Genomic DNA, 72,089 nt, shown 5'->3' on the forward strand with positions numbered 1-72,089 from the left:
ATGTATTTGGTGTACTTTTAGTTAATATTATATGTACAATATATGAAATATATTTACTGTACTTTTTGATATTTTCTGTACAGTATATAAGATATATTTGGTGTCCTTTGATATTTTATGTAAATTATATAATACATATTTGGTGTAGTTTCTGATATTTTACCTAGGGTGCGTCGTATATATTGACTGTCCTTTTTGATATTTTATTTACAGTATATAATATACATTTGGAGTAATTTTTGATATTTTATGTACAGTATATTAAATATAATTACTGTAGTATTTGATAGTTTATTTACAGTATATATAACACATATTTGGTGTACTTTTTGATATTTTATGTACAGTATGTAATATATATTTACTGTACTTTTTGATATATTATTTACAGTATATAAAATGTATTTGGTGTACTTTCAGTTAATATTATATGTACAATATATGAAATATATTTACTGTACTTTTTGATATTTTATGTAGAGTATATAAGATATATTTGGTGTCCTTTTGATATTTTATGTAAATTATATAATTCATATTTGGTGTAGTTTTTGATATTTTACATAGGGTGTGTCATATATATTGACTGTCTTTTTGATATTTTATTTACAGTATATAATATACATTTGGTGTAATTTTTGATATTTTATGTACAGTATATTAAATATAATTACTGTAGTTTTCGATAGTTTATTTACAGTATATATAACACATATTTGGTGCACTTTTTGATATTTTATGTACAGTATGTCATATATCTTTACTTTTTCAAATTTTATTTACAGTATATAAAATGTTTTTGGTGTACTTTTAGTTAATATTATATGTACAATATATGAAATATATTTACTGTACTTTTTGATATTTTCTGTACAGTATATAAGATATATTTGGTGTCCTTTTGATATTTTATGTAAATTATATAATACATATTTGGTGTAGTTTCTGATATTTTACATAGGGTGCGTCGTATATATTGACTGTCCTTTTTGATATTTTATTTACAGTATATAATATACATTTGGTGTAATTTTTGATATTTTATGTACAGTATATTAAATATAATTACTGTAGTATTTGGTAGTTTATTTACAGTATATATAACACATATTTGGTGTACTTTTTGATATTTTATGTACAGTATGTAATATATATTTACTGTACTTTTTGATATTTTATTTACAGTATATAAAATGTATTTGGTGTACTTTCAGTTAATATTATATGTACAATATATGAAATATATTTACTGTACTTTTTGATATTTTATGTAGAGTATATAAGATATATTTGGTGTCCTTTTGATATTTTATGTAAATTATATAATTCATATTTGGTGTAGTTTTTGATATTTTACATAGGGTGTGTCATATATATTGACTGTCTTTGATATTTTATTTACAGTATATAATATACATTTGGTGTAATTTTTGATATTTTATGTACAGTATATTAAATATAATTACTGTAGTATTTGATAGTTTATTTACAGTATATATAACACATATTTGGTGTACTTTTTGATATTTTATGTACAGTATGTAATATATATTTACGGTACTCTTTTGATATTTTATTTACAGTATATAAAATGTATTTGGTGTACTTTCAGTTAATATTATATGTACAATATATGAAATATATTTACTGTACTTTTTGATATTTTATGTAGAGTATATATGATATATTTGGTGTCCTTTTGATATTTTATGTAAATTATATAATTCATATTTGGTGTAGTTTTTGATATTTTACATAGGGTGTGTCATATATATTGACTGTCTTTTTGATATTTTATTTAGAGTATATAATATACATTTGGTGTAATTTTTGATATTTTATGTACAGTATATTAAATATAACTTTTTCAAACTTTATTTACAGTATATAAAATGTATTTGGTGTACTTTCAGTTAATATTATATGTACAATATATGAAATATATTTACTGTACTTTTTGATATTTTATGTGGAGTATATAAAATATATTTGGTGTCCTTTTGATATTTTATGTAAATTATATAATTCATATTTGGTGTAGTTTTTGATATTTTACATAGGGTGTGTCATATATATTGACTGTCTTTTTGATATTTTATTTACAGTATATAATATACATTTGGTGTAATTTTTGATATTTTATGTACAGTATATTAAATATAATTACTGTAGTATTTGATAGTTTATTTACAGTATATATAACACATATTTGGTGCACTTTTTGATATTTTATGTACAGTATGTCATATATCTTTACTGTACTTTTTCAAATTTTATTTACAGTATATAAAATGTTTTTGTTGTACTTTTAGTTAATATTATATGTACAATATATGAAATATATTTACTGTACATTTTGATATTTTCTGTACAGTATATAAGATATATTTGGTGTCCTTTTGTTATTTTATGTAAATTATATAATTCATATTTGGTGTAGTTTTTGATATTTTACATAGGGTGTGTCATATATATTGACTGTCTTTTTGATATTTTATTTACAGTATATAATATACATTTGGTGTAATTTTTGATATTTTATGTACAGTATATTAAATATAATTACTGTAGTTTTCAATAGTTTATTTACAGTATATATAACACATATTTGGTGCACTTTTTGATATTTTATGTACAGTATGTCATATATCTTTACTGTACTTTTTCAAATTTTATTTACAGTATATAAAATGTTTTTGGTGTACTTTTAGTTAATATTATATGTACAATATATGAAATATATTTACTGTACTTTTTGATATTTTCTGTACAGTATATAAGATATATTTGGTGTCCTTTTGATATTTTATGTAAATTATATAATACATGTTTGGTGTAGTTTCTGATATTTTACATAGGGTGCGTCGTATATATTGACTGTCCTTTTTGATATTTTATTTACAGTATATAATATACATTTGGTGTAATTTTTGATATTTTATGTACAGTATATTAAATATAATTACTGTAGTATTTGATAGTTTATTTACAGTATATATAACACATATTTGGTGTACTTTTTGATATTTTATGTACAGTATGTAATATATATTTACTGTACTTTTTGATATTTTATTTACAGTATATAAAATGTATTTGGTGTACTTTCAGTTAATATATGTACAATATATGAAATATATTTACTGTACTTTTTGATATTTTATGTAGAGTATATAAGATATGTTTGGTGTCCTTTTGATATTTTATGTAAATTATATAATTCATATTTGGTGTAGTTTTTGATATTTTACGTAGGGTGTGTCATATATATTGACTGTCCTTTTTGATATTTTATTTACAGTATATAATATACATTTGGTGTAATTTTTGATATTTTATGTACAGTATATTAAATATAATTACTGTAGTTTTTGATAGTTTATTTACAGTATATATAACACATATTTGGTACACTTTTTGATATTTTATGTACAGTATGTAATATATATTTACTGTACTTTTTCAAACTTTATTTACAGTATATAAAATGTATTTGGTGTACTTTTAGTTAATATTATATGTACAATATATGAAATATATTTACTGTACTTTTTGATATTTTCTGTACAGTATATAAGATATATTTGGTGTCCTTTTGATATTTTATGTAAATTATATAATACATATTTGGTGTAGTTTCTGATATTTTACATAGGGTGCGTCGTATATATTGACTGTCTTTTTTGATATTTTATTTACAGTATATAATATACATTTGGTGTAATTTTTGATATTTTATGTACAGTATATTAAATATAATTACTGTAGTATTTGATAGTTTATTTACAGTATATATAACACATATTTGGTGTACTTTTTGATATTTTATGTACAGTATGTAATATATATTTACTGTACTTTTTGATATATTATTTACAGTATATAAAATGTATTTGGTGTACTTTCAGTTAATATTATATGTACAATATATGAAATATATTTACTGTACTTTTTGATATTTTATGTAGAGTATATAAGATATATTTGGTGTCCTTTTGATATTTTATGTAAATTATATAATTCATATTTGGTGTAGTTTTTGATATTTTACATAGGGTGTGTCATATATATTGACTGTCTTTTTGATATTTTATTTACAGTATATAATATACATTTGGTGTAATTTTTGATATTTTATGTACAGTATATTACATATAATTACTCTAGTATTTGATAGTTTATTTACATTATATATAACACATATTTGGTGCACTTTTTGATATTTTATGTACAGTATGTCATATATCTTTACTGTACTTTTTCAAATTTTATTTACAGTATATAAAATGTTTTTGTTGTACTTTTAGTTAATATTATATGTACAATATATGAAATATATTTACTGTACATTTTGATATTTTCTGTACAGTATATAAGATATATTTGGTGTCCTTTTGATATTTTTTGTAAATTATATAATACATATTTGGTGTAGTTTTTGATATTTTACATAGGGTGTGTCATATATATTGACTGTCCTTTTTGATATTTTATTTACTGTATATAATATACTTTTGGTGTAATTTTTGATATTTTATGTACAGTATATTAAATATAATTACTGTAGTTTTTGATAGTTTATTTACAGTATATATTACACATATTTGGTGTACTTTTTGATATTTTATGTACAGTATGTAATATATATTTACTGTACTTTTTCAAACTTTATTTACAGTATATAAAATGTATTTGGTGTACTTTTAGTTAATATTATATGTACAATATATGAAATATATTTACTGTACTTTTTGATATTTTCTGTACAGTATATAAGATATATTTGGTGTCCTTTTGATATTTTATGTAAATTATATAATACATATTTGGTGTAGTTTCTGATATTTTACCTAGGGTGCGTCGTATATATTGACTGTCCTTTTTGATATTTTATTTACAGTATATAATATACATTTGGTGTAATTTTTCATATTTTATTTACAGTATATTAAATATAATTACTGTAGTATTTGATAGTTTATTTACAGTATATATAACACATATTTGGTGTACTTTTTGATATTTTATGTACAGTATGTAATATATATTTACTGTACTTTTTGATATATTATTTACAGTATATAAAATGTATTTGGTGTACTTTCAGTTAATATTATATGTACAATATATGAAATATATTTACTGTACTTTTTGATATTTTATGTAGAGTATATAAGATATATTTGGTGTCCTTTTGATATTTTATGTAAATTATATAATTCATATTTGGTGTAGTTTTTGATATTTTACATAGGGTGTGGCATATATATTGACTGTCTTTTTGATATTTTATTTACAGTATATAATATACATTTGGTGTAATTTTTGATATTTTATGTACAGTATATTAAATATAATTACTGTAGTTTTTGATAGTTTATTTACAGTATATATAACACATATTTGGTGCACTTTTTGATATTTTATGTACAGTATGTCATATATCTTTACTGTACTTTTTCAAATTTTATTTACAGTATATAAAACGTTTTTGGTGTACTTTTAGTTAATATTATATGTACAATATATGAAATATATTTACTGTACTTTTTGATATTTTCTGTACAGTATATAAGATATATTTGGTGTCCTTTTGATATTTTATGTAAATTATATAATACATATTTGGTGTAGTTTTTGATATTTTACATAGGGTGTGTCATATATATTGACTGTCCTTTTTGATATTTTATTTACAGTATATAATATACTTTTGGTGTTATTTTTGATATTTTATGTACAGTATATTAAATATAACTTTTTCAAACTTTATTTACAGTATATAAAATGTATTTGGTGTACTTTCAGTTAATATTATATGTACAATATATGAAATATATTTACTGTACTTTTTGATATTTTATGTGGAGTATATAAAATATATTTGGTGTCCTTTTGATATTTTATGTAAATTATATAATTCATATTTGGTGTAGTTTTTGATATTTTACATAGGGTGTGTCATATATATTGACTGTCTTTTTGATATTTTATTTACAGTATATAATATACATTTGGTGTAATTTTTGATATTTTAGGTACAGTATATTAAATATAATTACTGTAGTTTTTGATAGTTTATTTACAGTATATATAACACATATTTGGAGCACTTTTTGATATTTTATGTACAGTATGTCATATATATTTACTGTACTTTTTCAAACTTTATTTACAGTATATAAAATGTTTTTGGTGTACTTTCAGTTAATATTATATGTACAATATATGAAATATATTTACTGTACTTTTTGATATTTTCTGTACAGTATATAAGATATATTTGGTGTCCTTTTGATATTTTATGTAAATTATATAATTCATATTTGGTGTAGTTTTTGATATTTTACATAGGGTGTGTCATATATATTGACTGTCTTTTTCATATTTTATTTACAGTATATAATATACATTTGGTGTAATTTTTGATATTTTATGTACAGTATATTAAATATAATTACTGTAGTTTTTGATAGTTTATTTACAGTATATATAACACATATTTGGAGCACTTTTTGATATTTTATGTACAGTATGTAATATATATTTACTGTACTTTTTCAAACTTTATTTACAGTATATGAAATGTATTTGGTGTACTTTCAGTTAATATTATATGTACAATATATGAAATATATTTACTGTACTTTTTGATATTTTCTGTACAGTATATAAGATATATTTGGTGTCCTTTTGATATTTTATGTAAATTATATAATACATATTTGGTGTAGTTTCTGATATTTTACATAGGGTGCGTCGTATATATTGACTGTCCTTTTTGATATTTTATTTACAGTATATAATATACATTTGGTGTAATTTTTGATATTTTATGTACAGTATATTAAATATAATTACTGTAGTATTTGATAGTTTATTTACAGTATATATAACACATATTTGGTGTACTTTTTGATATTTTATGTACAATATGTAATATATATTTACTGTATTTTTGATATTTTATTTACAGTATATAAAATGTATTTGGTGTACTTTCAGTTAATATTATATGTACAATATATGAAATATATTTACTGTGCTTTTTGATATTTTATGTAGAGTATATAAGATATATTTGGTGTCCTTTTGATATTTTATGTAAATTATATAATTCATATTTGGTGTAGTTTTTGATATTTTACATAGGGTGTGTCATATATATTGACTGTCTTTTTGATATTTTATTTACAGTATATAATATACATTTGGTGTAATTTTTGATATTTTATGTACAGTATATTAAATGTAACTTTTTCAAACTTTATTTACAGTATATAAAATGTATTTGGTGTACTTTCAGTTAATATTATATGTACAATATATGAAATATATTTACTGTACTTTTTGATATTTTATGTAGAGTATATAAGATATATTTGGTGTCCTTTTGATATTTTATGTAAATTATATAATTCATATTTGGTGTAGTTTTTGAAATATTACATAGGGTGTGTCATATATATTGACTGTCTTTTTGATATTTTATTTACAGTATATAATATACATTTGGTGTAATTTTTGATATTTTATGTACAGTATATTAAATATCATTACTGTAGTTTTTGATAGTTTATTTACAGTATATATAACACATATTTGGTGCACTTTTTGATATTTTATATACAGTATGTCATATATCTTTACTGTACTTTTTCAAATTTTATTTACAGTATATAAAATGTTTTTGGTGTACTTTTGGTTAATATTATATGTACAATATATGAAATATATTTACTGAACTTTTTGATATTTTCTGTACAGTATATAAGATATATTTGGTGTCCTTTTGATATTTTATGTAAATTATATAATACATATTTGGTGTAGTTTCTGATATTTTACATAGGGTGCGTCGTATTTATTGACTGTCCTTTTTGATATTTTATTTACAGTATATAATATACATTTGGTGTAATTTTTGATATTTTATGTACAGTATATTAAATATAATTACTGTAGTATTTGATAGTTTATTTACAGTATATATAACACATATTTGGTGTACTTTTTGATATTTTATGTACAGTACGTAATATATATTTACTGTACTTTTTGATATTTTATTTACAGTATATAAAATGTATTTGGTGTACTTTCAGTTAATATTATATGTACAATACATGAAATGTATTTACTGTACTTTTTGATATTTTATGTAGAGTATATAAGATATATTTGGTGTCCTTTTGATATTTTATGTAAATTATATAATTCATATTTGGTGTAGTTTTTGATATTTTACATAGGGTGTGTCATATATATTGACTGTCTTTTTGATATTTTATTTACAGTATATAATATACATTTGGTGTAATTTTTGATATTTTATGTACACTATATTAAATATAATTACTGTAGTATTTGATAGTTTATTTACAGTATATATAACACATATTTGGAGCACTTTTTATATTTTATGTACAGTATGTCATATATATTTACTGTACTTTTTCAAAATTCATTTACACTATATAAAATGTATTTGGTGTACTTTCAGTTAATATTATATGTACAATATATGAAATATATTTACTGTACTTTTTGATATTTTATGTACAGTATATAAGATATATTTGGTGTCCTTTTGATATTTTATGTAAATTATATAATACATATTTGGTGTAGTTTCTGATATTTTACATAGGGTGCGTCGTATATATTGACTGTCCTTTTTGATATTTTATTTACAGTATATAATATACATTTGGTGTAATTTTTGATATTTTATGTACAGTATATTAAATATAATTACTGTAGTATTTGATAGTTTATTTACAGTATATATAACACATATTTGGTGTACTTTTTGATATTTTATGTACAATATGTAATATATATTTACTGTACTTTTTGATATTTTATTTACAGTATATAAAATGTATTTGGTGTACTTTCAGTTAATATTATATGTACAATATATGAAATATATTTACTGTGCTTTTTGATATTTTATGTAGAGTATATAAGATATATTTGGTGTCCTTTTGATTTTTTATGTAAATTATATAATTCATATTTGGTGTAGTTTTTGATATTTTACATAGGGTGTGTCATATATATTGACTGTCTTTTTGATATTTTATTTACAGTATATAATATACATTTGGTGTAATTTTTGATATTTTATGTACAGTATATTAAATGTAACTTTTTCAAACTTTATTTACAGTATATAAAATGTATTTGGTGTACTTTCAGTTAATATTATATGTACAATATATGAAATATATTTACTGTACTTTTTGATATTTTATGTAGAGTATATAAGATATATTTGGTGTCCTTTTGATATTTTATGTAAATTATATAATTCATATTTGGTGTAGTTTTTGATATTTTACATAGTGTGTGTCATATATATTGACTGTCTTTTTGATATTTTATTTACAGTATGTAATATACATTTGGTGTAATTTTTGATATTTTATGTACAGTATATTAAATATAATTACTGTAGTTTTTGATAGTTTATTTACAGTATATATAACACATATTTGGAGCACTTTTTGATATTTTATGTACAGTATGTATTATATATTTACTGTACTTTTTCAAACTTTATTTACAGTATATAAAATGTATTTGGTGTACTTTCAGTTAATATTATATGTACAATATATGAAATATATTTACTGTACTTTTTGATATTTTCTGTACAGTATATAAGATATATTTGGTGTCCTTCTGTTATTTTATGTAAATTTTATAATTCATATTTGGTGTAGTTTTTGATAGTTTACATAGGGTGTGTCATATATATTGACTGTCTTTTTGATATTTTATTTACAGTATATAATATACATTTGGTGTAATTTTTGATATTTTATGTACACTATATTAAATATAATTACTGTAGTTTTTGATAGTTTATTTACAGTATATATAACACATATTTGAAGCACTTTTTGATATTTTATGTACAGTATGTGATATATATTTACTGTACTTTTTCAAACTTCATTTACAGTATATAAAATGTATTTGGTGTACTTTCAGTTAATATTATATGTACAATATATGAAATATATTTACTGTACTTTTTGATAATTTCTGTACAGTATATAAGATATATTTGGTGTCGTTTTGATATTTTATGTAAATTATATAATACATATTTGGTGTAGTTTCTGATATTTTACATAGGGTGCGTCGTATATATTGACTGTCCTTTTTGATATTTTATTTACAGTATATAATATACATTTGGTGTAATTTTTGATATTTTATGTACAGTATATTAAATATAATTACTGTAGTATTTGATAGTTTATTTACAGTATATATAACACATATTTGGTGTACTTTTTGATATTTTATGTACAGTATGTCATATATATTTACTGTACTTTTTGATATTTTATTTACAGTATATAAAATGTATTTGGTGTACTTTCAGTTAATATTATATGTACAATATATGAAATATATTTACTGTACTTTTTGATATTTTATGTGGAGTATATAAAATATATTTGGTGTCCTTTTGATATTTTATGTAAATTATATAATTCATATTTGGTGTAGTTTTTGATATTTTACATAGGGTGTGTCATATATATTGACTGCCTTTTTTGATATTTTATTTACAGTATATAATATACATTTGGTGTAATTTTTGATATTTTAGGTACAGTATATTAAATATAATTACTGTAGTTTTTGATAGTTTATTTACAGTATATATAACACATATTTGGAGCACTTTTTGATATTTTATGTACAGTATGTCATATATATTTACTGTACTTTTTCAAACTTTATTTACAGTATATAAAATGTTTTTGTTGTAATTTCAGTTAATATTATATGTACAATATATGAAATATATTTAATGTACTTTTTGATATTTTCTGTACAGTATATAAGATATATTTGGTGTCCTTTTGATATTTTATGTAAATTATATAATACATATTTGGTGTAGTTTTTGATATTTTACATAGGGTGTGTCATATATATTGACTGTCCTTTTTGATATTTTATTTACAGTATATAATATACTTTTGGTGTAATTTTTGATATTTTATGTACAGTATATTAAATATAATTACTGTAGTTTTTGATAGTTTATTTACAGTATATATTACACATATTTGGTGTACTTTTTGATATTTTATGTACAGTATGTAATATATATTTACTGTACTTTTTCAAACTTTATTTACAGTATATAAAATGTATTTGGTGTACTTTTAGTTAATATTATATGTACAATATATGAAATATATTTACTGTACTTTTTGATATTTTCTGTACAGTATATAAGATATATTTGGTGTCCTTTTGATATTTTATGTAAATTATATAATACATATTTGGTGTAGTTTCTGATATTTTACCTAGGGTGCGTCGTATATATTGACTGCCCTTTTTGATATTTTATTTACTGTATATAATATACATTTGGTGTAATTTTTGATATTTTATGTACAGTTTATTAAATATAATTACTGTAGTATTTGATAGTTTATTTACAGTATATATAACACATATTTGGTGTACTTTTTGATATTTTATGTACAGTATATTAAATATAATTACTGTAGTATTTGATAGTGTATTTACAGTATATATAACCATATTTGGTGTACTTTTTGATATTTTATGTACAGTATGTAATATATATTTACTGTACTTTTTGATATTTTATTTACAGTACATAAAATGTATTTGGTGTACTTTCAGTTAATATTATATGTACAATATATGAAATATATTTACTGTACTTTTTGATATTTTATGTAGAGTATATAAGATATATTTGGTGTCCTTTTGATATTTTATGTAAATTATATAATTCATATTTGGTGTAGTTTTTGATATTTTACATAGGGTGTGTCATATATATTGACTGTCTTTTTGATATTTTATTTACAGTATATAATATACATTTGGTGTAATTTTTGATATTTTATGTACAGTATATTAAATATAATTACTGTAGTATTTGATAGTTTATTTACAGTATATATAACACATATTTGGTGTACTTTTTGATATTTTATGTACAGTATGTAATATATATTTACTGTACTTTTTTGATATTTTATTTACAGTATATAAAATGTATTTGGTGTACTTTCAGTTAATATTATATGTACAATATATGAAATATATTTACTGTACTTTTTGATATTTTATGTAGAGTATATATGATATATTTTGTGTCCTTTTGATATTTTATGTAAATTATATAATTCATATTTGGTGTAGTTTTTGATATTTTACATAGGGTGTGTCATATATATTGACTGTGTTTTTGATATTTTATTTAGAGTATATAATATACATTTGGTGTAATTTTTGATATTTTATGTACAGTATATTAAATATAACTTTTTCAAACTTTATTTACAGTATATAAAATGTATTTGGTGTACTTTCAGTTAATATTATATGTACAATATATGAAATATATTTACTGTACTTTTTGATATTTTATGTGGAGTATATAAAATATATTTGGTGTCCTTTTGATATTTTATGTAAATTATATAATTCATATTTGGTGTAGTTTTTGATATTTTACATAGGGTGTGTCATATATATTGACTGTCTTTTTGATATTTTATTTACAGTATATAATATACATTTGGTGTAATTTTTGATATTTTATGTACAGTATATTAAATGTAACTTTTTCAAACTTTATTTACAGTATATAAAATGTATTTGGTGTACTTTCAGTTAATATTATATGTACAATATATGAAATATATTTACTGTACTTTTTGATATGTTATGTAGAGTATATAAGATATATTTGGTGTCCTTTTGATATTTTATGTAAATTATATAATTCATATTTGGTGTAGTTTTTGATATTTTACATAGGGTGTGTCATATATATTGACTGTCTTTTTGATATTTTATTTACAGTATATAATATACATTTGGTGTAATTTTTGATATTTTATGTACAGTATATTAAATATAATTACTGTAGTTTTTGATAGTTTATTTACAGTATATATAACACATATTTGGAGCACTTTTTGATATTTTATGTACAGTATGTATTATATATTTACTGTACTTTTTCAAACTTTATTTACAGTATATAAAATGTATTTGGTGTACTTTCAGTTAATATTATATGTACAATATATGAAATATATTTACTGTACTTTTTGATATTTTCTGTACAGTATATAAGATATATTTGGTGTCCTTTTGTTATTTTATGTAAATTTTATAATTCATATTTGGTGTAGTTTTTGATAGTTTACATAGGGTGTGTCATATATATTGACTGTCTTTTTGATATTTTATTTACAGTATATAATATACATTTGGTGTAATTTTTGATATTTTATGTACACTATATTAAATATAATTACTGTAGTTTTTGATAGTTTATTTACAGTATATATAACACATATTTGAAGCACTTTTTGATATTTTATGTACAGTATGTGATATATATTTACTGTACTTTTTCAAACTTCATTTACAGTATATAAAATGTATTTGGTGTACTTTCAGTTAATATTATATGTACAATATATGAAATATATTTACTGTACTTTTTGATAATTTCTGTACAGTATATAAGATATATTTGGTGTCCTTTTGATATTTTATGTAAATTATATAATACATATTTGGTGTAGTTTCTGATATTTTACATAGGGTGCGTCGTATATATTGACTGTCCTTTTTGATATTTTATTTACAGTATATAATATACATTTGGTGTAATTTTTGATATTTTATGTACAGTATATTAAATATAATTACTGTAGTATTTGATAGTTTATTTACAGTATATATAACACATATTTGGTGTACTTTTTGATATTTTATGTACAGTATGTCATATATATTTACTGTACTTTTTGATATTTTATTTACAGTATATAAAATGTATTTGGTGTACTTTCAGTTAATATTATATGTACAATATATGAAATATATTTACTGTACTTTTTGATATTTTATGTGGAGTATATAAAATATATTTGGTGTCCTTTTGATATTTTATGTAAATTATATAATTCATATTTGGTGTAGTTTTTGATATTTTACATAGGGTGTGTCATATATATTGACTGCCTTTTTTGATATTTTATTTACAGTATATAATATACATTTGGTGTAATTTTTGATATTTTAGGTACAGTATATTAAATATAATTACTGTTGTTTTTGATAGTTTATTTACAGTATATATAACACATATTTGGAGCACTTTTTGATATTTTATGTACAGTATGTCATATATATTTACTGTACTTTTTCAAACTTTATTTACAGTATATAAAATGTTTTTGTTGTAATTTCAGTTAATATTATATGTACAATATATGAAATATATTTAATGTACTTTTTGATATTTTCTGTACAGTATATAAGATATATTTGGTGTCCTTTTGATATTTTATGTAAATTATATAATACATATTTGGTGTAGTTTTTGATATTTTACATAGGGTGTGTCATATATATTGACTGTCCTTTTTGATATTTTATTTACAGTATATAATATACTTTTGGTGTAATTTTTGATATTTTATGTACAGTATATTAAATATAATTACTGTAGTTTTTGATAGTTTATTTACAGTATATATTACACATATTTGGTGTACTTTTTGATATTTTATGTACAGTATGTAATATATATTTACTGTACTTTTTCAAACTTTATTTACAGTATATGAAATGTATTTGGTGTACTTTCAGTTAATATTATATGTACAATATATGAAATATATTTACTGTACTTTTTGATATTTTCTGTACAGTATATAAGATATATTTGGTGTCCTTTTGATATTTTATGTAAATTATATAATACATATTTGGTGTAGTTTCTGATATTTTACCTAGGGTGCGTCGTATATATTGACTGCCCTTTTTGATATTTTATTTACTGTATATAATATACATTTGGTGTAATTTTTGATATTTTATGTACAGTTTATTAAATATAATTACTGTAGTATTTGATAGTTTATTTACAGTATATATAACACATATTTGGTGTACTTTTTGATATTTTATGTACAGTATGTCATATATATTTACTGTACTTTTTGATATATTATTTACAGTATATAAAATGTATTTGGTGTACTTTCAGTTAATATTATATGTACAATATATGAAATATATTTACTGTACTTTTTGATATTTTATGTAGAGTATATAAGATATATTTGGTGTCCTTTTGATATTTTATGTAAATTATATAATTCATATTTGGTGTAGTTTTTGAAATACTACATAGGGTGTGTCATATATATTGACTGTCATTTTGATATTTTATTTACAGTTTATAATATACATTTGGTGTAATTTTTGATATTTTATGTACAGTATATTAAATATCATTACTGTAGTTTTTGATAGTTTATTTACAGTATATATAACACATATTTGGTGCACTTTTTGATATTTTATATACAGTATGTCATATAACTTTACTGTACTTTTTCAAATTTTATTTACAGTATATAAAATGTTTTTGGTGTACTTTTGGTTAATATTATATGTACAATATATGAAATATATTTACTGAACTTTTTGATATTTTCTGTACAGTATATAAGATATATTTGGTGTCCTTTTGATATTTTATGTAAATTATATAATACATATTTGGTGTAGTTTCTGATATTTTACATAGGGTGCGTCGTATTTATTGACTGTCCTTTTTGATATTTTATTTACAGTATATAATATACATTTGGTGTAATTTTTGATATTTTATGTACAGTATATTAAATATAATTACTGTAGTATTTGATAGTTTATTTACAGTATATATAACACATATTTGGTGTACTTTTTGATATTTTATGTACAGTACGTAATATATATTTACTGTACTTTTTGATATTTTATTTACAGTATATAAAATGTATTTGGTGTACTTTCAGTTAATATTATATGTACAATACATGAAATGTATTTACTGTACTTTTTGATATTTTATGTAGAGTATATAAGATATATTTGGTGTCCTTTTGATATTTTATGTAAATTATATAATTCATATTTGGTGTAGTTTTTGATATTTTACATAGGGTGTGTCATATATATTGACTGTCTTTTTGATATTTTATTTACAGTATATAATATACATTTGGTGTAATTTTTGATATTTTATGTACACTATATTAAATATAATTACTGTAGTATTTGATAGTTTATTTACAGTATATATAACACATATTTGGAGCACTTTTTATATTTTATGTACAGTATGTCATATATATTTACTGTACTTTTTCAAAATTCATTTACAGTACATAAAATGTATTTGGTGTACTTTCAGTTAATATTATATGTACAATATATGAAATATATTTACTGTACTTTTTGATATTTTCTGTACAGTATATAAGATATATTTGGTGTCCTTTTGATATTTTATGTAAATTATATAATACATATTTGGTGTAGTTTCTGATATTTTACATAGGGTGCGTCGTATATATTGACTGTCCTTTTTGATATTTTATTTACAGTATATAATATACATTTGGTGTAATTTTTGATATTTTATGTACAGTATATTAAATATAATTACTGTAGTATTTGATAGTGTATTTACAGTATATATAACACATATTTGGTGTACTTTTTGATATTTTATGTACAGTATGTCATATATATTTACTGTACTTTTTGATATTTTATTTACAGTATATAAAATGTATTTGGTGTACTTTCAGTTAATATTATATGTACAATATATGAAATATATTTACTGTACTTTTTGATATTTTATGTGGAGTATATAAAATATATTTGGTGTCCTTTTGATATTTTATGTAAATTATATAATTCATATTTGGTGTAGTTTTTGATATTTTACATAGGGTGTGTCATATATATTGACTGTCTTTTTGATATTTTATTTACAGTATATAATATACATTTGGTGTAATTTTTGATATTTTAGGTACAGTATATTAAATATAATTACTGTAGTTTTTGATAGTTTATTTACAGTATATATAACACATATTTGGAGCACTTTTTGATATTTTATGTACAGTATGTCATATATATTTACTGTACTTTTTCAAACTTTATTTACAGTATATAAAATGTTTTTGGTGTACTTTCAGTTAATATTATATGTACAATATATGAAATATATTTACTGTACTTTTTGATATTTTCTGTACAGTATATAAGATATATTTGGTGTCCTTTTGATATTTTATGTAAATTATATAATTCATATTTGGTGTAGTTTTTGATATTTTACATAGGGTGTGTCATATATATTGACTGTCTTTTTGATATTTTATTTACAGTATATAATATACATTTGGTGTAATTTTTGATATTTTAGGTACAGTACATTAAATATAATTACTGTAGTTTTTGATAGTTTATTTACAGTATATATAACACATATTTGGAGCACTTTTTGATATTTTATGTACAGTATGTCATATATATTTACTGTACTTTTTCAAACTTTATTTACAGTATATAAAATGTTTTTGGTGTACTTTCAGTTAATATTATATGTACAATATATGAAATATATTTACTGTACTTTTTGATATTTTCTGTACAGTATATAAGATATATTTGGTGTCCTTTTGATATTTTATGTAAATTATATAATTCATATTTGGTGTAGTTTTTGATATTTTACATAGGGTGTGTCATATATATTGACTGTCTTTTTCATATTTTATTTACAGTATATAATATACATTTGGTGTAATTTTTGATATTTTATGTACACTATATTAAATATAATTACTGTAGTTTTTGATAGTTTATTTACAGTATATATAACACATATTTGGAGCACTTTTTGATATTTTATGTACAGTATGTAATATATATTTACTGTACTTTTTCAAACTTTATTTACAGTATATAAAATGTATTTGGTGTAGTTTCAGTTAATATTATATGTACAATATATGAAATATATTTACTGTACTTTTTGATATTTTATGTACAGTATATAAGATATATTTGGTGTCCTTTTGATATTTTATGTAAATTATATAATACATATTTGGTGTAGTTTATGATATTTTACATAGGGTGCGTCGTATATATTGACTGTGCTTTTTGATATTTTATTTACAGTATATAATATACATTTGGTGTAATTTTTGATATTTTATGTACAGTATATTAAATATAATTACTGTAGTATTTGATAGTTTATTTACAGTATATATAACACATATTTGGTGTACTTTTTGATATTTTATGTACAATATGTAATATATATTTACTGTACTTTTTGATATTTTATTTACAGTATATAAAATGTATTTGGTGTACTTTCAGTTAATATTATATGTACAATATATGAAATATATTTACTGTACTTTTTGATATTTTATGTAGAGTATATATGATATATTTGGTGTCCTTTTGATATTTTATGTAAATTATATAATTCATATTTGGTGTAGTTTTTGATATTTTACATAGGGTGTGTCATATATATTGACTGTCTTTTTGATATTTTATTTACAGTATATAATATACATTTGGTGTAATTTTTGATATTTTATGTACAGTATATTAAATGTAACTTTTTCAAACTTTATTTACAGTATATAAAATGTATTTGGTGTACTTTCAGTTAATATTATATGTACAATATATGAAATATATTTACTGTACTTTTTGATATTTTATGTAGAGTATATAAGATATATTTGGTGTCCTTTTGATATTTTATGTAAATTATATAATTCATATTTGGTGTAGTTTTTGATATTTTACATAGGGTGTGTCATATATATTGACTGTCTTTTTGATATTTTATTTACAGTATATAATATACATTTGGTGTAATTTTTGATATTTTAGGTACAGTATATTAAATATAATTACTGTAGTTTTTGATAGTTTATTTACAGTATATATAATACATATTTGGAGCACTTTTTGATATTTTATGTACAGTATGTCATATATATTTACTGTACTTTTTGATATATTATTTACAGTATATAAAATGTATTTGGTGTACTTTCAGTTAATATTATATGTACAATATATGAAATATATTTACTGTACTTTTTGATATTTTATGTAGAGTATATAAGATATATTTGGTGTCCTTTTGATATTTTATGTAAATTATATAATTCATATTTGGTGTAGTTTTTGAAATATTACATAGGGTGTGTCATATATATTGACTGTCATTTTGATATTTTATTTACAGTATATAATATACATTTGGTGTAATTTTTGATATTTTATGTACAGTATATTAAATATCATTACTGTAGTTTTTGATAGTTTATTTACAGTATATATAACACATATTTGGTGCACTTTTTGATATTTTATATACAGTATGTCATATATCTTTACTGTACTTTTTCAAATTTTATTTACAGTATATAAAATGTTTTTGGTGTACTTTTGGTTAATATTATATGTACAATATATGAAATATATTTACTGAACTTTTTGATATTTTCTGTACAGTATATAAGATATATTTGGTGTCCTTTTGATATTTTATGTAAATTATATAATACATATTTGGTGTAGTTTCTGATATTTTACATAGGGTGCGTCGTATTTATTGACTGTCCTTTTTGATATTTTATTTACAGTATATAATATACATTTGGTGTAATTTTTGATATTTTATGTACAGTATATTAAATATAATTACTGTAGTATTTGATAATTTATTTACAGTATATATAACACATATTTGGTGTACTTTTTGATATTTTATGTACAGTACGTAATATATATTTACTGTACTTTTTGATATTTTATTTACAGTATATAAAATGTATTTGGTGTACTTTCAGTTAATATTATATGTACAATACATGAAATGTATTTACTGTACTTTTTGATATTTTATGTAGAGTATATAAGATATATTTGGTGTCCTTTTGATATTTTATGTAAATTATATAATTCATATTTGGTGTAGTTTTTGATATTTTACATAGGGTGTGTCATATATATTGACTGTCTTTTTGATATTTTATTTACAGTATATAATATACATTTGGTGTAATTTTTGATATTTTATGTACACTATATTAAATATAATTACTGTAGTATTTGATAGTTTATTTACAGTATATATAACACATATTTGGAGCACTTTTTATATTTTATGTACAGTATGTCATATATATTTACTGTACTTTTTCAAAATTCATTTACAGTATATAAAATGTATTTGGTGTACTTTCAGTTAATATTATATGTACAATATATGAAATATCTTTACTGTACTTTTTGATATTTTCTGTACAGTATATAAGATATATTTGGTGTCCTTTTGATATTTTATGTAAATTATATAATACATATTTGGTGTAGTTTCTGATATTTTACATAGGGTGCGTCGTATATATTGACTGTCCTTTTTGATATTTTATTTACAGTATATAATATACATTTGGTGTAATTTTTGATATTTTATGTACAGTATATTAAATATAATTACTGTAGTATTTGATAGTGTATTTACAGTATATATAACACATATTTGGTGTACTTTTTGATATTTTATGTACAGTATGTCATATATATTTACTGTACTTTTTGATATTTTATTTACAGTATATAAAATGTATTTGGTGTACTTTCAGTTAATATTATATGTACAATATATGAAATATATTTACTGTACTTTTTGATATTTTATGTGGAGTATATAAAATATATTTGGTGTCCTTTTGATATTTTATGTAAATTATATAATTCATATTTGGTGTAGTTTTTGATATTTTACATAGGGTGTGTCATATATATTGACTGTCTTTTTGATATTTTATTTACAGTATATAATATACATTTGGTGTAATTTTTGATATTTTATGTACAGTATATTAAATGTAACTTTTTCAAACTTTATTTACAGTATATAAAATGTATTTGGTGTACTTTCAGTTAATATTATATGTACAATATATGAAATATATTTACTGTACTTTTTGATATTTTATGTAGAGTATATAAGATATATTTGGTGTCCTTTTGATATTTTATGTAAATTATATAATTCATATTTGGTGTAGTTTTTGATATTTTACATAGGGTGTGTCATATATATTGACTGTCTTTTTGATATTTTATTTACAGTATATAATATACATTTGGTGTAATTTTTGATATTTTAGGTACAGTATATTAAATATAATTACTGTAGTTTTTGATAGTTTATTTACAGTATATATAATACATATTTGGAGCACTTTTTGATATTTTATGTACAGTATGTCATATATATTTACTGTACTTTTTGATATATTATTTACAGTATATAAAATGTATTTGGTGTACTTTCAGTTAATATTATATGTACAATATATGAAATATATTTACTGTACTTTTTGATATTTTATGTAGAGTATATAAGATATATTTGGTGTCCTTTTGATATTTTATGTAAATTATATAATTCATATTTGGTGTAGTTTTTGAAATATTACATAGGGTGTGTCATATATATTGACTGTCATTTTGATATTTTATTTACAGTATATAATATACATTTGGTGTAATTTTTGATATTTTATGTACAGTATATTAAATATCATTACTGTAGTTTTTGATAGTTTATTTACAGTATATATAACACATATTTGGTGCACTTTTTGATATTTTATATACAGTATGTCATATATCTTTACTGTACTTTTTCAAATTTTATTTACAGTATATAAAATGTTTTTGGTGTACTTTTGGTTAATATTATATGTACAATATATGAAATATATTTACTGAACTTTTTGATATTTTCTGTACAGTATATAAGATATATTTGGTGTCCTTTTGATATTTTATGTAAATTATATAATACATATTTGGTGTAGTTTCTGATATTTTACATAGGGTGCGTCGTATTTATTGACTGTCCTTTTTGATATTTTATTTACAGTATATAATATACATTTGGTGTAATTTTTGATATTTTATGTACAGTATATTAAATATAATTACTGTAGTATTTGATAATTTATTTACAGTATATATAACACTTATTTGGTGTACTTTTTGATATTTTATGTACAGTACGTAATATATATTTACTGTACTTTTTGATATTTTATTTACAGTATATAAAATGTATTTGGTGTACTTTCAGTTAATATTATATGTACAATACATGAAATGTATTTACTGTACTTTTTGATATTTTATGTAGAGTATATAAGATATATTTGGTGTCCTTTTGATATTTTATGTAAATTATATAATTCATATTTGGTGTAGTTTTTGATATTTTACATAGGGTGTGTCATATATATTGACTGTCTTTTTGATATTTTATTTACAGTATATAATATACATTTGGTGTAATTTTTGATATTTTATGTACACTATATTAAATATAATTACTGTAGTATTTGATAGTTTATTTACAGTATATATAACACATATTTGGAGCACTTTTTATATTTTATGTACAGTATGTCATATATATTTACTGTACTTTTTCAAAATTCATTTACAGTATATAAAATGTATTTGGTGTACTTTCAGTTAATATTATATGTACAATATATGAAATATCTTTACTGTACTTTTTGATATTTTCTGTACAGTATATAAGATATATTTGGTGTCCTTTTGATATTTTATGTAAATTATATAATACATATTTGGTGTAGTTTCTGATATTTTACATAGGGTGCGTCGTATATATTGACTGTCCTTTTTGATATTTTATTTACAGTATATAATATACATTTGGTGTAATTTTTGATATTTTATGTACAGTATATTAAATATAATTACTGTAGTATTTGATAGTGTATTTACAGTATATATAACACATATTTGGTGTACTTTTTGATATTTTATGTACAGTATGTCATATATATTTACTGTACTTTTTGATATTTTATTTACAGTATATAAAATGTATTTGGTGTACTTTCAGTTAATATTATATGTACAATATATGAAATATATTTACTGTACTTTTTGATATTTTATGTGGAGTATATAAAATATATTTGGTGTCCTTTTGATATTTTATGTAAATTATATAATTCATATTTGGTGTAGTTTTTGATATTTTACATAGGGTGTGTCATATATATTGACTGTCTTTTTGATATTTTATTTACAGTATATAATATACATTTGGTGTAATTTTTGATATTTTAGGTACAGTATATTAAATATAATTACTGTAGTTTTTGATAGTTTATTTACAGTATATATAACACATATTTGGAGCACTTTTTGATATTTTATGTACAGTATGTCATATATATTTACTGTACTTTTTCAAACTTTATTTACAGTATATAAAATGTTTTTGGTGTACTTTCAGTTAATATTATATGTACAATATATGAAATATATTTACTGTACTTTTTGATATTTTCTGTACAGTATATAAGATATAGTTGGTGTCCTTTTGATATTTTATGTAAATTATATAATTCATATTTGGTGTAGTTTTTGATATTTTACATAGGGTGTGTCATATATATTGACTGTCTTTTTGATATTTTATTTACAGTATATAATATACATTTGGTGTAATTTTTGATATTTTAGGTACAGTACATTAAATATAATTACTGTAGTTTTTGATAGTTTATTTACAGTATATATAACACATATTTGGAGCACTTTTTGATATTTTATGTACAGTATGTCATATATATTTACTGTACTTTTTCAAACTTTATTTACAGTATATAAAATGTTTTTGGTGTACTTTCAGTTAATATTATATGTACAATATATGAAATATATTTACTGTACTTTTTGATATTTTCTGTACAGTATATAAGATATATTTGGTGTCCTTTTGATATTTTATGTAAATTATATAATTCATATTTGGTGTAGTTTTTGATATTTTACATAGGGTGTGTCATATATATTGACTGTCTTTTTCATATTTTATTTACAGTATATAATATACATTTGGTGTAATTTTTGATATTTTATGTACACTATATTAAAAATAAATACTGTAGTTTTTGATAGTTTATTTACAGTATATATAACACATATTTGGAGCACTTTTTGATATTTTATGTACAGTATGTAATATATATTTACTGTACTTTTTCAAACTTTATTTACAGTATATAAAATGTATTTGGTGTACTTTCAGTTAATATTATATGTACAATATATGAAATATATTTACTGTACTTTTTGATATTTTATGTACAGTATATAAGATATATTTGGTGTCCTTTTGATATTTTATGTAAATTATATAATACATATTTGGTGTAGTTTCTGATATTTTACATAGGGTGCGTCGTATATATTGACTGTGCTTTCTGATATTTTATTTACAGTATATAATATACATTTGGTGTAATTTTTGATATTTTATGTACAGTATATTAAATATAATTACTGTAGTATTTGATAGTTTATTTACAGTATATATAACACATATTTGGTGTACTTTTTGATATTTTATGTACAATATGTAATATATATTTACTGTACTTTTTGATATTTTATTTACAGTATATAAAATGTATTTGGTGTACTTTCAGTTAATATTATATGTACAATATATGAAATATATTTACTGTACTTTTTGATATTTTATGTAGAGTATATATGATATATTTGGTGTCCTTTTGATATTTTATGTAAATTATATAATTCATATTTGGTGTAGTTTTTGATATTTTACATAGGGTGTGTCATATATATTGACTGTCTTTTTGATATTTTATTTACAGTATATAATATACATTTGGTGTAATTTTTGATATTTTATGTACAGTATATTAAATGTAACTTTTTCAAACTTTATTTACAGTATATAAAATGTATTTGGTGTACTTTCAGTTAATATTATATGTACAATATATGAAATATATTTACTGTACTTTTTGATATTTTATGTAGAGTATATAAGATATATTTGGTGTCCTTTTGATATTTTATGAAAATTATATAATTCATATTTGGTGTAGTTTTTGATATTTTACATAGGGTGTGTCATATATATTGACTGTCTTTTTGATATTTTATTTACAGTATATAATATACATTAGGTGTAATTTTTGATATTTTAGGTACAGTATATTAAATATAATTACTGTAGTTTTTGATAGTTTATTTACAGTATATATAATACATATTTGGAGCACTTTTTGATATTTTATGTACAGTATGTCATATATATTTACTGTACTTTTTGATATATTATTTACAGTATATAAAATGTACTTGGTGTACTTTCAGTTAATATTATATGTACAATATATGAAATATATTTACTGTACTTTTTGATATTTTATGTAGAGTATATAAGATATATTTGGTGTCCTTTTGATATTTTATGTAAATTATATAATTCATATTTGGTGTAGTTTTTGAAATATTACATAGGGTGTGTCATATATATTGACTGTCATTTTGATATTTTATTTACAGTATATAATATACATTTGGTGTAATTTTTGATATTTTATGTACAGTATATTAAATATCATTACTGTAGTTTTTGATAGTTTATTTACAGTATATATAACACATATTTGGTGCACTTTTTGATATTTTATATACAGTATGTCATATATCTTTACTGTACTTTTTCAAATTTTATTTACAGTATATAAAATGTTTTTGGTGTACTTTTGGTTAATATTATATGTACAATATATGAAATATATTTACTGAACTTTTTGATATTTTCTGTACAGTATATAAGATATATTTGGTGTCCTTTTGATATTTTATGTAAATTATATAATACATATTTGGTGTAGTTTCTGATATTTTACATAGGGTGCGTCGTATTTATTGACTGTCCTTTTTGATATTTTATTTACAGTATATAATATACATTTGGTGTAATTTTTGATATTTTATGTACAGTATATTAAATATAATTACTGTAGTATTTGATAATTTATTTACAGTATATATAACACATATTTGGTGTACTTTTTGATATTTTATGTACAGTACGTAATATATATTTACTGTACTTTTTGATATTTTATTTACAGTATATAAAATGTATTTGGTGTACTTTCAGTTAATATTATATGTACAATACATGAAATGTATTTACTGTACTTTTTGATATTTTATGTAGAGTATATAAGATATATTTGGTGTCCTTTTGATATTTTATGTAAATTATATAATTCATATTTGGTGTAGTTTTTGATATTTTACATAGGGTGTGTCATATATATTGACTGTCTTTTTGATATTTTATTTACAGTATATAATATACATTTGGTGTAATTTTTGATATTTTATGTACACTATATTAAATATAATTACTGTAGTATTTGATAGTTTATTTACAGTATATATAACACATATTTGGAGCACTTTTTATATTTTATGTACAGTATGTCATATATATTTACTGTACTTTTTCAAAATTCATTTACAGTATATAAAATGTATTTGGTGTACTTTCAGTTAATATTATATGTACAATATATGAAATATCTTTACTGTACTTTTTGATATTTTCTGTACAGTATATAAGATATATTTGGTGTCCTTTTGATATTTTATGTAAATTATATAATACATATTTGGTGTAGTTTCTGATATTTTACATAGGGTGCGTCGTATATATTGACTGTCCTTTTTGATATTTTATTTACAGTATATAATATACATTTGGTGTAATTTTTGATATTTTATGTACAGTATATTAAATATAATTACTGTAGTATTTGATAGTGTATTTACAGTATATATAACACATATTTGGTGTACTTTTTGATATTTTATGTACAGTATGTCATATATATTTACTGTACTTTTTGATATTTTATTTACAGTATATAAAATGTATTTGGTGTACTTTCAGTTAATATTATATGTACAATATATGAAATATATTTACTGTACTTTTTGATATTTTATGTGGAGTATATAAAATATATTTGGTGTCCTTTTGATATTTTATGTAAATTATATAATTCATATTTGGTGTAGTTTTTGATATTTTACATAGGGTGTGTCATATATATTGACTGTCTTTTTGATATTTTATTTACAGTATATAATATACATTTGGTGTAATTTTTGATATTTTAGGTACAGTATATTAAATATAATTACTGTAGTTTTTGATAGTTTATTTACAGTATATATAACACATATTTGGAGCACTTTTTGATATTTTATGTACAGTATGTCATATATATTTACTGTACTTTTTCAAACTTTATTTACAGTATATAAAATGTTTTTGGTGTACTTTCAGTTAATATTATATGTACAATATATGAAATATATTTACTGTACTTTTTGATATTTTCTGTACAGTATATAAGATATAGTTGGTGTCCTTTTGATATTTTATGTAAATTATATAATTCATATTTGGTGTAGTTTTTGATATTTTACATAGGGTGTGTCATATATATTGACTGTCTTTTTGATATTTTATTTACAGTATATAATATACATTTGGTGTAATTTTTGATATTTTAGGTACAGTATATTAAATATAATTACTGTAGTTTTTGATAGTTTATTTACAGTATATATAACACATATTTGGAGAACTTTTTGATATTTTATGTACAGTATGTCATATATATTTACTGTACTTTTTCAAACTTTATTTACAGTATATAAAATGTTTTTGGTGTACTTTCAGTTAATATTATATGTACAATATATGAAATATATTTACTGTACTTTTTGATATTTTCTGTACAGTATATAAGATATATTTGGTGTCCTTTTGATATTTTATGTAAATTATATAATTCATATTTGGTGTAGTTTTTGATATTTTACATAGGGTGTGTCATATATATTGACTGTCTTTTTCATATTTTATTTACAGTATATAATATACATTTGGTGTAATTTTTGATATTTTATGTACACTATATTAAATATAATTACTGTAGTTTTTGATAGTTTATTTACAGTATATATAACACATATTTGGAGCACTTTTTGATATTTTATGTACAGTATGTAATATATATTTACTGTACTTTTTCAAACTTTATTTACAGTATATAAAATGTATTTGGTGTACTTTCAGTTAATATTATATGTACAATATATGAAATATATTTACTGTACTTTTTGATATTTTATGTACAGTATATAAGATATATTTGGTGTCCTTTTGATATTTTATGTAAATTATATAATACATATTTGGTGTAGTTTCTGATATTTTACATAGGGTGCGTCGTATATATTGACTGTGCTTTTTGATATTTTATTTACAGTATATAATATACATTTGGTGTAATTTTTGATATTTTATGTACAGTATATTAAATATAATTACTGTAGTATTTGATAGTTTATTTACAGTATATATAACACATATTTGGTGTACTTTCTGATATTTTATGTACAATATGTAATATATATTTACTGTACTTTTTGATATTTTATTTACAGTATATAAAATGTATTTGGTGTACTTTCAGTTAATATTATATGTACAATATATGAAATATATTTACTGTACTTTTTGATATTTTATGTAGAGTATATATGATATATTTGGTGTCCTTTTGATATTTTATGTAAATTATATAATTCATATTTGGTGTAGTTTTTGATATTTTACATAGGGTGTGTCATATATATTGACTGTCTTTTTGATATTTTATTTACAGTATATAATATACATTTGGTGTAATTTTTGATATTTTATGTACAGTATATTAAATGTAACTTTTTCAAACTTTATTTACAGTATATAAAATGTATTTGGTGTACTTTCAGTTAATATTATATGTACAATATATGAAATATATTTACTGTACTTTTTGATATTTTATGTAGAGTATGTAAGATATATTTGGTGTCCTTTTGATATTTTATGAAAATTATATAATTCATATTTGGTGTAGTTTTTGATATTTTACATAGGGTGTGTCATATATATTGACTGTCTTTTTGATATTTTATTTACAGTATATAATATACATTTGGTGTAATTTTTGATATTTTAGGTACAGTATATTAAATATAATTACTGTAGTTTTTGATAGTTTATTTACAGTATATATAACACATATTTGGAGCACTTTTTGATATTTTATGTACAGTATGTAATATATATTTACTGTACTTTTTCAAACTTTATTTACAGTATATAAAATGTATTTGGTGTATTTTAGTTAATATTATATGTACAATATATGAAATATATTTACTGTACTTTTTGATATTTTATGTACAGTATATAAGATATATTTGGTGTCCTTTTGATATTTTATGTAAATTATATAATACATATTTGGTGTAGTTTCTGATATTTTACATAGGGTGCGTCGTATATATTGACTGTCCTTTTTGATATTTTATTTGCAGTATATAATATTCATTTGGTGTAATTTTTAATATTTTATGTACAGTATATTAAATATAATTACTGTAGTATATGATAGTTTATTTACAGTATATATAACACATATTTGGTGTACTTTTTGATATTTTATGTACAGTATGTAATATATATTTACTGTACTTTTTGATATTTTATTTACAGTATATAAAATGTATTTGGTGTACTTTCAGTTAATATTATATGTACAATATATGAAATATATTTACTGTACTTTTTCATATTTTATGTACAGTATATAAGATATATTTGGTGTCCTTTTGATATTTTATGTAAATTATATAATTCATATTTGGTGTAGTTTTTGATATTTTACATAGGGTGTGTCATATATATTGACTGTCTTTTTGATATTTTATTTACAGTATATAATATACATTTGGTGTAATTTTTGATATTTTATGTACAGTATATTAAATATAATTACTGTAGTTTTTGATAGTTTATTTACAGTATATATAACACATATTTGCTGCACTTTTTGATATTTTATGTACAGTATGTCATATATCTTTACTGTACTTTTTCAAATTTTATTTACAGTATATAAAATGTTTTTGGTGTACTTTTAGTTAATATTATATGTACAATATATGAAATATATTTACTGTACTTTTTGATATTTTCTGTACAGTATATAAGATATATTAGGTGTCCTTTTGATATTTTATGTAAATTATATAATACATATTTGGTGTAGTTTTTGATATTTTACATAGGGTGTGTCATATATATTGACTGTCCTTTTTGATATTTTATTTACAGTATATAATATACTTTTGGTGTAATTTTTGATATTTTATGTACAGTATATTAAATATAATTACTGTAGTTTTTGATAGTTTATTTACAGTATATATTACACATATTTGGTGTACTTTTTGATATTTTATGTACAGTATGTAATATATATTTACTGTACTTTTTCAAACTTTATTTACAGTATATAAAATGTATTTGGTGTACTTTTAGTTAATATTATATGTATAATATATGAAATATATTTACTGTACTTTTTGATATTTTCTGTACAGTATATAAGATATATTTGGTGTCCTTTTGATATTTTACGTAAATTATATAATACATATTTGGTGTAGTTTCTGATATTTTACCTAGGGTGCGTCGTATATATTGACTGTCCTTTTTGATATTTTATTTACAGTATATAATATACATTTGGTGTAATTTTTGATATTTTATGTACAGTATATTAAATATAATTACTGTAGTATTTGATAGTTTATTTACAGTATATATAACACATATTTGGTGTACTTTTTGATATTTTATGTACAGTATGTCATATATATTTACTGTACTTTTTGATATTTTATTTACAGTATATAAAATGTATTTGGTGTACTTTCAGTTAATATTATATGTACAATATATGAAATATATTTACTGTACTTTTTGATATTTTATGTGGAGTATATAACATATATTTGGTGTCCTTTTGATATTTTATGTAAATTATATAATTCATATTTGGTGTAGTTTTTGATATTTTACATAGGGTGTGTCATATATATTGACTGTCTTTTTGATATTTTATTTACAGTATATAATATACATTTGGTGTAATTTTTGATATTTTAGGTACAGTATATTAAATATAATTACTGTAGTTTTTGATAGTTTATTTACAGTATATATAAGACATATTTGGAGCACTTTTTGATATTTTATGTACAGTATGTCATATATATTTACTGTACTTTTTCAAACTTTATTTACAGTATATAAAATGTTTTTGTTGTAATTTCAGTTAATATTATATGTACAATATATGAAATATATTTAATGTACTTTTTGATATTTTCTGTACAGTATATAAGATATATTTGGTGTTCTTTTGATATTTTATGTAAATTATATAATTCATAGTTGGTGTAGTTTTTGATATTTTACATAGGGTGTGTCATATATATTGACTGTCTTTTTGATATTTTATTTACAGCATATAATATACATTTGTTGTAATTTTTGATATTTTATGTACAGTATATTAAATATAATTACTGTAGTATTTGATAGTTTATTTACAGTATATATAACACATATTTGGTGTACTTTTTGATATTTTATGTACAGTATGTAATATATATTTACTGTACTTTTTGATATTTTATTTACAGTATATAAAATGTATTTGGTGTACTTTCAGTTAATATTATATGTACAATATATGAAATATATTTACTGTACTTTTTGATATTTTATGTAGAGTATATATGATATATTTGGTGTCCTTTTGATATTTTATGTAAATTATAAAATTCATATTTGGTGTAGTTTTTGATATTTTACATAGGGTGTGTCATATATATTGACTGTCTTTTTGATATTTTATTTACAGTATATAATATACATTTGGTGTAATTTTTGATATTTTATGTACAGTATATTAAATGTAACTTTTTCAAACTTTATTTACAGTATATAAAATGTATTTGGTGTACTTTCAGTTAATATTATATGTACAATATATGAAATATATTTACTGTACTTTTTGATATTTTATGTAGAGTATATAAGATATATTTGGTGTCCTTTTGATATTTTATGTAAATTATATAATTCATATTTGGTGTAGTTTTTGATATTTTACATAGGGTGTGTCATATATATTGACTGTCTTTTTGATATTTTATTTACAGTATATAATATACATTTGGTGTAATTTTTGATATTTTATGTACAGTATATTAAATATAATTACTGTAGTTTTTGATAGTTTATTTACAGTATATATAACACATATTTGGAGCACTTTTTGATATTTTATGTACAGTATATATTATATATTTACTGTACTTTTTCAAACTTTATTTACAGTATATAAAATGTATTTGGTGTACTTTCAGTTAATATTATATGTACAATATATGAAATATATTTACTGTACTTTTTGATATTTTCTGTACAGTATATAAGATATATTTGGTGTCCTTTTGTTATTTTATGTAAATTTTATAATTCATATTTGGTGTAGTTTTTGATAGTTTACATAGGGTGTGTCATATATATTGACTGTCTTTTTGATATTTTATTTACAGTATATAATATACATTTGGTGTAATTTTTGATATTTTATGTACAGTATATTAAATATAATTTCTGTAGTATTTGATAGTTTATTTACAGTATATATAACACATATTTGGAGCACTTTTTGATATTTTATGTACAGTATGTAATATATATTTACTGTACTTTTTCAAACTTTATTTACAGTATATAAAATGTATTTGGTGTACTTTTAGTTAATATTATATGTACAATATATGAAATATATTTACTGTACTTTTTGATATTTTATGTACAGTATATAAGATATATTTGGTGTCCTTTTGATATTTTATGTAAATTATATAATACATATTTGGTGTAGTTTCTGATACTTTACCTAGGGTGCGTCGTATACATTGACTGTCCTTTTTGATATTTTATTTGCAGTATATAATATTCATTTGGTGTAATTTTTGATATTTTATGTACAGTATATTAAATATAATTACTGTAGTATTTGATAGTTTATTTACAGTATATATAACACATATTTGGTGTACTTTTTGATATTTTATGTACAGTATGTAATATATATTTACTGTACTTTTTGATATTTTATTTACAGTATATAAAATGTATTTGGTGTACTTTCAGTTAATATTATATGTACAATATATGAAATATATTTACTGTACTTTTTCATATTTTATGTACAGTATATAAGATATATTTGGTGTCCTTTTGATATTTTATGTAAATTATATAATTCATATTTGGTGTAGTTTTTGATATTTTACATAGGGTGTGTCATATTTATTGACTGTCTTTTTGATATTTTATTTACAGTATATAATATACATTTGGTGTAATTTTTGATATTTTATGTACAGTATATTAAATATAATTACTGTAGTTTTTGATAGTTTATTTACAGTATATATAACACATATTTGGTGCACTTTTTGATATTTTATGTACAGTATGTCATATATCTTTACTGTACTTTTTCAAATTTTATTTACAGTATATAAAATGTTTTTGGTGTACTTTTAGTTAATATTATATGTACAATATATGAAATATATTTACTGTACTTTTTGATATTTTCTGTACAGTATAAAGATATATTAGGTGTCCTTTTGATATTTTATGTAAATTATATAATACATATTTGGTGTAGTTTTTGATATTTTACATAGGGTGTGTCATATATATTGACTGTCCTTTTTGATATTTTATTTACAGTATATAATATACTTTTGGTGTAATTTTTGATATTTTATGTACAGTATATTAAATATAATTACTGTAGTTTTTGATAGTTTATTTACAGTATATATTACACATATTTGGTGTACTTTTTGATATTTTATGTACAGTATGTAATATATATTTACTGTACTTTTTCAAACTTTATTTACAGTATATAAAATGTATTTGGTGTACTTTTAGTTAATATTATATGTATAATATATGAAATATATTTACTGTACTTTTTGATATTTTCTGTACAGTATATAAGATATATTTGGTGTCCTTTTGATATTTTATGTAAATTATATAATACATATTTGGTGTAGTTTTTGATATTTTACCTAGGGTGTGTCATATATATTGACTGTCCTTTTTGATATTTTATTTACAGTATATAATATACTTTTGGTGTAATTTTTGATATTTTATGTACAGTATATTAAATATAATTACTGTAGTTTTTGATAGTTTATTTACAGTATATATTACACATATTTGGTGTACTTTTTGATATTTTATGTACAGTATGTAATATATATTTACTGTACTTTTTCAAAGTTTATTTACAGTATATAAAATGTATTTGGTGTACTTTTAGTTAATATTATATGTACAATATATGAAATATATTTACTGTACTTTTTGATATTTTATGTAGAGTATATAAGATATATTTGGTGTCCTTTTGATATTTTATGTAAATTATATAATTCATATTTGGTGTAGTTTTTGATATTTTACATAGGGTGTGTCATATATATTGACTGTCTTTTTGATATTTTATTTACAGTATATAATATACATTTGTTGTAATTTTTGATATTTTATGTACAGTATATTAAATATAATTACTGTAGTATTTGATAGTTTATTTACAGTATATATAACACATATTTGGTGTACTTTTTGATATTTTATGTACAGTATGTAATATATATTTACTGTACTTTTTGATATTTTATTTACAGTATATAAAATGTATTTGGTGTACTTTCAGTTAATATTATATGTACAATATATGAAATATATTTACTGTACTTTTTGATATTTTATGTAGAGTATATATGATATATTTGGTGTCCTTTTGATATTTTATGTAAATTATATAATTCATATTTGGTGTAGTTTTTGATATTTTACATAGGGTGTGTCATATATATTGACTGTCTTTTTGATATTTTATTTACAGTATATAATATACATTTGGTGTAATTTTTGATATTTTATGTACAGTATATTAAATGTAACTTTTTCAAACTTTATTTACAGTATATAAAATGTATTTGGTGTACTTTCAGTTAATATTATATGTACAATATATGAAATATATTTACTGTACTTTTTGATAATTTATGTAGAGTATATAAGATATATGTGGTGTCCTTTTGATATTTTATGTAAATTATATAATTCATATTTGGTGCAGTTTTTGATATTTTACATAGGGTGTGTCGTATATATTGACTGTCTTTTTGATATTTTATTTACAGTATATAATATACATTTGGTGTAATTCTTGATATTTTATGTACAGTATATTAAATATAATTACTGTAGTTTTTGATAGTTTATTTACAGTATATATAACACATATTTGGAGCACTTTTTGATATTTTATGTACAGTATGTATTATATATTTACTGTACTTTTTCAAACTTTATTTACAGTATATAAAATGTATTTGGTGTACTTTCAGTTAATATTATATGTACAATATATGAAATATATCTCCTGTATTTTTTGATATTTTCTGTACAGTATATAAGATATATTTGGTGTCCTTTTGATATTTTATGTAAATTTTATAATTCATATTTGGTGTAGTTTTTGATATTTTACATAGGGTGTGTCATATATATTGACTGTCTTTTTGATATTTTATTTACAGTATATAATATACATTTGGTGTAATTTTTGATATTTTAGGTACAGTATATTAAATATAATTACTGTAGTTTTTGATAGTTTATTTACAGTATATATAACACATATTTGGAGCACTTTTTGATATTTTATGTACAGTATGTCATATATATTTACTGTACTTTTTCAAACTTTATTTACAGTATATAAAATGTATTTGGTGTACTTTCAGTTAATATTATATGTACAATATATGAAATATATTTACTGTACTTTTTGATATTTTATGTACAGTATATAAGATATATTTGGTGTCCTTTTGATATTTTATGTAAATTATATAATACATATTTGGTGTAGTTTCTGATATTTTCCATAGGGTGCGTCGTATATATTGACTGTCCTTTTTGATATTTTATTTGCAGTATATAATATACATTTGGTGTAATTTTTGATATTTTATGTACAGTATATTAAATATAATTACTGTAGTATTTGATAGTTTATTTACAGTATATATAACACATATTTGGTGTACTTTTTGATATTTTATGTACAGTACGTAATATATATTTACTGTAGTTTTTGATATTTTATTTACAGTATATAAAATGTATTTGGTGTACTTTCAGTTAATATTATATGTACAATATATGAAATGTATTTACTGTACTTTTTGATATTTTATGTAGAGTATATAAGATATATTTGGTGTCCTTTTGATATTTTATGTAAATTATATAATTCATATTTGGTGTAGTTTTTGATATTTTACATAGGGTGTGTCATATATATTGACTGTCTTTTTGATATTTTATTTACAGTATATAATATACATTTGGTGTAATTTTTGATATTTTATGTACACTATATTAAATATAATTACTGTAGTTTTTGATAGTTTATTCACAGTATATATAACACATATTTGGAGCACTTTTTGATATTTTATGTACAGTATGTGATATATATTTACTGTACTTTTTCAAACTTCATTTACAGTATATAAAATGTATTTGGTGTACTTTCAGTTAATATTATATGTACAATATATGAAATATATTTACTGTACTTTTTGATATTTTCTGTACAGTATATAAGATATATTTGGTGTCCTTTTGATATTTTATGTAAATTATATAATACATATTTGGTGTAGTTTCTGATATTTTACATAGGGTGCGTCGTATATATTGACTGTCCTTTTTGATATTTTATTTACAGTATATAATATACATTTGGTGTAATTTTTGATATTTTATGTGCAGTATATTAAATATAATTACTGTAGTATTTGATAGTTTATTTACAGTATATATAACACATATTTGGTGTACTTTTTGATATTTTATGTACAGTATGTCATATATATTTACTGTACTTTTTGATATTTTATTTACAGTATATAAAATGTATTTGGTGTACTTTCAGTTAATATTATATGTACAATATATGAAATATATTTACTGTACTTTTTGATATTTTATGTGGAGTATATAAAATATATTTGGTGTCCTTTTGATATTTTATGTAAATTATATAATTCATATTTGGTGTAGTTTTTGATATTTTACATAGGGTGTGTCATATATATTGACTGTCTTTTTGATATTTTATTTAGAGTATATAATATACATTTGGTGTAATTTTTGATATTTTAGGTACAGTATATTAAATATAATTACTGTAGTTTTTGATAGTTTATTTACAGTATCTATAACACATATATGGAGCACTTTTTGATATTTTATGTACAGTATGTCATATATATTTACTGTACTTTTTCAAACTTTATTTACAGTATATAAAATGTTTTTGGTGTAATTTCAGTTAATATTATATGTACAATATATGAAATATATTTACTGTACTTTTTGATATTTTCTGTACAGTATATAAGATATATTTGGTGTCCTTTTGATATTTTATGTAAATTATATAATTCATATTTGGTGTAGTTTTTGATATTTTACATAGGGTGTGTCATATATATTGACTGTCTTTTTGATATTTTATTTACAGTATATAATATACATTTGGTGTAATTTTTGATATTTTATGTACAGTATATTAAATATAATTACTGTAGTTTTTGATAGTTTATTTATAGTATATATAACACATATTTGGAGCACTTTTTGATATTTTATGTACAGTATGTAATATATATTTACTGTACTTTTTCAAACTTTATTTACAGTATATAAAATGTATTTGGTGTACTTTTAGTTAATATTATATGTACAATATATGAAATATATTTACTGTACTTTTTGATATTTTCTGTACAGTATATAAGATATATTTGGTGTCCTTTTGATATTTTATGTAAATTATATAATACATATTTGGTGTAGTTTCTGATATTTTACATAGGGTGCGTCGTATATATTGACTGTCCTTTTTGATATTTTATTTACAGTATATAATATACATTTGGTGTAATTTTTGATATTTTATGTACAGTATATTAAATATAATTACTGTAGTATTTGATAGTTTATTTACAGTATATATAACACATATTTGGTGTACTTTTTGATATTTTATGTACAGTATGTCATATATATTTACTGTATTTTGATATTTTATTTACAGTATATAAAATGTATTTGGTGTACTTTCAGTTAATATTATATGTACAATATATGAAATGTATTTACTGTACTTTTTGATATTTTATGTGGAGTATATAAAATATATTTGGTGTCCTTTTGATATTTTATGTAAATTATATAATTCATATTTGGTGTAGTTTTTGATATTTTACATAGGGTGTGTCATATATATTGACTGTCTTTTTGATATTTTATTTACAGTATATAATATACATTTGGTGTAATTTTTGATATTTTAGGTACAGTATATTAAATATAATTACTGTAGTTTTTGATAGTTTATTTACAGTATATATAACACATATTTGGAGCACTTTTTGATATTTTATGTACAGTATGTCATATATATTTACTGTACTTTTTCAAACTTTATTTACAGTATATAAAATGTTTTTGGTGTACTTTCAGTTAATATTATATGTACAATATATGAAATATATTTACTGTACTTTTTGATATTTTCTGTACAGTATATAAGATATATTTGGTGTCCTTTTGATATTTTATGTAAATTATATAATTCATATTTGGTGTAGTTTTTGATATTTTACATAGGGTGTGTCATATATATTGACTGTCTTTTTCATATTTTATTTACAGTATATAATATACATTTGGTGTAATTTTTGATATTTTATGTACAGTATATTAAATATAATTACTGTAGTTTTTGATAGTTTATTTACAGTATATATAACACATATTTGGAGCACTTTTTGATATTTTATGTACAGTATGTAATATATATTTACTGTACTTTTTCAAACTTTATTTACAGTATATAAAATGTATTTGGTGTACTTTCAGTTAATATTATATGTACAATATATGAAATATATTTACTGTACTTTTTGATATTTTATGTACAGTGTATAAGATATATTTGGTGTCCTTTTGATATTTTATGTAAATTATATAATACATATTTGGTGTAGTTTTTGATATTTTACATAGGGTGTGTCATATATATTGACTGTCTTTTTGATATTTTATTTACAGTATATAATATACATTTGGTGTAATTTTTGATATTTTATGTACAGTATATTAAATATAATTACTGTAGTATTTGATAGTTTATTTACAGTATATATAACACATATTTGGTGTACTTTTTGATATTTTATGTACAATATGTAATATATATTTACTGTACTTTTTGATATTTTATTTACAGTATATAAAATGTATTTGGTGTACTTTCAGTTAATATTATATGTACAATATATGAAATATATTTACTGTACTTTTTGATATTTTATGTAGAGTATATAAGATATATTTGGTGTCCTTTTGATATTTTATGTAAATTATATAATTCATAGTTGGTGTAGTTTTTGATATTTTACATAGGGTGTGTCATATATATTGACTGTCTTTTTGATATTTTATTTACAGTATATAATATACATTTGGTGTAATTTTTGATATTTTATGTACAGTATATTAAATATAATTACTGTAGTATTTGATAGTTTATTTACAGTATATATAACACATATTTGGTGTACTTTTTGATATTTCATGTGCAGTATGTAATATATATTTACTGTACTTTTTGATATTTTATTTACAGTATATAAAATGTATTTGGTGTACTTTCAGTTAATATTATATGTACAATATATGAAATATATTTACTGTACTTTTTGATATTTTATGTAGAGTATATATGATATATTTGGTGTCCTTTTGATATTTTATGTAAATTATATAATTCATATTTGGTGTAGTTTTTGATATTTTACATAGGGTGTGTCATATATATTGACTGTCTTTTTGATATTTTATTTACAGTATATAATATACATTTGGTGTAATTTTTGATATTTTATGTACAGTATATTAAATGTAACTTTTTCAAACTTTATTTACAGTATATAAAATGTATTTGGTGTACTTTCAGTTAATATTATATGTACAATATATGAAATATATTTACTGTACTTTTTGATATTTTATGTAGAGTATATAAGATATATGTGGTGTCCTTTTGATATTTTATGTAAATTATATAATTCATATTTGGTGTAGTTTTTGATATTTTACATAGGGTGTGTCATATATATTGACTGTCTTTTTGATATTTTATTTACAGTATATAATATACATTTGGTGTAATTTTTGATATTTTATGTACAGTATATTAAATATAATTACTGTAGTTTTTGATAGTTTACAGTATATATAACACATATTTGGAGCACTTTTTGATATTTTATGTACAGTATGTATTATATATTTCCTGTACTTTTTCAAACATTATTTACAGTATATAAAATGTATTTGGTGTACTTTCAGTTAATATTATATGTACAATATATGAAATATATTTACTGTACTTTTTGATATTTTCTGTACAGTATATAAGATATATTTGGTGTCCTTTTGATATTTTATGTAAATTTTATAATTCATATTTGGTGTAGTTTCTGATATTTTACATAGGGTGCGTCGTATATATTGACTGTCTTTTTGATATTTTATTTACAGTATATAATATACATTTGGTGTAATTTTTGATATTTTATGTACAGTATATTAAATATAATCACTGTAGTTTTTGATAGTTTATTTACAGTATATATAACACATATTTGGTGCACTTTTTGATATTTTATGTACAGTATGTCATATATCTTTACTGTACTTTTTCAAATTTTATTTACAGTATATAAAATGTTTTTGGTGTACTTTTAGTTAATATTATATGTACAATATATGAAATATATTTACTGTACTTTTTGATATTTTCTGTACAGTATATAAGATATATTTGGTGTCCTTTTGATATTTTATGTAAATTATAAAATACATATTTGCTGTAGTTTTTGATATTTTACATAGGCTGTGTCATATATATTGACTGTCCTTTTTGATATTTTATTTACAGTATATAATATACATTTGGTGTAATTTATGATATTTTATGTACAGTATATTAAATATAATTACTGTAGTTTTTGATAGTTTATTTACAGTATATATCACACATATTTGGAGCACATTTTGTTATTTTATGTACAGTATGTAATATAAATTTACTGTACTTTTTCAACCTTTATTAACAGTATATAAAATGTATTTGGTGTACTTTTAGTTAATATTATATGTACAATATATGAAATATATTTACTGTACTTTTTGATATTTTCTGTACAGTATATAAGCTATATTTGGTGTCCATTTGATATTTTATGTAAATTATATAATACATATTTGGTGTAGTTTCTGATATTTTACATAGGGTGCGTCGTATATATTGACTGTCCTTTTTGATATTTTATTTACAGTATATAATATACATTTGGTGTAATTTTTCATATTTTATGTACAGTATATTAAATATAATTACTGTAGTATTTGATAGTTTATTTACAGTATATATAACACATATTTGGTGTACTTTTTGATATTTTATGTACAGTATGTAATATATATTTACTGTACTTTTTGATATTTTATTTACAGTATATAAAATGTATTTGGTGTACTTTCAGTTAATTTTATATGTACAATATATGAAATATATTTACTGTACTTTTTGATATTTTATGTAGAGTATATAAGATATATTTGGTGTCCTTTTGATATTTTATGTAAATTATATAATTCATATTTGGTGTAGTTTTTGATATTTTACATAGGGTGTGTCATATATATTGACTGTCTTTTTGATATTTTATTTACAGTATATAATATACATTTGGTGTAATTTTTGATATTTTATGTACAGTATATTAAATATAATTACTGTAGTATTTGATAGTTTATTTACAGTATATATAACACATATTTGGTGTACTTTTTGATATTTTATGTACAATATGTAATATATATTTACTGTACTTTTTGATATTTTATTTACAGTATATAAAATGTATTTGGTGTACTTTCAGTTAATATTATATGTACAATATATGAAATATATTTACTGTACTTTTTGATATTTTATGTAGAGTATATAAGATATATTTGGTGTCCTTTTGATATTTTATGTAAATTATATAATTCATAGTTGGTGTAGTTTTTGATATTTTACATAGGGTGTGTCATATATATTGACTGTCTTTTTGATATTTTATTTACAGTATATAATATACATTTGGTGTAACTTTTGATATTTTATGTACAGTATATTAAATATCATCACTGTAGTTTTTGATAGTTTATTTACAGTATATATAACACATATTTGGTGCACTTTTTGATATTTTATGTACAGTAGGTCATATATCTTTACTGTACTTTTTCAAATTTTATTTACAGTATATAAAATGTTTTTGGTGTACTTTTAGTTAATATTATATGTACAATATATGAAATATATTTACTGTACTTTTTGATATTTTCTGTACAGTATATAAGATATATTTGGTGTCCTTTTGATATTTTATGTAAATTATAAAATACATATTTGCTGTAGTTTTTGATATTTTACATAGGCTGTGTCATATATATTGACTGTCCTTTTTGATATTTTATTTACAGTATATAATATACATTTGGTGTAATTTATGATATTTTATGTACAGTATATTAAATATAATTACTGTAGTTTTTGATAGTTTATTTACAGTATATATCACACATATTTGGAGCACTTTTTGATATTTTATGTACAGTATGTAATATATATTTACTGTACTTTTTCAACCTTTATTAACAGTATATAAAATGTATTTGGTGTACTTTATTTAATATTATATGTACAATATATGAAATATATTTACTGTACTTTTTGATATTTTCTGTACAGTATATAAGCTATATTTGGTGTCCATTTGATATTTTATGTAAATTATATAATACATATTTGGTGTAGTTTCTGATATTTTACATAGGGTGCGTCGTATATATTGACTGTCCTTTTTGATATTTTATTTACAGTATATAATATACATTTGGTGTAATTTTTCATATTTTATGTACAGTATATTAAATATAATTACTGTAGTATTTGATAGTTTATTTACAGTATATATAACACATATTTGGTGTACTTTTTGATATTTTATGTACAGTATGTAATATATATTTACTGTACTTTTTGATATTTTATTTATAGTATATAAAATGTATTTGGTGTACTTTCAGTTAATTTTATATGTACAATATATGAAATATATTTACTGTACTTTTTGATATTTTATGTAGAGTATATAAGATATATTTGGTGTCCTTTTGATATTTTATGTAAATTATATAATTCATATTTGGTGTAGTTTTTGATATTTTACATAGGGTGTGTCATATATATTGACTGTCTTTTTGATATTTTATTTACAGTATATAATATACATTTGGTGTAATTTTTGATATTTTATGTACAGTATATTAAATATAATTACTGTAGTATTTGATAGTTTATTTACAGTATATATAACACATATTTGGTGTACTTTTTGATATTTTATGTACAATATGTAATATATATTTACTGTACTTTTTGATATTTTATTTACAGTATATAAAATGTATTTGGTGTACTTTCAGTTAATATTATATGTACAATATATGAAATATATTTACTGTACTTTTTGATATTTTATGTAGAGTATATAAGATATATTTGGTGTCCTTTTGATATTTTATGTAAATTATATAATTCATAGTTGGTGTAGTTTTTGATATTTTACATAGGGTGTGTCATATATATTGACTGTCTTTTTGATATTTTATTTACAGTATATAATATACATTTGGTGTAACTTTTGATATTTTATGTACAGTATATTAAATATAATTACTGTAGTATTTGATAGTTTATTTACAGTATATATGACACATATTTGGTGTACTTTTTGATATTTTATGTACAGTATGTAATATATATTTACTGTACTTTTTGATATTTTATTTACAGTATATAAAATGTATTTGGTGTACTTTCAGTTAGTATTATATGTACAATATATGAAATATATTTACTGTACTTTTTGATATTTTATGTAGAGTATATATGATATATTTGGTGTCCTTTTGATATTTTATGTAAATTATATAATTCATATTTGGTGTAGTTTTTGATATTTTACATAGGGTGTGTCATATATATTGACTGTCTTTTTGATATTTTATTTACAGTATATAATATACATTTGGTGTAATTTTTGATATTTTATGTACAGTATATTAAATGTAACTTTTTCAAACTTTATTTACAGTATATAAAATGTATTTGGTGTACTTTCAGTTAATATTAAATGTACAATATATGAAATATATTTACTGTACTTTTTGATATTTTATGTAGAGTATATAAGATATATGTGGTGTCCTTTTGATATTTTATGTAAATTATATAATTCATATTTGGTGTAGTTTTTGATATTTTACATAGGGTGTGTCATATATATTGACTGTCTTTTTGATATTTTATTTACAGTATATAATATACATTTGGTGTAATTTTTGTTATTTTATGTACAGTATATTAAATATAATTACTGTAGTTTTTGATAGTTTATTTACAGTATATATAACACATATTTGGAGCACTTTTTGATATTTTATGTACAGTATGTATTATATATTTACTGTACTTTTTCAAACTTTATTTACAGTATATAAAATGTATTTGGTGTACTTTCAGTTAATATTATATGTACAATATATGAAATATATTTACTGTACTTTTTGATATTTTCTGTACAGTATATAAGATATATTTGGTGTCCTTTTGATATTTTATGTAAATTTTATAATTCATATTTGGTGTAGTTTTTGATATTTTACATAGGGTGTGTCATATATATTGACTGTCTTGTTGATATTTTATTTACAGTATATAATATACATTTGGTGTAATTTTTGATATTTTATTTACAGTATATTAAATATAATTACTGTAGTTTTTGATAGTTTATTTACAGTATATATAACACATATTTGGAGCACTTTTTGATATTTTATGTACAGTATGTAATATATATTTACTGTACTTTTTCAAACTTTATTTACAGTATATAAAATGTATTTGGTGTACTTTTAGTTAATATTATATGTACAATATATGAAATATATTTACTGTACTTTTTGATATTTTATGTACAGTATATAAGATATATTTGGTGTCCTTTTGATATTTTATGTAAATTATATAATACATATTTGGTGTAGTTTCTGATATTTTCCATAGGGTGCGTCGTATATATTCACTGTCCTTTTTGATATTTTATTTGCAGTATATAATATTCATTTGGTGTAATTTTTGATATTTTATGTACAGTATATTAAATATAATTACTGTAGTATTTGATAGTTTATTTACAGTATATATAACACATATTTGGTGTACTTTTTGATATTTTATGTACAGTATGTAATATATATTTACTGTACTTTTTGATATTTTATTTACAGTATATAAAATGTATTTGGTGTACTTTCAGTTAATATTATATGTACAATATATGAAATATATTTACTGTACTTTTTCATATTTTATGTACAGTATATAAGATATATTTGGTGTCCTTTTGATATTTTATGTAAATTATATAATTCATATTTGGTGTAGTTTTTGATATTTTACATAGGGTGTGTCATATATATTGACTGTCTTTTTGATATTTTATTTACAGTATATAATATACATTTGGTGTAATTTTTGATATTTTATGTACAGTATATTAAATATAATTACTGTAGTTTTTGATAGTTTATTTACAGTATATATAACACATATTTGGTGCACTTTTTGATATTTTATGTACAGTATGTCATATATCTTTACTGTACTTTTTCAAATTTTATTTACAGTATATAAAATGTTTTTGGTGTACTTTTACTTAATATTATATGTACAATATATGAAATATATTTACTGTACTTTTTGATATTTTCTGTACAGTATATAAGATATATTTGGTGTCCTTTTGATATTTTATGTAAATTATATAATACATATTTGGTGTAGTTTTTGATATTTTACATAGGGTGTGTCATATATATTGACTGTCCTTTTTGATATTTTATTTACAGTATATAATATACTTTTGGAGTAATTTTTGATATTTTATGTACAGTATATTAAATATAATTACTGTAGTTTTTGATAGTTTATGTACAGTATATATTACACATATTTGGTGTACTTTTTGATATTTTATGTACAGTATGTAATATATATTTACTGTACTTTTTCAAACTTTATTTACAGTATATAAAATGTATTTGGTGTACTTTTAGTTAATATTATATGTACAATATATGAAATATATTTGCTGTACTTTTTGATATTTTATGTACAGTATATAAGATATATTTGGTGTCCTTTTGATATTTTATGTAAATTATATAGTACATATTTGGTGTAGTTTCTGATATTTTACATAGGGTGCGTCGCATATATTGACTGTCCTTTTTGATATATTATTTGCAGTATATAATATTCATTTGGTGTAATTTTTGATATTTTATGTACAGTATATTAAATATAATTACTGTAGTATTTGATAGTTTATTTACAGTATATATAACACATATTTGGTGTACTTTTTGATATTTTATGTACAGTATGTAATATATATTTACTGTACTTTTCGATATTTTATTTACAGTATATAAAATGTATTTGGTGTACTTTCAGTTAATATTATATGTACAATATATGAAATATATTTACTGTACTTTTTCATATTTTATGTACAGTATATAAGATATACTTGGTGTCCTTTTGATATTTTATGTAAATTATATAATTCATATTTGGTGTAGTTTTTGATATTTTACATAGGGTGTGTCATATATATTGACTGTCTTTTTGATATTTTATTTACAGTATATAATATACATTTGGTGTAATTTTTGATATTTTATGTACAGTATATTAAATATAATTACTGTAGTTTTTGATAGTTTATTTACAGTATATATAACACATATTTGGTGCACTTTTTGATATTTTATCTACAGTATGTCATATATCTTTACTGTAATTTTTCAAATTTTATTTACAGTATATAAAATGTTTTTGATGTACTTTTAGTTAATATTATATGTACAATATATGAAATATATTTACTGTACTTTTTGATATTTTCTGTACAGTATATAAGATATATTAGGTGTCCTTTTGATATTTTATGTAAATTATATAATACATATTTGGTGTAGTTTTTGATATTTTACATAGGGTGTGTCATATATATTGACTGTCCTTTTTGATATTTTATTTACAGTATATAATATACTTTTGGTGTAATTTTTGATATTTTATGTACAGTATATTAAATATAATTACTGTAGTTTTTGATAGTTTATTTACAGTATATATAACACATATTTGGTGCACTTTTTGATATTTTATGTACAGTATGTCATATATCTTTACTGTACTTTTTCAAATTTTATTTACAGTATATAAAATGTTTTTGGTGTACTTTTGGTTAATATATGTACAATATATGAAATATATTTACTGAACTTTTTGATATTTTCTGTACAGTATATAAGATATATTTGGTGTCCTTTTGATATTTTATGTAAATTATATAATACATATTTGGTGTAGTTTCTGATATTTTACATAGGGTGCGTCGTATATATTGACTGTCCTTTTTGATATTTTATTTACAGTATATAATATACATTTGGTGTAATTTTTGATATTTTATGTACAGTATATTAAATATAATTACTGTAGTTTTTGATAGTTTATTTACAGTATATATAACACATATTTGGAGCACTTTTTGATATTTTATGTACAGTATGTATTATATATTTACTGTACTTTTTCAAACTTTATTTACAGTATATAAAATGTATTTGGTGTACTTTCAGTTAATATTATATGTACAATATATGAAATATATCTACTGTACTTTTTGATATTTTCTGTACAGTATATAAGATATATTTGGTGTCCTTTTGATATTTTATGTAAATTTTATAATTCATATTTGGTGTAGTTTTTGATATTTTACATAGGGTGTGTCATATATATTGACTGTCTTTTTGATATTTTATTTACAGTATATAATATACATTTGGTGTAATTTTTGATATTTTATGTACAGTATATTAAATATAATTACTGTAGTTTTTGATAGTTTATTTACAGTATATATAACACATATTTGGAGCACTTTTTGATATTTTATGTACAGTATGTAATATATATTTACTGTACTTTTTCAAACTTTATTTACAGTATATAAAATGTATTTGGTGTACTTTTAGTTAATATTATATGTACAATATATGAAATATATTTACTGTACTTTTTGATATTTTCTGTACAGTATATAAGATATATTTGGTGTCCTTTTGATATTTTATGTAAATTATATAATACATATTTGGTGTAGTTTCTGATATTTTACATAGGGTGCGTCGTATATATTGACTGTCCTTTTTGATATTTTATTTACAGTATATAATATACATTTGGTGTAATTTTTGATATTTTATGTACAGTATATTAAATATAATTACTGTAGTATTTGATAGTTTATTTACAGTATATATAACACATATTTGGTGTACTTTTTGATATTTTATGTACAGTATGTCATATATATTTACTGTATTTTTGATATTTTATTTACAGTATATAAAATGTATTTGGTGTACTTTCAGTTAATATTATATGTACAATATATGAAATATATTTACTGTACTTTTTGATATTTTATGTGGAGTATATAAAATATATTTGGTGTCCTTTTGATATTTTATGTAAATTATATAATTCATATTTGGTGTAGTTTTTGATATTTTACATAGGGTGTGTCATATATATTGACTGTCTTTTTGATATTTTATTTACAGTATATAATATACATTTGGTGTAATTTTTGATATTTTAGGTACAGTATATTAAATATAATTACTGTAGTTTTTGATAGTTTATTTACAGTATATATAACACATATTTGGAGCACTTTTTGATATTTTATGTACAGTATGTCATATATATTTACTGTACTTTTTCAAACTTTATTTACAGTATATAAAATGTTTTTGGTGTACTTTCAGTTAATATTATATGTACAATATATGAAATATATTTACTGTACTTTTTGATATTTTCTGTACAGTATATAAATATATTTGGTGTCCTTTTGATATTTTATGTAAATTATATAATTCATATTTGGTGTAGTTTTTGATATTTTACATAGGGTGTGTCATATATATTGACTGTCTTTTTCATATTTTATTTACAGTATATAATATACATTTGGTGTAATTTTTGATATTTTATGTACAGTATATTAAATATAATTACTGTAGTTTTTGATAGTTTATTTACAGTATATATAACACATATTTGGAGCACTTTTTGATATTTTATGTACAGTATGTAATATATATTTACTGTACTTTTTCAAACTTTATTTACAGTATATAAAATGTATTTGGTGTACTTTCAGTTAATATTATATGTACAATATATGAAATATATTTACTGTACTTTTTGATATTTTATGTACAGTGTATAAGATATATTTGGTGTCCTTTTGATATTTTATGTAAATTATATAATACATATTTGGTGTAGTTTTTGATATTTTACATAGGGTGTGTCATATATATTGACTGTCTTTTTGATATTTTATTTACAGTATATAATATACATTTGGTGTAATTTTTGATATTTTATGTACAGTATATTAAATATAATTACTGTAGTATTTGATAGTTTATTTACAGTATATATAACACATATTTGGTGTACTTATTGATATTTTATGTACAATATGTAATATATATTTACTGTACTTTTTGATATTTTATTTACAGTATATAAAATGTATTTGGAGTACTTTCAGTTAATATTATATGTACAATATATGAAATATATTTACTGTACTTTTTGATATTTTATGTAGAGTATATAAGATATATTTGGTGTCCTTTTGATATTTTATGTAAATTATATAATTCATATTTGGTGTCGTTTTTGATATTTTACATAGGGTGTGTCATATATATTGACTGTCTTTTTGATATTTTATTTACAGTATATAATATACATTTGGTGTAATTTTTGATATTTTATGTACAGTATATTAAATATAATTACTGTAGTTTTTGATAGTTTATTTACAGTATATATAACACATATTTGGAGCACTTTTTGATATTTTATGTACAGTATGTATTATATATTTACTGTACTTTTTCAAACATTATTTACAGTATATAAAATGTATTTGGTGTACTTTCAGTTAATATTATATGTACAATATATGAAATATATTTACTGTACTTTTTGATATTTTCTGTACAGTATATAAGATATATTTGGTGTCCTTTTGATATTTTATGTAAATTTTATAATTCATATTTGGTGTAGTTTCTGATATTTTACATAGGGTGCGTCGTATATATTGACTGTCTTTTTGATATTTTATTTACAGTATATAATATACATTTGGTGTAATTTTTGATATTTTATGTACAGTATATTAAATATAATCACTGTAGTTTTTGATAGTTTATTTACAGTATATATAACACATATTTGGTGCACTTTTTGATATTTTATGTACAGTATGTCATATATCTTTACTGTACTTTTTCAAATTTTATTTACAGTATATAAAATGTTTTTGGTGTACTTTTAGTTAATATTATATGTACAATATATGAAATATATTTACTGTACTTTTTGATATTTTCTGTACAGTATATAAGATATATTTGGTGTCCTTTTGATATTTTATGTAAATTATAAAATACATATTTGCTGTAGTTTTTGATATTTTACATAGGCTGTGTCATATATATTGACTGCCCTTTTTGATATTTTATTTACAGTATATAATATACATTTGGTGTAATTTATGATATTTTATGTACAGTATATTAAATATAATTACTGTAGTTTTTGATAGTTTATTTACAGTATATATCACACATATTTGGAGCACTTTTTGATATTTTATGTACAGTATGTAATATATATTTACTGTACTTTTTCAACCTTTATTAACAGTATATAAAATGTATTTGGTGTACTTTTAGTTAATATTATATGTACAATATATGAAATATATTTACTGTACTTTTTGATATTTTCTGTACAGTATATAAGATATATTTGGTGTCCATTTGATATTTTATGTAAATTATATAATACATATTTGGTGTAGTTTCTGATATTTTACATAGGGTGCGTCGTATATATTGACTGTCCTTTTTGATATTTTATTTACAGTATATAATATACATTTGGTGTAATTTTTCATATTTTATGTACAGTATATTAAATATAATTACTGTAGTATTTGATAGTTTATTTACAGTATATATAACACATATTTGGTGTACTTTTTGATATTTTATGTACAGTATGTAATATATATTTACTGTACTTTTTGATATTTTATTTACAGTATATAAAATGTATTTGTTGTACTTTCAGTTAATATTATATGTACAATATATGAAATATATTTACTGTACTTTTTGATATTTTATGTAGAGTATATAAGATATATTTGGTGTCCTTTTGATATTTTATGTAAATTATATAATTCATATTTGGTGTAGTTTTTGATATTTTACATAGGGTGTGTCATATATATTGACTGTCTTTTTGATATTTTATTTACAGTATATAATATACATTTGGTGTAATTTTTGATATTTTATGTACACTATATTAAATATAATTACTGTAGTTTTTGATAGTTTATTTACAGTATATATAACACATATTTGGAGCACTTTTTCATATTTTATGTACAGTATGTCATATATATTTACTGTACTTTTTCAAACTTTATTTACAGTATATAAAATGTTTTTGGTGTACTTTCAGTTAATATTATATGTACAATATATGAAATATATTTACTGTACTTTTTGATATTTTCTGTACAGTATATAAATATATTTGGTGTCCTTTTGATATTTTATGTAAATTATATAATTCATATTTGGTGTAGTTTTTGATATTTTACATAGGGTGTGTCATATATATTGACTGTCTTTTTCATATTTTATTTACAGTATATAATATACATTTGGTGTAATTTTTGATATTTTATGTACAGTATATTAAATATAATTACTGTAGTTTTTGATAGTTTATTTACAGTATATATAACACATATTTGGAGCACTTTTTGATATTTTATGTACAGTATGTAATATATATTTACTGTACTTTTTCAAACTTTATTTACAGTATATAAAATGTATTTGGTGTACTTTCAGTTAATATTATATGTACAATATATGAAATATATTTACTGTACTTTTTGATATTTTATGTACAGTGTATAAGATATATTAGGTGTCCTTTTGATATTTTATGTAAATTATATAATACATATTTGGTGTAGTTTTTGATATTTTACATAGGGTGTGTCATATATATTGACTGTCTTTTTGATATTTTATTTACAGTATATAATATACATTTGGTGTAATTTTTGATATTTTATGTACAGTATATTAAATATAATTACTGTAGTATTTGATAGTTTATTTACAGTATATATAACACATATTTGGTGTAGTTTTTGATATTTTATGTACAATATGTAATATATATTTACTGTACTTTTTGATATTTTATTTACAGTATATAAAATGTATTTGGTGTACTTTCAGTTAATATTATATGTACAATATATGAAATATATTTACTGTACTTTTTGATATTTTATGTAGAGTATATAAGATATATTTGGTGTCCTTTTGATATTTTATGTAAATTATATAATTCATAGTTGGTGTAGTTTTTGATATTTTACATAGGGTGTGTCATATATATTGACTGTCTTTTTGATATTTTATTTACAGTATATAATATACATTTGGTGTAATTTTTGATATTTTATGTACAGTATATTAAATATAATTACTGTAGTATTTGATAGTTTATTTACAGTATATATAACACATATTTGGTGTACTTTTTGATATTTTATGTACAGTATGTAATATATATTTACTGTACTTTTTGATATTTTATTTACAGTATATAAAATGTATTTGGTGTACTTTCAGTTAATATTATATGTACAATATATGAAATATATTTACTGTACTTTTTGATATTTTATGTAGAGTATATATGATATATTTGGTGTCCTTTTGATATTTTATGTAAATTATATAATTCATATTTGGTGTAGTTTTTGATATTTTACATAGGGTGTGTCATATATATTGACTGTCTTTTTGATATTTTATTTACAGTATATAATATACATTTGGTGTAATTTTTGATATTTTATGTACAGCATATTAAATGTAACTTTTTCAAACTTTATTTACAGTATATAAAATGTATTTGGTGTACTTTCAGTTAATATTATATGTACAATATATGAAATATATTTACTGTACTTTTTGATATTTTATGTAGAGTATATAAGATATATTTGGTGTCCTTTTGATATTTTATGTAAATTATATAATTCATATTTGGTGTAGTTTTTGATATTTTACATAGGGTGTGTCATATATATTGACTGTCTTTTTGATATTTTATTTACAGTATATAATATACATTTGGTGTAATTTTTGATATTTTATGTACAGTATATTAAATATAATTACTGTAGTTTTTGATAGTTTATTTACAGTATATATAACACATATTTGGAGCACTTTTTGATATTTTATGTACAGTATGTATTATATATTTACTGTACTTTTTCAAACATTATTTACAGTATATAAAATGTATTTGGTGTACTTTCAGTTAATATTATATGTACAATATATGAAATATATTTACTGTACTTTTTGATATTTTCTGTACAGTATATAAGATATATTTGGTGTCCTTTTGATATTTTATGTAAATTTTATAATTCATATTTGGTGTAGTTTCTGATATTTTACATAGGGTGCGTCGTATATATTGACTGTCTTTTTGATATTTTATTTACAGTATATAATATACATTTGGTGTAATTTTTGATATTTTATGTACAGTATATTAAATATAATCACTGTAGTTTTTGATAGTTTATTTACAGTATATATAACACATATTTGGTGCACTTTTTGATATTTTATGTACAGTATGTCATATATCTTTACTGTACTTTTTCAAATTTTATTTACAGTATATAAAATGTTTTTGGTGTACTTTTAGTTAATATTATATGTACAATATATGAAATATATTTACTGTACTTTTTGATATTTTCTGTACAGTATATAAGATATATTTGGTGTCCTTTTGATATTTTATGTAAATTATAAAATACATATTTGCTGTAGTTTTTGATATTTTACATAGGCTGTGTCATATATATTGACTGCCCTTTTTGATATTTTATTTACAGTATATAATATACATTTGGTGTAATTTATGATATTTTATGTACAGTATATTAAATATAATTACTGTAGTTTTTGATAGTTTATTTACAGTATATATCACACATATTTGGAGCACTTTTTGATATTTTATGTACAGTATGTAATATATATTTACTGTACTTTTTCAACCTTTATTAACAGTATATAAAATGTATTTGGTGTACTTTTAGTTAATATTATATGTACAATATATGAAATATATTTACTGTACTTTTTGATATTTTCTGTACAGTATATAAGATATATTTGGTGTCCATTTGATATTTTATGTAAATTATATAATACATATTTGGTGTAGTTTCTGATATTTTACATAGGGTGCGTCGTATATATTGACTGTCCTTTTTGATATTTTATTTACAGTATATAATATACATTTGGTGTAATTTTTCATATTTTATGTACAGTATATTAAATATAATTACTGTAGTATTTGATAGTTTATTTACAGTATATATAACACATATTTGGTGTACTTTTTGATATTTTATGTACAGTATGTAATATATATTTACTGTACTTTTTGATATTTTATTTACAGTATATAAAATGTATTTGGTGTACTTTCAGTTAATATTATATGTACAATATATGAAATATATTTACTGTACTTTTTGATATTTTATGTAGAGTATATAAGATATATTTGGTGTCCTTTTGATATTTTATGTAAATTATATAATTCATATTTGGTGTAGTTTTTGATATTTTACATAGGGTGTGTCATATATATTGACTGTCTTTTTGATATTTTATTTACAGTATATAATATACATTTGGTGTAATTTTTGATATTTTATGTACACTATATTAAATATAATTACTGTAGTTTTTGATAGTTTATTTACAGTATATATAACACATATTTGGAGCACTTTTTCATATTTTATGTACAGTATGTCATATATATTTACTGTACTTTTTCAAACTTTATTTACAGTATATAAAATGTTTTTGGTGTACTTTCAGTTAATATTATATGTACAATATATGAAATATATTTACTGTACTTTTTGATATTTTCTGTACAGTATATAAATATATTTGGTGTCCTTTTGATATTTTATGTAAATTATATAATTCATATTTGGTGTAGTTTTTGATATTTTACATAGGGTGTGTCATATATATTGACTGTCTTTTTCATATTTTATTTACAGTATATAATATACATTTGGTGTAATTTTTGATATTTTATGTACAGTATATTAAATATAATTACTGTAGTTTTTGATAGTTTATTTACAGTATATATAACACATATTTGGAGCACTTTTTGATATTTTATGTACAGTATGTAATATATATTTACTGTACTTTTTCAAACTTTATTTACAGTATATAAAATGTATTTGGTGTACTTTCAGTTAATATTATATGTACAATATATGAAATATATTTACTGTACTTTTTGATATTTTATGTACAGTGTATAAGATATATTAGGTGTCCTTTTGATATTTTATGTAAATTATATAATACATATTTGGTGTAGTTTTTGATATTTTACATAGGGTGTGTCATATATATTGACTGTCTTTTTGATATTTTATTTACAGTATATAATATACATTTGGTGTAATTTTTGATATTTTATGTACAGTATATTAAATATAATTACTGTAGTATTTGATAGTTTATTTACAGTATATATAAGACATATTTGGTGTAGTTTTTGATATTTTATGTACAATATGTAATATATATTTACTGTACTTTTTGATATTTTATTTACAGTATATAAAATGTATTTGGTGTACTTTCAGTTAATATTATATGTACAATATAAGAAATATATTTACTGTACTTTTTGATATTTTATGTAGAGTATATAAGATATATTTGGTGTCCTTTTGATATTTTATGTAAATTATATAATTCATAGTTGGTGTAGTTTTTGATATTTTACATAGGGTGTGTCATATATATTGACTGTCTTTTTGATATTTTATTTACAGTATATAATATACATTTGGTGTAATTTTTGATATTTTATGTACAGTATATTAAATATAATTACTGTAGTATTTGATAGTTTATTTACAGTATATATAACACATATTTGGTGTACTTTTTGATATTTTATGTACAGTATGTAATATATATTTACTGTACTTTTTGATATTTTATTTACAGTATATAAAATGTATTTGGTGTACTTTCAGTTAATATTATATGTACAATATATGAAATATATTTACTGTACTTTTTGATATTTTATGTAGAGTATATATGATATATTTGGTGTCCTTTTGATATTTTATGTAAATTATATAATTCATATTTGGTGTAGTTTTTGATATTTTACATAGGGTGTGTCATATATATTGACTGTCTTTTTGATATTTTATTTACAGTATATAATATACATTTGGTGTAATTTTTGATATTTTATGTACAGCATATTAAATGTAACTTTTTCAAACTTTATTTACAGTATATAAAATGTATTTGGTGTACTTTCAGTTAATATTATATGTACAATATATGAAATATATTTACTGTACTTTTTGATATTTTATGTAGAGTATATAAGATATATTTGGTGTCCTTTTGATATTTTATGTAAATTATATAATTCATATTTGGTGTAGTTTTTGATATTTTACATAGGGTGTGTCATATATATTGACTGTCTTTTTGATATTTTATTTACAGTATATAATATACATTTGGTGTAATTTTTGATATTTTATGTACAGTATATTAAATATAATTACTGTAGTTTTTGATAGTTTATTTACAGTATATATAACACATATTTGGAGCACTTTTTGATATTTTATGTACAGTATGTATTATATATTTACTGTACTTTTTCAAACATTATTTACAGTATATAAAATGTATTTGGTGTACTTTCAGTTAATATTATATGTACAATATATGAAATATATTTACTGTACTTTTTGATATTTTCTGTACAGTATATAAGATATATTTGGTGTCCTTTTGATATTTTATGTAAATTTTATAATTCATATTTGGTGTAGTTTCTGATATTTTACATAGGGTGCGTCGTATATATTGACTGTCTTTTTGATATTTTATTTACAGTATATAATATACATTTGGTGTAATTTTTGATATTTTATGTACAGTATATTAAATATAATCACTGTAGTTTTTGATAGTTTATTTACAGTATATATAACACATATTTGGTGCACTTTTTGATATTTTATGTACAGTATGTCATATATCTTTACTGTACTTTTTCAAATTTTATTTACAGTATATAAAATGTTTTTGGTGTACTTTTAGTTAATATTATATGTACAATATATGAAATATATTTACTGTACTTTTTGATATTTTCTGTACAGTATATAAGATATATTTGGTGTCCTTTTGATATTTTATGTAAATTATAAAATACATATTTGCTGTAGTTTTTGATATTTTACATAGGCTGTGTCATATATATTGACTGCCCTTTTTGATATTTTATTTACAGTATATAATATACATTTGGTGTAATTTATGATATTTTATGTACAGTATATTAAATATAATTACTGTAGTTTTTGATAGTTTATTTACAGTATATATCACACATATTTGGAGCACTTTTTGATATTTTATGTACAGTATGTAATATATATTTACTGTACTTTTTCAACCTTTATTAACAGTATATAAAATGTATTTGGTGTACTTTTAGTTAATATTATATGTACAATATATGAAATATATTTACTGTACTTTTTGATATTTTCTGTACAGTATATAAGATATATTTGGTGTCCATTTGATATTTTATGTAAATTATATAATACATATTTGGTGTAGTTTCTGATATTTTACATAGGGTGCGTCGTATATATTGACTGTCCTTTTTGATATTTTATTTACAGTATATAATATACATTTGGTGTAATTTTTCATATTTTATGTACAGTATATTAAATATAATTACTGTAGTATTTGATAGTTTATTTACAGTATATATAACACATATTTGGTGTACTTTTTGATATTTTATGTACAGTATGTAATATATATTTACTGTACTTTTTGATATTTTATTTACAGTATATAAAATGTATTTGGTGTACTTTCAGTTAATATTATATGTACAATATATGAAATATATTTACTGTACTTTTTGATATTTTATGTAGAGTATATAAGATATATTTGGTGTCCTTTTGATATTTTATGTAAATTATATAAGTCATATTTGGTGTAGTTTTTGATATTTTACATAGGGTGTGTCATATATATTGACTGTCTTTTTGATATTTTATTTACAGTATATAATATACATTTGGTGTAATTTTTGATATTTTATGTACACTATATTAAATATAATTACTGAAGTTTTTGATAGTTTATTTACAGTATATATAACACATATTTGGAGCACTTTTTCATATTTTATGTACAGTATGTAATATATATTTACTGTACTTTTTCAAACTTTATTAACAGTATATAAAATGTATTTGGTGTACTTTTAGTTAATATTATATGTACAATATATGAAATATATTTACTGTACTTTTTGATATTTTCTGTACAGTATATAAGATATATTTGGTGTCCTTTTGATATTTTATGTAAATTATATAATTCATATTTGGTGTAGTTTTTGATATTTTACATAGGGTGTGTCATATATATTGACTGTCTTTTTGATATTTTATTTATAGTATATAACATACATTTGGTGTAATTTTTGATATTTTATGTACAGTATATTAAATATAATTACTGTAGTTTTTGATAGTTTATTTACAGTATATATAACACATATTTGGAGCACTTTTTGATATTTTATGTACAGTATGTAATATATATTTACTGTACTTTTTCAAACTTTATTAACAGTATATAAAATGTATTTCGTGTACTTTTAGTTAATATTATATGTACAATATATGAAATATATTTACTGTACTTTTTGATATTTTCTGTACAGTATATAAGATATATTTGGTGTCCTTTTGATATTTTATGTAAATTATATAATACATATTTGGTGTAGTTTCTGATATTTTACATAGGGTCCGTCGTATATATTGACTGTCCTTTTTGATATTTTATTTACAGTATATAATATACATTTGGTGTAATTTTTGATATTTTATGTACAGTATATGAAATATAATTACTATAGTATTTGATAGTTTATTTACAGTATATATAACACATATTTGGTGTACTTTTTGATATTTTATGTACAGTATGTAATATATATTTACTCTACTTTTTGATATTTTATTTTCAGTATATAAAATGTATTTGGTGTACTTTCAGTTAATATTATATGTACAATATATGAAATATATTTACTGTACTTTTTGATATTTTATGTAGAGAATATAAGATATATTTGGTGTCCTTTTGATATTTTATGTAACTTATATAATTCATATTTGGTGTAGTTTTTGATATTTTACATAGGGTGTGTCATATATATTGACTGTCTTTTTGATATTTTATTTACAGTATATAATATACATTTGGTGTAATTTTTGATATTTTATGTACAGTATATTAAATATAATTACTGTAGTTTTTGATAGTTTATTTACAGTATATATAACACATATTTGGTGCACTTTTTGATATTTTATGTACAGTATGTCATATATCTTTACTGAACTTTTTCAAATTTTATTTACAGTATATAAAATATTTTTGGTGTACTTTTAGTTAATATTATATATACAATATATGAAATATATTTACTGTACTTTTTGATATTTTATGTACAGTATATAAGATATATTTGGTGTCCTTTTGATATTTTATGTAAATTATATAATACATATTTGGTGTTGTTTTTCATATTTTACATAGGGTGTGTCATATATATTGACTGTCCTTTTTGATATTTTATTTACAGTATATAATATACTTTTGGTGTAATTTTTGATATTTTATGTACAGTATATTAAATATAATTACTGTAGTTTTTGATAGTTTATTTACAGTATATATAACACATATTTGGAGCACTTTTTGATATTTTATGTACAGTATGTAATATATATTTACTGTACTTTTTCAAACTTTATTAACAGTATATAAAATGTATTTCGTGTACTTTTAGTTAATATTATATGTACAATATATGAAATATATTTACTGTACTTTTTGACATTTTCTGTACAGTATATAAGATATATTTGGTGTCCTTTTGATATTTTATGTAAATTATATAATACATATTTGGTGTAGTTTCTGATATTTTACATAGGGTCCGTCGTATATATTGACTGTCCTTTTTGATATTTTATTTACAGTATATAATATACATTTGGTGTAATTTTTGATATTTTATGTACAGTATATGAAATATAATTACTATAGTATTTGATAGTTTATTTAGAGTATATATAACACATATTTGGTGTACTTTTTGATATTTTATGTACAGTATGTAATATATATTTACTGTACTTTTTGATATTTTATTTACAGTATATAAAATGTATTTGGTGTACTTTCAGTTAATATTATATGTACAATATATGAAATATATTTACTGTACTTTTTGATATTTTATGTAGAGAATATAAGATATATTTGGTGTCCTTTTGATATTTTATGTAAATTATATAATTCATATTTGGTGTAGTTTTTGATATTTTACATAGGGTGTGTCATATATATTGACTGTCTTTTTGATATTTTATTTACAGTATATAATATACATTTGGTGTAATTTTTGATATTTTATGTACAGTATATTAAATATAATTACTGTAGATTTTGATAGTTTATTTACAGTATATATAACACATATTTGGTGCACTTTTTGATATTTTATGTACAGTATGTCATATATCTTTACTGTACTTTTTCAAATTTTATTTACAGTATATAAAATATTTTTGGTGTACTTTTAGTTAATATTATATGTACAATATATGAAATATATTTACTGTACTTTTTGATATATTCTGTACAGTATATAAGATATATTTGGTGTCCTTTTGATATTTTATGTAAATTATATAATACATATTTGGTGTTGTTTTTCATATTTTACATAGGGTGTGTCATATATATTGACTGTCCTTTTTGATATTTTATTTACAGTATATAATATACTTTTGGTGTAATTTTTGATATTTTATGTACAGTATATTAAATATAATTACTGTAGTTTTTGATAGTTTATTTACAGTATATATTACACATATTTGGTGTACTTTTTGATATTTTATGTACAGTATGTAATATATACTGTACTTTATCAAACTTTATTTACAGTATATAAAATGTATTTGGTGTACATTTAGTTAATATTATAAGTACAATATATGAAATATATTTACTGTACTTTTTGATATTTTCTGTACAGTATATAAGATATATTTGGTGTCCTTTTGATATTTTATGTAAATTATATAATACATATTTGGTGTAGTTTCTGATATTTTACATAGGGTGCGTCGTATATATTGACTGTCCTTTTTGATATTTTATTTACAGTATATAATATACATTTGGTGTAATTTTTCATATTTTATGTACAGTATATTAAATATAATTACTGTAGTATTTGATAGTTTATTTACAGTATATATAACACATATTTGGTGTACTTTTTGATATTTTATGTACAGTATGTAATATATATTTACTGTACTTTTTGATATTTTATTTACAGTATATAAAATGTATTTGGTGTACTTTCAGTTAATATTATATGTACAATATATGAAATATATTTACTGTACTTTTTGATATTTTATGTAGAGTATATAAGATATATTTGGTGTCCTTTTGATATTTTATGTAAATTATATAATTCATATTTGGTGTAGTTTTTGATATTTTACATAGGGTGTGTCATATATATTGACTGTCTTTTTGATATTTTATTTACAGTATATAATATACATTTCGTGTAATTTTTGATATTTTATGTACACTATATTAAATATAATTACTGTAGTTTTTGATAGTTTATTTACAGTATATATAACACATATTTGGAGCACTTTTTCATATTTTATGTACAGTATGTAATATATATTTACTGTACTTTTTCAAACTTTATTAACAGTATATAAAATGTATTTGGTGTACTTTTAGTTAATATTATATGTACAATATATGAAATATATTTACTGTACTTTTTGATATTTTCTGTACAGTATATAAGATATATTTGGTGTCCTTTTGATATTTTATGTAAATTATATAATTCATATTTGGTGTAGTTTTTGATATTTTACATAGGGTGTGTCATATATATTGACTGTCTTTTTGATATTTTATTTATAGTATATAACATACATTTGGTGTAATTTTTGATATTTTATGTACAGTATATTAAATATAATTACTGTAGTTTTTGAGAGTTTATTTACAGTATATATAACACATATTTGGAGCACTTTTTGATATTTTATGTACAGTATGTAATATATATTTACTGTACTTTTTCAAACTTTATTAACAGTATATAAAATGTATTTCGTGTACTTTTAGTTAATATTATATGTACAATATATGAAATATATTTACTGTACTTTTTGATATTTTCTGTACAGTATATAAGATATATTTGGTGTCCTTTTGATATTTTATGTAAATTATATAATACATATTTGGTGTAGTTTCTGATATTTTACATAGGGTCCGTCGTATATATTGACTGTCCTTTTTGATATTTTATTTACAGTATATAATATACATTTGGTGTAATTTTTGATATTTTATGTACAGTATATGAAATATAATTACTATAGTATTTGATAGTTTATTTACAGTATATATAACACATATTTGGTGTACTTTTTGATATTTTATGTACAGTATGTAATATATATTTACTGTACTTTTTGATATTTTATTTTCAGTATATAAAATGTATTTGGTGTACTTTCAGTTAATATTATATGTACAATATATGAAATATATTTACTGTACTTTTTGATATTTTATGTAGAGAATATAAGATATATTTGGTGTCCTTTTGATATTTTATGTAACTTATATAATTCATATTTGGTGTAGTTTTTGATACTTTACATAGGGTGTGTCATATATATTGACTGTCTTTTTGATATTTTATTTACAGTATATAATATACATTTGGTGTAATTTTTGATATTTTATGTACAGTATATTAAATATAATTACTGTAGTTTTTGATAGTTTATTTACAGTATATATAACACATATTTGGTGCACTTTTTGATATTTTATGTACAGTATGTCATATATCTTTACTGAACTTTTTCAAATTTTATTTACAGTATATAAAATATTTTTGGTGTACTTTTAGTTAATATTATATATACAATATATGAAATATATTTACTGTACTTTTTGATATTTTATGTACAGTATATAAGATATATTTGGTGTCCTTTTGATATTTTATGTAAATTATATAATACATATTTGGTGTTGTTTTTCATATTTTACATAGGGTGTGTCATATATATTGACTGTCCTTTTTGATATTTTATTTACAGTATATAATATACTTTTGGTGTAATTTTTGATATTTTATGTACAGTATATTAAATATAATTACTGTAGTTTTTGATAGTTTATTTACAGTATATATAACACATATTTGGAGCACTTTTTGATATTTTATGTACAGTATGTAATATATATTTACTGTACTTTTTCAAACTTTATTAACAGTATATAAAATGTATTTCGTGTACTTTTAGTTAATATTATATGTACAATATATGAAATATATTTACTGTACTTTTTGACATTTTCTGTACAGTATATAAGATATATTTGGTGTCCTTTTGATATTTTATGTAAATTATATAATACATATTTGGTGTAGTTTCTGATATTTTACATAGGGTCCGTCGTATATATTGACTGTCCTTTTTGATATTTTATTTACAGTATATAATATACATTTGGTGTAATTTTTGATATTTTATGTACAGTATATGAAATATACTTACTATAGTATTTGATAGTTTATTTAGAGTATATATAACACATATTTGGTGTACTTTTTGATATTTTATGTACAGTATGTAATATATATTTACTGTACTTTTTGATATTTTATTTACAGTATATAAAATGTATTTGGTGTACTTTCAGTTAATATTATATGTACAATATATGAAATATATTTACTGTACTTTTTGATATTTTATGTAGAGAATACAAGATATATTTGGTGTCCTTTTGATATTTTATGTAAATTATATAATTCATATTTGGTGTAGTTTTTGATATTTTACATAGGGTGTGTCATATATATTGACTGTCTTTTTGATATTTTATTTACAGTATATAATATACATTTGGTGTAATTTTTGATATTTTATGTACAGTATATTAAATATAATTACTGTAGATTTTGATAGTTTCTTTACAGTATATATAACACATATTTGGTGCACTTTTTGATATTTTATGTACAGTATGTCATATATCTTTACTGTACTTTTTCAAATTTTATTTACAGTATATAAAATATTTTTGGTGTACTTTTAGTTAATATTATATGTACAATATATGAAATATATTTACTGTACTTTTTGATATTTTCTGTACAGTATATAAGATATATTTGGTGTCCTTTTGATATTTTATGTAAATTATATAATACATATTTGGTGTTGTTTTTCATATTTTACATAGGGTGTGTCATATATATTGAGTGTCCTTTTTGATATTTTATTTACAGTATATAATATACTTTTGGTGTAATTTTTGATATTTTATGTACAGTATATTAAATATAATTACTGTAGTTTTTGATAGTTTATTTACAGTATATATTACACATATTTGGTGTACTTTTTGATATTTTATGTACAGTATGTAATATATACTGTACTTTATCAAACTTTATTTACAGTATATAAAATGTATTTGGTGTACATTTAGTTAATATTATAAGTACAATATATGAAATATATTTACTGTACTTTTTGATATTTTCTGTACAGTATATAAGATATATTTGGTGTCCTTTTGATATTTTATGTAAATTATATAATACATATTTGGTGTAGTTTCTGATATTTTACATAGGGTGCGTCGTATATATTGACTGTCCTTTTTGATATTTTATTTACAGTATATAATATACATTTGGTGTAATTTTTCATATTTTATGTACAGTATATTAAATATAATTACTGTAGTATTTGATAGTTTATTTACAGTATATATAACACATATTTGGAGCACTTTTTCATATTTTATGTACAGTATGTAATATATATTTACTGTACTTTTTGAAACTTTATTAACAGTATATAAAATGTATTTGGTGTACTTTTAGTTAATATTATATGTACAATATATGAAATATATTTACTGTACTTTTTGATATTTTCTGTACAGTATATAAGATATATTTGGTGTCCTTTTGATATTTTATGTAAATTATATAATTCATATTTGGTGTAGTTTTTGATATTTTACATAGGGTGTGTCATATATATTGACTGTCTTTTTGATATTTTATTTATAGTATATAACATACATTTGGTGTAATTTTTGATATTTTATGTACAGTATATTAAATATAATTACTGTAGTTTTTGAGAGTTTATTTACAGTATATATAACACATATTTGGAGCACTTTTTGATATTTTATGTACAGTATGTAATATATATTTACTGTACTTTTTCAAACTTTATTAACAGTATATAAAATGTATTTCGTGTACTTTTAGTTAATATTACATGTACAATATATGAAATATATTTACTGTACTTTTTGATATTTTCTGTACAGTATATAAGATATATTTGGTGTCCTTTTGATATTTTATGTAAATTATATAATACATATTTGGTGTAGTTTCTGATATTTTACATAGGGTCCGTCGTATATATTGACTGTCCTTTTTGATATTTTATTTACAGTATATAATATACATTTGGTGTAATTTTTGATATTTTATGTACAGTATATGAAATATAATTACTATAGTATTTGATAGTTTATTTACAGTATATATAACACATATTTGGTGTACTTTTTGATATTTTATGTACAGTATGTAATATATATTTACTGTACTTTTTGATATTTTATTTACAGTATATAAAATGTATTTGGTGTACTTTCAGTTAATATTATATGTACAATATATGAAATATATTTACTGTACTTTTTGATATTTTATGTATAGAATATAAGATATATTTGGTGTCCTTTTGATATTTTATGTAAATTATATAATTCATATTTGGTGTAGTTTTTGATATTTTACATAGGGTGTGTCATATATATTGACTGTCTTTTTGATATTTTATTTACAGTATATAATATACATTTGGTGTAATTTTTGATATTTTATGTACAGTATATTAAATATAATTACTGTAGTTTTTGATAGTTTATTTACAGTATATATAACACATATTTGGTGCACTTTTTGATATTTTATGTACAGTATGTCATATATCTTTACTGAACTTTTTCAAATTTTATTTACAGTATATAAAATATTTTTGGTGTACTTTTAGTTAATATTATATATACAATATATGAAATATATTTACTGTACTTTTTGATATTTTATGTACAGTATATAAGATATATTTGGTGTCCTTTTGATATTTTATGTAAATTATATAATACATATTTGGTGTTGTTTTTCATATTTTACATAGGGTGTGTCATATATATTGACTGTCCTATTTGATATTTTATTTACAGTATATAATATACTTTTGGTGTAATTTTTGATATTTTATGTACAGTATATTAAATATAATTACTGTAGTTTTTGATAGTTTATTTACAGTATATATAACACATATTTGGAGCACTTTTTGATATTTTATGTACAGTATGTAATATATATTTACTGTACTTTTTCAAACTTTATTAACTGTATATAAAATGTATTTCGTGTACTTTTAGTTAATATTATATGTACAATATATGAAATATATTTACTGTACTTTTTGACATTTTCTGTACAGTATATAAGATATATTTGGTGTCCTTTTGATATTTTATGTAAATTATATAATACATATTTGGTGTAGTTTCTGATATTTTACATAGGGTCCGTCGTATATATTGACTGTCCTTTTTGATATTTTATTTACAGTATATAATATACATTTGGTGTAATTTTTGATATTTTATGTACAGTATATTAAATATAATTACTATAGTATTTGATAGTTTATTTACAGTATATATAACACATATTTGGTGTACTTTTTGATATTTTATGTACAGTATGTAATATATATTTACTGTATTTTTGATATTTTATTTACAGTATATAAAATGTATTTGGTGTACTTTCAGTTAATATTATATGTACAATATATGAAATATATTTACTGTACTTTTTGATATTTTATGTAGAGAATATAAGATATATTTGGTGTCCTTTTGATATTTTATGTAAATTATATAATTCATATTTGGTGTAGTTTTTGATATTTTACATAGGGTGTGTCATATATATTGACTGTCTTTTTGATATTTTATTTACAGTATATAATATACATTTGGTGTAATTTTTGATATTTTATGTACAGTATATTAAATATAATTACTGTAGTTTTTGATAGTTTATTTACAGTATATATAACACATATTTGGTGCACTTTTTGATATTTTATGTACAGTATGTCATATATCTTTACTGTACTTTTTCAAATTTTATTTACAGTATATAAAATATTTTTGGTGTACTTTTAGTTAATATTATATATACATTATATGAAATATATTTACTGTACTTTTTGATATTTTATGTACAGTATATAAGATATATTTGGTGTCCTTTTGATATTTTATGTAAATTATATAATACATATTTGGTGTTGTTTTTCATATTTTACATAGGGTGTGTCATATATATTGACTGTCCTTTTTGATATTTTATTTACAGTATATAATATACTTTTGGTGTAATTTTTGATATTTTATGTACAGTATATTAAATATAATTACTGTAGTTTTTGATAGTTTATTTACAGTATATATTACACATATTTGGTGTACTTTTTGATATTTTATGTACAGTATGTAATATATACTGTACTTTATCAAACTTTATTTACAGTATATAAAATGTATTTGGTTTACTTTTAGTTAATATTATAAGTACAATATATGAAATATATTTACTGTTCTTTTTGATATTTTCTGTACAGTATATAAGATATATTTGGTGTCCTTTTGATATTTTATGTAAATTATATAATACATATTTGGTGTAGTTTCTGATATTTTACATAGGGTGCGTCGTATATATTGACTGTCCTTTTTGATATTTTATTTACAGTATATAATATACATTTGGTGTAATTTTTGATATTTTATGTACAGTATATTAAATATAATCACTGTAGTTTTTGATTGTTTATTTACAGTATATATAACACATATTTGGTGCACTTTTTGATATTTTATGTACAGTATGTCATATATCTTTACTGTACTTTTTCAAATTTTATTTACAGTATATAAAATGATTTTGGTGTACTTTTAGTTAATATTATATGTACAATATATGAAATATATTTACTGTACTTTTTGATATTTTCTGTACAGTATATAAGATATATTTGGTGTCCTTTTGATATTTTATGTAAATTATATAATTCATATTTGGTGTAGTTTTTGATATTTTACATAGTGTGTGTCATATATATTGACTGTCTTTTTGATATTTTATTTACAGTATATAATATACATTTGGTGTAATTTATGATATTTTATGTACAGTATATTAAATATAATTACTGTAGTTTTTGATAGTTTATTTACAGTATATATAACACATATTTGGAGCACTTTTTGATATTTTATGTACAGTATGTAATATATATTTACTGTACTTTTTCAACCTTTATTAACAGTATATAAAATGTATTTGGTGTACTTTTAGTTAATATTATATGTACAATATATGAAATATATTTACTGTACTTTTTGATATTTTCTGTACAGTATATAAGATATATTTGGTGTCCTTTTGATATTTTATGTTAATTATATAATACATATTTGGTGTAGTTTCTGATATTTTACATAGGGTGCGTCGTATATATTGACTGTGCTTTTTGATATTTTATTTACAGTATATAATATACATTTGGTGTAATTTTTCATATTTTATGTACAGTATATTAAATATAATTACTGTAGTATTTGATAGTTTATTTACAGTATATATAACACATATTTGGTGTACTTTTTGATATTTTATGTACAGTATGTAATATATATTTACTGTACTTTTTGATATTTTATTTACAGTATATAAAATGTTTTTGGTGTACTTTCAGTTAATATTATATGTACAATATATGAAATATATTTACTGTACTTTTTGATATTTTCTGTACAGTATATAAGATATATTTGGTGTCCTTTTGATATTTTATGTAAATTATATAATTCATATTTGGTGTAGTTTTTGATATTTTATATAGGGTGTGTCATATATATTGACTGTCTTTTTGATATTTTATTTACAGTATATAATATACATTTGGTGTAATTTTTGATATTTTATGTACAGTATATTAAATATAATTACTGTAGTTTTTGATAGTTTATTTACAGTATATATAACACATATTTGGAGCACTTTTTGATATTTTATGTACAGTATGTAATATATATTTACTGTACTTTTTCAAACTTTATTAACAGTATATAAAATGTATTTGGTGTACTTTTAGTTAATATTATATGTACAATATATGAAATATATTTACTGTACTTTTTGATATTTTCTGTACAGTATATAAGATATATTTGGTGTCCTTTTGATATTTTATGTAAATTATATAATTCATATTTGGTGTAGTTTTTGATATTTTACATAGTGTGTGTCATATATATTGACTGTCTTTTTGATATTTTATTTACAGTATATAATATACATTTGGTGTAATTTATGATATTTTATGTACAGTATATTAAATATAATTACTGTAGTTTTTGATAGTTTATTTACAGTATATATAACACATATTTGGAGCACTTTTTGATATTTTATGTACAGTATGTAATATATATTTACTGTACTTTTTCAACCTTTATTAACAGTATATAAAATGTATTTGGTGTACTTTTAGTTAATATTATATGTACAATATATGAAATATATTTACTGTACTTTTTGATATTTTCTGTACAGTATATAAGATATATTTGGTGTCCTTTTGATATTTTATGTTAATTATATAATACATATTTGGTGTAGTTTCTGATATTTTACATAGGGTGCGTCGTATATATTGACTGTGCTTTTTGATATTTTATTTACAGTATATAATATACATTTGGTGTAATTTTTCATATTTTATGTACAGTATATTAAATATAATTACTGTAGTATTTGATAGTTTATTTACAGTATATATAACACATATTTGGTGTACTTTTTGATATTTTATGTACAGTATGTAATATATATTTACTGTACTTTTTGATATTTTATTTACAGTATATAAAATGTTTTTGGTGTACTTTCAGTTAATATTATATGTACAATATATGAAATATATTTACTGTACTTTTTGATATTTTCTGTACAGTATATAAGATATATTTGGTGTCCTTTTGATATTTTATGTAAATTATATAATTCATATTTGGTGTAGTTTTTGATATTTTATATAGGGTGTGTCATATATATTGACTGTCTTTTTGATATTTTATTTACAGTATATAATATACATTTGGTGTAATTTTTGATATTTTATGTACAGTATATTAAATATAATTACTGTAGTTTTTGATAGTTTATTTACAGTATATATAACACATATTTGGAGCACTTTTTGATATTTTATGTACAGTATGTAATATATATTTACTGTACTTTTTCAAACTTTATTAACAGTATATAAAATGTATTTGGTGTACTTTTAGTTAATATTATATGTACAATATATGAAATATATTTACTGTACTTTTTGATATTTTCTGTACAGTATATAAGATATATTTGGTGTCCTTTTGATATTTTATGTAAATTATATAATACATATTTGGTGTAGTTTCTGATATTTTACATAGGGTGCGTCGCATATATTGACTGTCCTTTTTGATATTTTATTTACAGTATATAAAATACATTTGGTGTAATTTTTCATATTTTATGTACAGTATATTAAATATAATTACTGTAGTATTTGATAGTTTATTTACAGTATATATAACACATATTTGGTGTACTTTTTGATATTTTATGTACAGTATGTAATATATATTTACTGTACTTTTTGATATTTTATTTACAGTATATAAAATGTATTTGGTGTACTTTCAGTTAATATTATATGTACAATATATGAAATACATTTACTGTACTTTTTGATATTTTATGTAGACTATATAATATATATTTGGTGTCCTTTTGATATTTTATGTAAATTATATAATACATATTTGGTGTAGTTTTTGATATTTTACATAGGGTGTGTCATATATATTGACTGTACTTTTTGATATTTTATTAACAGTATATAATATACTTTTGGTGTAATTTTTGATATTTTATGTACAGTATATTAAATATAACTACTGTAGTTTTTGATACTTTATTTACAGTATATATTACACATGTTTGGTGTACTTTTTGATATTTTATGTACAGCATGTAATATATATTTACTGTACTTTATCAAACTTTATTTACAGTATATAAAATGTATTTGGTGTACTTTTAGTTAATATTATAAGTACAATATATGAAATATATTTACTGTAATTTTTGATATTTTCTGTACAGTATATAAGATATATTTGGTGTCCTTTTGATATTTTATGT

The sequence above is a fragment of the Pan troglodytes genome, chromosome 15, assembly GCF_028858775.2.
Source record: "Pan troglodytes isolate AG18354 chromosome 15, NHGRI_mPanTro3-v2.0_pri, whole genome shotgun sequence".
Lineage (NCBI taxonomy): Eukaryota > Metazoa > Chordata > Mammalia > Primates > Hominidae > Pan > Pan troglodytes.